At 44.9% G+C, this 72,089-nt stretch overlaps 2 protein-coding genes across 2 annotated transcripts; both read right to left on the bottom strand.

Moving 5' to 3' along the window:
• Nucleotides 1-37,809: 37,809 nt before the first annotated feature.
• On the bottom strand, nt 37,810-41,660 carry LOC109766571 (methionine aminopeptidase 1B, chloroplastic). Its single transcript, XM_020325355.4, has 10 exons — nt 41,415-41,660; nt 40,881-40,953; nt 40,480-40,717; nt 40,127-40,288; nt 39,986-40,027; nt 39,808-39,879; nt 39,411-39,490; nt 38,825-38,922; nt 38,236-38,283; nt 37,810-38,113 (listed from the first exon to the last, which is right to left on the bottom strand). Exons 1-10 carry the CDS (start codon nt 41,476-41,478, stop codon nt 37,962-37,964), a joined length of 1,029 nt encoding a protein of 342 aa, XP_020180944.1. The 5' UTR covers nt 41,479-41,660; the 3' UTR covers nt 37,810-37,961.
• A 4,024-nt stretch (nt 41,661-45,684) lies between these two features.
• LOC109766570 (probable metal-nicotianamine transporter YSL17) lies at nt 45,685-47,938 on the bottom strand. The gene is made up of 2 exons (XM_020325354.3): nt 47,575-47,938; nt 45,685-47,497 (listed from the first exon to the last, which is right to left on the bottom strand). Exons 1-2 carry the CDS (start codon nt 47,936-47,938, stop codon nt 45,780-45,782), a joined length of 2,082 nt encoding a protein of 693 aa, XP_020180943.1. The 3' UTR covers nt 45,685-45,779.
• Between the last annotated feature and the right edge of the window lie 24,151 nt (nt 47,939-72,089).

The following is a 72,089-nucleotide window of genomic DNA, read 5'->3' as shown; positions in this document are numbered from 1 at the left end:
TTCGTTTGTGAATCATTTGCTACTCATGTTGAACTCCCTAAAGAGAAGTGGTTTAAATATCACCCACCTATTAAAGAAGAAATTAAAGAACCAATACTAGTTAAAGAAAAAACTATACTTTATAATGTTGATCCAGTTGTCCCTTCTGCTTATATTAAGAAACCACCTTTCTTGTTAGGATAAAGGAACATGCTAAAGTTTTAACTGTGGTTAACAAAAACTATATTACAACACCTCAACCTGATGAAAAAATTACAGTAGAACCTAGTATTGCTATGGTTTAAGATCTCTTGGAAGAAGATAATGATGGGCATGTTATTTACTTCTGTGAAGAAACTGCTATAATTGCCAAACCTGATAAAAAGGATAAACATAGACCTGTTGTTGGCATGCCTATCATCTCAGTTAAAATAGGAGATCACTGTTATCATGGTTTATGTGACATAGGTGATAGTGTGAGTGCTATTCCTTATACCTTATATCAAGAAATTATGAATGACATAGCACCCACAGAGATAGAAGACATAGATGTTACTGTTATACTTGCCAATAGAGACACTATATCACCAATTGGGATTGTTAGAGATGTTAAAGTCTTGTGTGGGAAAATAAAATACCCTACTGATTTTCTTGTTCTTGGTTCCCCACAAGATGACTTCTATCCCATTATCTTTGGTAGACCTTTCTTGAACACCGTTAATGCTAGAATAGATTGTAAGAAACAAATTGTCGGTGTTAGTTTTGGTAATGAGTCTCATGAGTTTAACTTTTCCAAGTTTAGTAGAAATATTCATGAAAAATAATTGCCTAGTAAAGATGAAATAATTGGTCTTGCTTCTATTGTTGTGCCTCCTACTAATCCACTAGAACAATATTTGCTAGACCATGAAAATGACTTTCATATGCATGAAAGAAATGAAATAGATAAGATTTTCTTTGAACAACGTCTTCTGCTTAAACACAATTTGCCTATTGAAACTCTAGAAGGTCCTCCTCCACCTAAAGGTGATCCTGTGTTTGAATTAAAACAATTACCAGACACTTTGAAATATGCTTATCTTGATGAAAAGAAGATATATCCTGTTATTATTAGTGCTAACCTTTCAGAACATGAAGAAGAAAGATTATTGAAAGTGCTAAGGAAGCACCGAGCTGCTATTGGATATACTCTTGATGATTTAAAGGGCATTAGTCCCACTCTATGTCAGCACAAAATTAATATGGAACCTGATGCTAAACCGGTTGTTGATCACCAACGCCGGTTAAACCCAAAGATGAAAGAAGTGGTAAGAACGGAAGTATTAAAACTTCTGGAAGCAGGTATAATCTATCCTATGGCTGAAGTACATGGGTAAGTCCTGTTCATTGTGTTCCTAAGAAAGGAGGTAAAACTGTTGTTCCTAATGATAAGAATGAACTTATTCCACAAAGAATTGTTACAGGCTATAGAATGGTAATTGATTTTAAAAAATTAAATAAAGCAACTAGAAAAGATCATTACCCTCTGCCTTTTATTGATCAAATGCTTGAAATATTATCTAAGCACACACATTTTTGCTTCCTTGATGGATATTCTGGTTTTTCACAAATACATGTTTCTTAACCTGATCAAGAAAAGACCACTTTTACTTGTCCTTTTGGAACTTATGCTTATAGACGTATGCCCTTTGGTTTATGTAATGCACCTGCTACCTTTCAAAGATGTATGACTGCTATATTCTCTAACTTTTGTGAAAAGATTGTTGAGATTTTCATGGATGACTTCTCTGTTTATGGGAAGTCTTTTGATGATTGTTTAAGCGGTCTTGATCAAGTTTTGCAAAGATGTGAACAAACAAATCTTGTCTTGAATTGGGAGAAGAGCCACTTTATGGTTAATGAAGGCATTGTCTTGGGTCATAAAATTTCTGAAAGAGGTATCGAAGTAGACCAAGTTAAGGTTGATGCAATTGAGAAAATGCCATGTCTTAAAGATATAAAAGGTATTCGTAGTTTCTTAGGTCATGCTGGTTTCTATAGGAGATTTATCAAAGGCTTCTCTAAGATTTCTAGGACTCTTACGAGTCTTTTGCAAAAGGATATTCCTTTTGTTTTTGATGATGATTGTTTAGAAGCCTATGAAATACTCAAGAAAGCCTTAAATTCTGCACCTATTGTTCAACCACCTGATTGGAACATGCCTTTTGAGATTATGTGTGATGCTAGTGATTATGTTGTTGGTGCTGTTCTAGGACCAAGAGTTGATATGAAATTGAATGTTATTCATTATGCTAGTAAAACTCTAGACAGTGCTCAAAGAAATTGTGCTACTACTGAAAAAGAATTCTTAGCAGTGGTGTTTGCTTGTGATAAATTTAGACCCTATATTTTTGATTCCAAAGTAACTGTTCACACAGACCATGCTGCTATTAAATATCTTATGGAAAGAAAGATGCTAAACCTAGACTTATTCGATGGGTCTCTTGTTACAAGAATTTGATTTACATATCATTGATAGAAAAGGAGCTGAGAACCCTGTAGCAGATAATTTATCTAGGCTTGAAAATGTGCCCGATGACCCACTACCTATTGATGAAGTTTTCCTAATGAGCAGTTAGCTGCAATAAATGTTGCTCACAGTACTCCTTGGTATGCTGATTATGCTAATTACATTGTTGCTAAATATTTACAACCTAGCTTTACTTACCAACAAAAGAAAAAATTCTTCTATGGTTTAAGACATTACTTTTAGGATGACCCACATCTTTATAAAGAAGGAGTAGATGGTATTATTAGACGTTGTGTACCTGAGCATGAACCGGGACAGATCCTACGGAAATGTCACTCCGAAGCTTATGGGGGGCATCGTGCTGGAGATAGAACTGCTCACAAGGTATTGCAGTCTGGATTTTATTGGCCTACTCTCTTCAAGGATGCCCATAAGTTCGTCTCATCTTGTGAAGAATGTCAAAGAATAGGTAATATTGGTAAGCGTCAAGAAATGGCTATGAATTATTTACTTGCTGTTGAACCATTTGATGTTTGGGGATTTGATTACATGGGACCTTTTCTTTCCTCTAATTGGTATACACATATTTTGGTTGATGTTGATTATATTACTAAATGGGTAGAAGCTATTCCAACCAGTAGTGCTGATCACAACACCTCTATTAAAATGCTTAAGGAAGTTATTTTCCCAAGGTTTGGAGTCCCTACATATTTAATGACTGATGGTGGTTCACACTTTATTCATTGTGCTTTCCGTAAAATGCTTGCTAAGTATGATGTTAACCATAGAATTGCATCACCTTATCATCCTCAGTCTAGTGGTCAAGTTGAACTTAGCAATAGAGAAATAAAACTAATTTTGCAAAAGACTGTCAATAGGTCCAGGAAGAATTGGTCTCAGAAATTAGATGATGCACATTGGGCTTATAGAACAGCATATAAAAATTCTATGGGTATGTCTCCTTATAAAATGGTTTATGGAAAAGCTTGTCATTTGCCTCTTGAGTTAGAACATAAAGCATATTGGGCAGTCAAAGAGCTCAATTATGATTTCAAACTTGCTGGTGAAAAGAGGTTATTTGATATTAGCTCATTAGATGAATGGAGAACCCAAGCTTATGAAAATGCAAAATTATTCAAAGAAAAAGTTAATAGATGGCATGATAAAAGAATCCAAAAGCGTGAGTTTAAAGTTGGAGAACATGTTCTTTTGTACAACTCTCGTTTCAGATTCTTTGCAGGAAAACTCCTCTCAAAATGGGAAGGCCCATATGTCATCGAGGAGGTTTATCGGTCTGGAGCCATCAAAATAAATAATTCCAAAGGTACTAACCCGAAGGTTGTCAATGGGCAACGAATAAAGCATTATATCTCAGGTACGCCCATTAATGTTAAAAGTAATATTATCCAAACTTTGACACCGGAAGAATACATAAAAGAGTCCTTCCGGAACACTCCAGAATCGTGAAAATAGGTACGTGATACGGTATGTAAACGGACTCCGAAAAATCCGCAAAAATATTTTTTATCAGTTTTGGAATATTTAAAAATTTAGGAAATAAAGAAACTTCCAGGAAGCGTACCCTGGTGGGCACAAGACACCAGGGCGCGCCAGGCGCCCAGGTGGGTTGTGCCCACCTGGGACACCTTCCGGACTCGGTTTTTCTTCCGTATGCTTGTCCTCCAAGATAAAAAATCTATATATACTTCCCGAACCTGTTAACCACTGTATCACGAAGAAATCCTCTGTTCTCTTTTCTTGCTGTTTCCGGTCAGATTTACCAAGCCAGGCATCATGTCTTCCTGCTCCTCCGACAACATGGAAGAAGATGCTTGGTTGATGAAGATCGGGATGAACAGGGAGGAGCCTACGGACACTATCAAGGGGAACTAGGGCAAGGAAGCTACCGTAGATCCATCCCCGGTGGCAGCACAAGCACTACTGGCCGAGGAGGAGGAAGAAGATATCCCTAAGCCCTACCTTACTCACCTTACTCCTGCTGAGATTGAGGTTTTTCGCGTCATTGAAATAGTTCGCATACAAAATAAATCTCACTCGCAAAAATATTCTGCATCAAGAGCATATCATCCATCTCCGGAGCGTCATCCGTCGATTGGAGAATCTCTTGATCCTTAAGGACAGGATCGCTTCATCACCATCTTCTTCACCACGCAAGGAGAATTGAGTATCGGGTATGGGCTCTCCTCTTGGCTTCTGCCAAGCTTGGGGGAGGTGCCCTGGTATCGTATCGTCCCACTATCTTTTTGCTTTTACTTATTTTAGTTCAATATTTTTCTTAGATGAATAAAAGTTTAGTTCGACCCTTTCTCATTTGAGAGTTTGCTTAGTGATCTATCCTTGTAATTGTGTGCAAGTTATATAATAAAGTTTAGTTTGAGTTTTTGCTTTCTTTATTTCATGTTGCAAATAAAGAAAATAAATAAGAAAGAAAAAGAGAAAGGAAATAAATAAAAGAAAGGAAATAAATCAAGAAGATCATATACTAATTCTATGGTAGGTGATGGCACCACATAAGGAAATGTATAAGTAGAAAATTTTATTAGAGATTGACAAACATAGCATTAGTCAATGATACAATTCATGAAAAAATTAATAAGGGAAGAGAAGATTCACATATAAATATACTATCCTAGAAATCTTTTGTAATTGTGAGCCCCCATCAAAATATTATATGCCAAAATTGTTGACGTTGGACAAGGAAGACAACTTAATGGTTTATGTTTGTTTATATTCACATAGAAGTCATATTGTCATAGATCCTTTAACATGTGGTGCTTGCCCCTATCTTTGCTAGCCAAAAATTCCGCACTAAGTAGAGATACTACTTGTGCATCCAAAAACCCTTAAACCCAAATCTTGCTTTCAAGTGTCCACCATACCTACCTAGGGATTGAGCAAGATCCCTCAAGTAAGTTGTCATCGGTGCAAAAAGGCAATAAAAATTGCTTCTAAATGTGTGAGATCATTTAGTGTAAGAGAAAATTGAGCATTGCACGAACTTGTCATGGTTAAGAATAAAAGCTGCAGACTACATAATAAAGGTCGCTATCACAAGGGGCAATGCAACGTGACATTCTTTTGCACTAAGGGGTTGAGCATACAAACAAATAAGCGCATGGCAACCTCTGCAAAGGGCCAATCTTTACTTTTACGTATTTACTTATATGCAAAGAGTTAAAGTTTTCCTTCTATTCCTTTTTATTTTTCTCCTTTGACAAGCATCATGAGCAAAGATCTAGGCGCATATGTCCAGTTGAATATAGATAGCATGAGTTATTATTCTTGACATCACCCTTGAGGTGAATACGTTGGGAGGCGCAACTATAAGCCCCTATCTTTCTATGTGTCCGGTTGAAACGTTTTGCTCATGTGTACGTGGTGAGTGTTAGCAATCATAGAAGGCTATATGATGGTTGAGTATGTGGACTTACCTAAAGGCTCCGATACGTGACCCTTCCTGAAACGATGATGAATTGTAGTTGCAAAGTTGACTGAGAACATAGTTTGTTGGTTTCTAATAGAGTTTTTGCTTTATACTTCGATTGTGTGATGAACTGTTACTTATTCATGAGAATTCTATGATAAAAGTCTTATGTTTAATTTTGTTGCTGTTATAATAATCAACATGATGCTTCTATGTCCATATTTTGTTTTTGTCGACACCTCTCTCTCTCTCTCTCTCTCAAAGCATGAGGACATGTTTTTCGATTTCGGTTTTCGCTTGAGGACAAGCATGGTCTAAGCTTGGGGGAGTTGATGCGTCCATTTTGCATCATGCTTTCTTACTGTTATTTATAATGTTTTTATCCATAATAACGCCTTTTGGAGTAATTTAATTGCCTTTTCTCTCATAATATGCAAGGTATACACAAAGACGGAGAATTCCGGCGATACGTCTCCAACGTATCTATAAACTTTTAATTGTTCGATGCTATTACATTATCTGTTTTAAATGTTTAATGGGCTTTAATATGCTCTTTTATATTATTTTTGGGACTAACCTATTGACCAGAGGCCCAGCGCCAGTTTCTGTTTTTTTGCCTATTTTAGAGTTTTGCAGAAAAGGACTACCAAACGGAATCCAAACGGAATGAAACCTTCGCGATGATCTTTCTTGGACCGAAAGCAAACCAGAAGACCTAGAGTTGAAGTCTGGAACACCGCGAGGCGGCCACGAGGCAGGAGGGCGCGCCCAGGGGGGTAGGCGCACCCCCACCCTCGTGGGCCCCTCGTAGCTCCACCGACGTACTTCTTCCGCCTACATATACTCTTATACCCTAAAAACATCGGGGGAGCCACGAAACCACTTTTCCACCGCCGCAACCTTCTGTACCCGTGAGATCCCATCTTGGGGCCTTTTCCGACGATCTGCCGGAGGGGGAATCGATCACGGAGGGCTTCTACATCAACACCATAGCCTCTCCGATGAAGCGTGAGTAGTTTACCACAGACCTTCGGGTCCATAGTTATTAGCTAGATGTCTTCTTCTCTCTCTTTGAATCTCAATACAAAGTTCTCCTCGATGTTCTTGGAGATCTATTCGATGTAATACTCTTTTGCGGTGTGTTTGCCGAGATCCAATGAATTGTGGATTTATGATCAAGATTATCTATGAATATTATTTGGTTCTTCTCTGAATTCTTATATGCATGATTTGATATCTTTGCAAGTCTCTTCGAATTATCAGTTTAGTTTGGCCTACTAGATTAATCTTTCTTGCAATGGGAGAAGTGCTTAGCTTTGCGTTCAATCTTGCGGTGTCCTTTCCCAGTGACAGTAGGGGCAGCAAGGCACGTATTGTATTGTTGCCATCGAGGATAAAAAGATGGGGTTTATATCATATTGCTTGAGTTTATCCCTCTACATCATGTCATCTTGCTTAATGTGTTACTCTGTTCTTATGAACATAATACTCTAGATGCATGCTGGATAGCGGTCGATGTGTGGAGTAATAGTAGTAGATGCAGAATCGCTTCGGTCTACTTGACACAGACGTGATGCCTATATTCATGATCATGCCTAGATATTCTCATAGCTATGCGCTTTTCTATCAATTGCTCGGCAGTAATTTGTTCACCCAGCGTAATACATACTATCTTGGGAGAAGCCACTACTGAAACCTATGGCCCCTGGGTCTCTTTCTTATTATATTGCATCTCTTTTATTTACATCGCATCTCGTTTACTATTTTGCAATCTTTACTTTCCAATCTATACAACAAAAATACCGAAAATATTTACTTTACTATCTTTATTAGATCTCACTTTTGCGAGTGGCCGTGAAGGGATTGACAACCCTTTTATCGCGTTGGTTGCAAGGTTCATGATTGTTTGTGCAGGTACTAGCTGACTGGTGCGTTGTCTCCTAGTGGATCGATACCTTGGTTCTCAAAAACGGAGGGAAATACTTATGCTACTTTGCTGCATCACCCTTTCCTCTTCAAGGGAAAACCAACGCATGCTCAAGAGGTAGCAAGAAGGATTTCTGGTGCCGTTGCCGGGGAGATCTACGCCAAGTCAAGACATACCAAGTACCCGTGATAAACTCTTCTCCCTCGCATTACATTATTTGCCATTCGCCTCTCGTTTCCTCTCCCCCACTTCTAAAACGATTTTCGAAAACCTTTGCCTTTTCTTCGCCCTCCTTCTGTTCGATGTTGTGTTACCACGTGCCTTCTTTTTGCTTGCATCTTCGGTTGCTAAAAGTTTATGGATCCTCATCCCCTTGCTAATCTTTTTAAGAGATCCAATTATGATGAACCAATTTCTAGTGATTTGAGTGCACTAGATTATCTTTATGAGGTTTTGCTTGAAATTCGTGAATCTGAAAATTGTGATGAAGAAATTTATGAAGAGATTCACGATAGCTCCTTGAATAAAAAGCATGATTGCAATGATTTTACTATAAATTCTCTTGATGTCAATTGTGCTAATAATATGCAAAACCCTAAGCTTGGCGATAATAGTTTTGCTATGTCTACTACTTGTTGCAATGATCATGATTGGGGTGATTCTTCTTATGATCTTGAAAATTTATTTAAGCCCCATGATGAATATGAGATTGATAATAGAGTTTGCAATAATATTGAAAGTGGGTTTGGAAGAGTGTCAACTTTAGATCCCACATATTTAGAGAATGTTCAATCTTATGGTATTTTTGATAAAAGTGGGTTTGGAGAGGTCGTGACTTTAGTTAATGATAATCCCACTATTTTGGAAGAGTGTTGATGTCTACTACTCAACCTTCTTCTTGTAGACGTTGTTGGGCCTCCAAGTGCAGAGGTTTGTAGGACAGTAGCAAATTTCGCTCAAGTGGATGACCTAAGGTTTATCAATCCGTGGGAGGCGTAGGATGAAGATGGTCTCTCTCAAACAACCCTGCAACCAAATAACAAAGAGTCTCTTGTGTCCCCAACACACCCAATACAATGATAAATTGTATAGGTGCACTAGTTCGGCGAAGAGATGGTGATACAAGTGCAATATGGATGGTAGATATAGGTTTTTGTAATCTGAAAATATAAAAACAACAAGGTAACTAATGATAAAAGTGAGCACAAACGGTATTGCAATGCGTTGAAACAAGGCCTAGGGTTCATACTTTCACTAGTGCAAGTTATCTCAACAATAATAACATAATTGGATCATATAACTATCCCTCAACATGCAACAAAGAGTCACTCCAAAGTCACTAATAGAGGAGAACAAACGAAGAGATTATGGTAGGGTACGAAACCACCTCAAAGTTATTCTTTCGGATCGATCTATTCAAGAGTTCGTAGTAAAATAACACAAAGCTATTCTTTCCGTTCAATCTAACACAGAGTTCGTACTAGAATAACACCTTAAGACACAAATCAACCAAAACCCTAATGTCACCTAGATACTACAATGTCACCTCAAGTATCCGTGGGTATGATTATACGATATGCATCACACAATCTCAGATTCATCTATTCAACCAACACAAAGTACTTCAAAGAGTGCCCCAAATTTTCTACTGGAGAGTCAAGACGAAAACGTGTGCTAACCCCTATGCATAGGTTCATGGGCGGAACCCGCAAGTTGATCACCAAAACATACATCAAGTGGAACACGTGATATCCCATTGTCACCACAGATAAGCACGGCAAGACATACATCAAGTGTTATCAAATCCTTAAAGACTCAATCCGATAAGATAACTTCAAAGGGAAAACTCAATCCATTACAAGAGAATAGAGGGGGAGAAACATCATAAGATCCAACTACAATTGCAAAGCTCGTGATACATCAAGATCGTATCACCTCAAGAACACGAGAGAGAGAGAGAGAGAGAGAGAGAGAGAGAGAGAGAGAGAGAGAGAGAGAGATCAAACACATAGCTACTGGTACATACCCTCAGCCCCGAGGGTGAAATACTCCCTCCTCGTCATGGAGAGCGCCGGGATGATGAAGATGGCCACTGGTGAGGGTTCCCCCCTCCGGCAGGGTGCCGAAACAGGGCCCCGATTGGTTTAGGTGGCTACAGAGGCTTGCGGCGGCGGAACTCCCGATCTATTCTGTTCCCTGATGGTTTTAGGGTATATTGGTATATATAGGAGGAAGAAATACGTTAGGGGAGCCACGAGGGCCCCACAAGGGTGGAGGGCGCGCCCAGGGGGGGTGGGCGCGCCCCCCTGCCTCGTGCTCTCCTCGTTGATTCCCTGACGTGCACTCCAAGTCTCCTGGATTGCTTCTGTTCCAATAATAACTCTCCCGAAGGTTTCATTCTGTTTGGACTCCGTTCGATATTCCTTTTCTGCGAAACACTGAAACAAGGGAAAAACAGAAACTGGCACTAGGCTCTGGGTTAATAGGTTAGTCCCAAAAATAATATAAAAGTGTTTAATAAAGCCCATAAACATCCAAAATAGGTAATATAATAGCATGGAACAATCAAAAATTATAGATACGTTGGAGACGTATCAGCATCCCCAAGCTTAATTCCTGCTCGTCCTCGAGTAGGTAAATGATAAAAACAGAATTTTTGATGTGGAATGCTACCTAACATATTTATCCAAGTAATTCTCTTTATTGTGGCAAGAATATTCAGATCCATAAGATTCAAGATAAAAGTTTAATATTGACATGAAAACAATAATACTTCGAGCATACTAACAAAGCAATCATGTCTTCTCAAAATAACACGACCAAAGTAAGCTATCCCTACAAAATCATATAGTCTGGCTATGCTCTATCTTCATCACACAAAATATTTAAATCATGCACAACCCCGATGACAAGCCAAGCAATTGTTTCATACTTTTGGTGTTCTCAAACTTTTTCAATCTTCACGCAATACATGAGCGTGAGCCATGGACATAGCACTATAGGTGGAATAGAATGGTGGTTGTGGAGAAGGCAAAAAAGGAGAAGATAGTCTCACATCAACTAGGCCTATCAACGGGCTATGGAGATGCCCATCAATAGATATCAATGCAAGTGAGTAGGGATTGCCATGCAACGGATGCACTAGAGCTATAAGTGTATGAAAGCTCAACAAAAGAAACTAAGTGGGTGTGCATCCAACTCGCTTGCTCACGAAGACCTAGGGCATTTTGAGGAAGCCCATCGTTGGAATATACAAGCCAAGTTCTATAATGTAAAATTCCCACTAGTATATGAAAGTGACAACATAGGAGACTCTCTATCATGAAGATCATGGTGCTACTTTGAAGCACAAGTGTGGTAAAAGGATAGTAGCATTGTCCCTTCTCTCTTTTTCTCTCAATTTTTTATATTTTTTTGTTTGGGCCTTTCTCTCTTTTTTATGGCCTTTTTTTTTAGTCCGGAGTCTCATCCCGACTTGTGGGGGAATCATAGTCTCCATCATCCTTTCCTCACTGGGACAATGCGCTAATAATGATGATCATCACTCTTTTATTTACTTACAACTCAAGAATTACAACTCGATACTTAGAACAAAATATGACTCAATATAAATGCCTCCGGCGGTGTACCGGGATGTGCAATGACTCATGAGTGACATGTATGAAAGAATTATGAACGGTGGCTTTGCCAGAAATACTATGTCAACTACATGATCATGCAAAGCAATATGACAATGATGAAGCGTATCATAATAAATGGAACGGTGGTAAGTTGCATGGCAATATATCTCGGAATGGCTATGGAAATGCCATGATTGGTAGGTATGGTGGCTGTTTTGAGGAAGGTATATGGTGGGTGTATGATACCGGCAAAAAGTGCGCGGTATTAGAGAGGCTAGCAATGGTGGAAGGATGAGAGTGCGTATAATCCATGGACTCAACATTAGTCATAAAGAACTCATATACTTGTTGCAAAAATCTATTAGTTATCAAAACAAATTATTACGCGCATGCTCCTAGGGGGATAGATTGGTAGGAAAAGACCATCGCTCGTCCCCGACCGCCACTCATAAGGAAGACAATCAATAAATAAATCATGCTCCGACTTCATCACATAACGGTTCACCGTACGTGCATGCTACGGGAATCACAAACTTTAACACAAGTATTTCTCAAATTCACAACTACTCCACTAGCATGACTCTAATATCACCATCTTCATATCTCAAAACAATTATCAAGTATCAAACTTCTCTTAGTATTCAATGCACTTTATATGAATGTTTTTATTATACCTATCTTGGATGCTCATCACATTAGGACTAATTTCGTAACCAAAGCAAATTACCATGCTGTTCTAAAGACTCTCAAAATAATATAAGTGAAGCATGAGAGCTCATCTATTTCTTCAAAATAAAACCACCATTGTGCTCTAAAAGATATAAGTGAAGCACTAGAGCAAACGACAAACTACTCCGAAAGATATAAGTGAAGATCAATGAGTAGTTGAATAATTATGCAACTATGTGAAGACTCTCTAACATTTAAGAATTTCAGATCTTGGTATTTTATTCAAACAGCAAGCAAACCAAAAGAAAATAAAATGACGCTCCAAGCAAAACACATATCATGTGTGTTGGGTAACGTAGCAGAAATTCAAAATTTTCTACGCATCACCAAGATCAATCTATGGAGTTTACTAGCAACGAGAGGGAAGGAGTGCATCTACATACCCTTGTAGATCGCGAGCGGAAGCGTTCAAGAGAACGGGGTTGATGGAGTCGTACTCGTCGTGATCCAAATCACCGATGATCCTAGCGCCGAACGGACGGCACCTCCGCGTTCAAGACACGTACGGAGAAGCGACGTCTCCTCCTTCTTGATCCAGCAAGGGGGGAGGAGAGGTTGATGGAGATCCAGCAGCACGACGGCGTGGTGGTGGAAGTAGCGGGATTCCAACAGGGCTTCGCCAAGCGCTGCGGGAGGAGGGAGATGTGTCACAGGAGGGAGAGGGAGGCGCCAGGGCTTAGGTATTGCTGCCCTCCCTCCCCCCCACTATATATAGGGCCAAGGGAGAGGGGGGCGCAGCCTTGGCCCTTCCTCCAAGGAAGGGTGCGGCCAGGGAGGAGTCCTTCCTCCCCAAGGCACCTCGGAGGTGCCTTCCCCCTTTAGGACTCTCCCTTTTTTCTTATCTCTTGGCGCATGGGCCTCTTGGGGCTGGTGCCCTTGGCCCATATAGGCCAAGGCGCATCCCCTACAGCCCATGTGGCCCCCCGGGGCTGGTGGACCCCCGGACCCCTTTCGGCACTCCCGGTACAATACCGATAAAGTGCGAAACTTTTCCGGCGACCAAAATAAGACTTCCCATATATAAATCTTTACCTCCGGACCATTCCGGAACTCCTCGTGACATCCGGGATCTCATCCGGGACTCCGAACAACTTTCGGGTTACCGCATACTAATATCTCTATAACCCTAGCGTCACCGAACCTTAAGTGTGTAGACCCTACGGGTTCGGGAGACAGGCAGACATGACCGAGACGACTCTCCGGTCAATAACCAACAGCGGGATCTGGATACCCATGTTGGCTCCCACATGCTCCTCGATGATCTCATCGGATGAACCACGATGTCGAGGATTCAATCAATCTCATATATAGTTCCCTTTGTCAATCGGTATGTTACTTGCCCGAGATTCGATCGTCGGTATCCCGATACCTTGTTCAATCTCGTTACCGGCAAGTCTCTTTACTCGTTCCGTAACACATCATCCCGTGATCAACTCCTTGGTCACATTGTGCACATTATGATGATGTCCTACCGAGTGGGCCCAGAGATACCTCTCCGTTTACACGGAGTGACAAATCCCAGTCTCGATTCGTGCCAACCCAATAGACACTTTCGGAGATACCTGTAGTGCACCTTTATAGCCACCCAGTTACGTTGTGACGTTTGGTACACCCAAAGCATTCCTATGGTATCCGGGAGTTGCACAATCTCATGGTCTAAGGAAATGATACTTGACATTAGAAAAGCTCTTAGCAAACGAACTACACGATCTTGTGCTAGGCTTAGGATTGGGTCTTGTCCATCACATCATTCTCCTAATGATGTGATCCCGTTATCAACGACATCCAATGTCCATGGTCAGGAAACCGTAACCATCTATTGATCAACGAGCTAGTCAACTAGAGGCTTACTAGGGACATGGTGTTGTCTATGTATCCACACATGTATCTGAGTTTCCTATCAATACAATTCTAGCATGGATAATAAACGATTAACATGAACAAGGAAATATAATAATAACCAATTTATTATTGCCTCTAGGGCATATTTCCAACAATGTGGTGAATAAAAATATAGCTCCAAGTAAAGTTACCGATGAACGAAGACGAAAGAGGGGATGCCATCCGGGGCATCCCCAAGCTTAGGCTCCTGGTTATCCTTGAATATTACCTTGGGGTGCCTTGGGCATCCCCAAGCTTAGGCTCTTGCCACTCCTTATTCCATAGTCCATCGAATCCTTACCCAAAACTTGAAAACTTCACAACACAAAACTTAACAGAAAACTCGTAAGCTCCGTTAGCGAAAGAAAACAAAACACCACTTCAAGGTACTGTAATGAACTCATTCTTTATTTGTATTGGTGTTAAATCTAATGTATTCCAACTTCTCTATGGTTTATAAACTATTTTACTAGCCACAGATTCATCAAAATAAGCAAACAACACACGAAAAACAGAATCTGTCAAAAGTTGGATGTACTTAGATTTAACACCAATATAAACAAAGAATGAGTTCATTACAGTACCTTAAAGTGGTGGTTTATTTTCTTATACTAACAGAGCTCATGAGATTTTCTGTTGAAGTTTTCTGTTGTGAAGTTTTCAAGTTTTGGGTAAAGCTTTGATGGATTTTGGAATAAGGAGTGGCAACAGCCTAAGCTTGGGGATGCCCAAGGCACCCCAAGGTAAAATTCAAGGACAACCAAAAGCCTAAGCTTGGGGATGCCCCGGAAGACATCCCCTCTTTCGTCTTCGTCTATCGGTAACTTTACTTGAGGCTATATTTTTATTCACCACATGATATGTGTTTTGCTTGGAGCATCTTGTATGATTTGAGTCTTTGCTTTTTAGTTTACCACAATCAGCCTTGCTATACACACCTTTTGGAGAGACACGTATGAATCAGAATTTATTAGAATACTATATGTGCTTCACTTATATCTTTTGAGCTAGACAATTTTGCTCTAGTGCTGCACTTATACCTTTTTAGAGCACGGTGGTGGTTTTATTTTATAAAAATTATTGATCTCTCATGCTTCACTTATATTATTTTGAGAGTCTTTTAGAACAGCATGGTAATTTTCTTTGGCTATAAAATTAGTCCTAATATGATGGGCATCCAAGATGGATATAATAAAAACTTTCATATAAAGTGCATTGAATACTATGGGAAGTTTGATGCTTGATGATTGTTTTGAGATATGAAGATGGTGATATTAGAGTCATGCTAGTTGAGTAATTGTGAATTTGGGAAATACTTGTGTTGAGGTTTGCAAGTCCCGTAGCATGCATGTATGGTAACCGTTGTGTAACAAATTTGAAGCATGAGGTGTTTCTTTGATTGTCTTTTCCTACCAATCTATCCCTCTAGGAGCATGCGCTTAGTGCTTGGTTTTGATGACTTGTAGATTTTTGCAATAAGTATGTGAGTTCTTTATGACTAATGTTGAGTCCATGGATTATACGCACTCTCACCCTTCCACCATTGCTAGCCTCTCTAGTACCGCGCAACTTTCGCCGGTGCCATAAACCCACCATTTACCTCCCTCAAAACATCCACCATACCTACCTATTATGGCATTTCTGTAGCCATTCCGAGATACATTGCCATGCAACTTTCCACCGTTCCGTTTATTATGACACGCTTCATCATTATCATATTGCCTTGCATGATCATGTAGTTGACATCGTATTTGTGGCAAAGCCACCATTCATAATTTTGCATTCATGTCACTCTTGATTCATTGCACATCCCGGTACACCTTGAGTTGTAATCCTTGAGTTGTAATCCTTGAGTTGTAAATAAATAGAAGTGTGATGATCATCATTATTAGAGCATTGTCCCATGTGAGGAAAAAAAAGAGAAAGGCCCAAAAAATGAGAGCAAAAGAGAGAAGCCGCAATGTTACTATCCTTTTTCCACACTTGTGCTTCAAAGTAGCACCATGATCTTCATGATAGAGAGTCTCTTATTTTGTCAATTTCTTATACTAGTGGGAATTTTCGTTATGGAACTTGGCTTGTATATTCCAACAATGGGCTTCCTCAAATGCCCTAGGTCTTCGTGAGCAAGCAAGTTGGATGCACATCCACTTAGTTTTTTTTTGTTCAGCTTTCATACATTTATAGCTCTAGTGCATCCGTTGCATGGCAATCCCTACTCACTCACATTGATATCTATTGATGGGCATCTCCATAGCCCATTAATACGCCTAGTTAATGTGAGACCATCTTCCTTTTTTTTTGTCTTCTCCACAACCACCATTCTATTCCACCTATAGTGCTATGTCCATGGCTCACGCACATGTATTGCGTGAAAGTTGAAAAAGTTTGAGAATACTAAAGTTTAAAACAATTTCTTGGCTTATCATCGGGGTTGTGCATGATTTGAACATTTTGTGTGACGAAGATGGAGCATAGCCAAATATGATTTTGTAGGGATGAACTTTCTTTGGCCATGTTATTTTGAGAAGACATGATTACTTTGTTAGTATGCTTGAAGTATTATTATTTTTATGTCAATATTAAACTTTTGTCTTGAATCTTTCGGATCTGAACATTCATGTCACAATAAAGAAAATTACATTGATAATTATGTTAGGTAGCATTCCATATCAAAAATTCTGTATTTATCATTTACCTACTCGAGGACGACCAGGAATTAAGCTTGGGGATGCTTGATACGTCTCCAACGTATCTATAATTTTTTATTGTTCCATGCTATTATATTATCTGTTTTGGATGTTTAATGGGCTTTAATATGCTCTTTTATATTATTTTTGGGACTAACCTATTAACCGGAGGCCCAGTGCCAGTTTTTTTTGTTGTTGCCTATTTTAGAGTTTTCAGAAAAGGAATACCAAACGGAATCCAAACGGAATGAAACCTTCGCGATGATCTTTCTTGGACCGAAAGCAAACCAGAAGACTTGGAGTTGAAGTCTGGAACACCGCGAGGCGGCCACGAGGCAGGAGGGCGCGCCCAGGGGGGTAGGCACGCCCCCCACCCTCATGGGCCCCTCGTAGCTCCACCGACGTGCTTCTTCCGCCTATATGTACTCTTATACCCTAAAAACATCAGGGGGAGGCACGAAAACACTTTTCCAGCGCCGCAACCTTCTGTACCCGTGAGATCCCATCTTGGAGCCTTTTCCGGCGATCTGCCGGAGTGGGAATCGATCACGGAGGGCTTCTACATCAACACCATCGCCACTCCGATGAAGCGTGAGTAGTTTACCACAGACCTTCGGGTCCATAGTTATTAGCTAGATGGCTTCTTCTCTCTCTTTGAATCTCAATACAAAGTTCTCCTCGATGTTCTTGGAGATCTATTCGATGTAATACTCTTTTGCGGTGTGTTTGCCGAGATCCGATGAATTGTGGATTTATGATCAAGATTATCTATGAATATTATTTGGTTCTTCTCTGAATTCTTATATGCATGATTTGATATCTTTGCAAGTCTCTTCGAATTATCGGTTTAGTTTGGCCTACTAGATTGATCTTTCTTGCAATGGGAGAAGTGCTTAGCTTTGGGTTCAATCTTGCGGTGTCCTTTCCCAGTGACAGTAGGGGCAGCAAGGCACGTATTGTATTGTTGCCATCGAGGATAAAAGATGGGGTTTATATCATATTGCTTGAGTTTATCCCTCTACATCATGTCATCTTGCTTAATGCGTTACTCTGTTCTTATGAACTTAATACTCTAGATGCATGCTGGATAGCGGTCGATGTGTGGAGTAATAGTAGTAGATGCAAAATCGTTTCGGTGTACTTGACACGGACGTGATGCCTATATTCATGAGCATGCCTAGATATTCTCATAGCTATGCGCTTTTCTATCAATTACTCGGCAGTAATTTGTTCACCCACCGCAATACATACTATCTTGAGAGAATCCACTAGTGAAACCTATGGCCCCCGGGTCTCTTTCTTATTATATTGCATCTCTTTTATTTACATCGCATCTCGTTTACTATTTTGCAATCTTTAATTTCCAATCTATACAACAAAAATACCAAAAATATTTACTTTACTATCTTTATTAGATCTCACTTTTGCGAGTGGCAGTGAAGGGATTGACAACCCCTTTATCGCGTTGGTTGCAAGGTTCTTGATTGTTTGTGCAGGTACTAGGTGACTGGTGCGTTGTCTCCTACTGGATTGATACCTTGGTTCTCAAAAACGGAGGGAAATACTTACGCTACTTTGTTGCATCACCCTTTCCTCTTCAAGGGAAAACCAACGCATGCTCAAGAGGTAGTATCCGGCAGCTGGAAATCTGGACCTGGAAAAGCTACGTCAAGCTACCTATTCTGCACACTCCAAACAAGTTGAAACTTCACGAGGATTTTTTTTGGAATATTTGAGAATTATTGGAGCAAATAACTACCGGAGGGGCCCCCCCAGATGGGCACAACCCACCTGGGCGCGCCAGGGAGCCCAGGCGCGCCCTGGTGGGTTGTGCTCACCCAGGCCCACCTCCGGTGCCCATCTTCTGGTAAATAGGTCATTTTGACCTAGAAAAAATAAGGAGAGGACTTTCGGGACGGGAGCGCCGCCATCTCGAGGCGGAACTTGGGCAGGAGCACTTTTGCCCTCTGGCGGAGCGATTCCGCTGGGGGAACTTCCCTCCCGGAGGGGCAAATCATCGTCATCATGATCACCAACAACTCTCCCATCTTGGGGAGGGCAATCTCCATCAACATCTTCAACAGCACCATCTCATCTCAAACCCTAGTTCATCTCTTGTGTTCAATCTTTTTACCGGAACTATAGATTGGTGCTTGTGGGTGACTAGTAGTGTTGATTACGTCTTATGCTTGATTACTATATGGTTTATTTGGTGGAAGATTATATGTTCAGATCCATTATGCTATTTAAGACTCCTCTGATCATGGGCATGATTATTATTTGTGAGTAGTTATTTTTGTTCTTGAGGTCACGAGAGAAATCATGTTGCAAGTAATCATGTGAATTTGATATGTGTTCGATATTTTGATAGTATGTATGTTGTGATTCCCTTAGTGGTGTCATGTGAACGTCGACTACATGACACTTCACCATATTTGGGCCTAAGGGAATGCATTGTGGAGTAGCAATTAGATGATGGGTTGCGAGAGTGACAGAAGCTAAAACCCCAGTTTATGCGCTATTTCGTAAGGGACCGATTGGATCCAAAAGTTTAATGCTATGGTTAGAATTTATTCTTAATACTTTTCTTGTAGTTGCGGATGCTTGCGGGAGGGTTGATCATAAGTAGGAGGTTTGTTCAAGTAAGAACAGCACCTAAGCACCGGTCCAGCCACATATCAAATTATCAAAGTAGCGAACACAAATCGAACCAACATGATGAAAGTGACTAGATGAAATTCCCGTGTACCCTCAAGAACGCTTTGCTTATCATAAGAGACCGTTTTGGCCTGTCCTTTGCCTCAAAAGGATTGGGCTACCTTGCTGCACTTTTGTTACTACTATCGTTACTTGCTCATTACAAATTATCTTACTATAAAACTACTCCGCTACTTACAATTTCAGCACTTGCAGACATTACCTTACTGAAAACTACTTGCCATTTCCTTCTGCTCCTCGTTGGGTTCGACACTCTTACTTATCGAAAAGAGCTACAATTGATCCCCTATACTTGTGGGTCATCATGCGGCGACAACGAGAGTAGCACGGCGACGTACAATGATAGAGGGAGAGTGAGTGAGTGAGTGAGGAGGGGGAGAGACAGGTGGAGACGAAGAGGATGAGGTACCAGTAACAGTAGTGAGGGTAGGCACCTGCGCTGCTGCTATCTACTTAGCAGTAGCGCGTGTCCTGGGAAAAGCGTTGCTACTACACCTAACCCGGTGGGTACGGTGGCAACCACTTAGCAGCAGCGCCTTTCGGCACACACGCGCTACTGCTAAATGTGTATCCGTAGGCGGTCAACACAAACACGCTACTGTAATGTAGCAGTAGCGCGCTATGCAGGGCCACGCTTCTGATAAGCCTGTTGGGAATCGTAGCATAATTTAAAATTTTCCTACGCTCACCAAGATGCATCTATGGAGTCTACTAGCAACGAAGGGAAAGGAGTGGATCTACATACCCTTGTAGATCGCGAGCGGAAGCGTTCCAATGAACGTGGATGACGGAGTCGTACTCGCCGTGATCCAAATCACCGATGACCGAGTGCCGAACGGACGGCACCTCCGCGTTCAACACACGTACGGTGCAGCGACGTCTCCTCCTTCTTGATCCAGCAAGGGGGAAGGAGAGGTTGATGGAGATCCAACAGCACGACGGCGTGGTGGTGGATGTAGCGGCTCTCCGGCAGGGCTTCGCAAGCTTCTGCGAGAGAGAGAGGTGTTGCAGGGGAGGAGGGAGGCGCCCAAGGCTTAGATGTTGCTGCCCTCCCTTCCCCCCACTATATATAGGGCCAAGGGAGAGGGGGGGCGCAGCCTTGCCCCTTCCTCCAAGGAAGGGTGCGGCCAGGGGGGAGTCCTTCCCCCCCAAGGCACCTCGGAGGTGCCTTCCCCCTTTAGGACTCTCCCTTTTCTCTTATCTCTTGCGCATGGGCCTCTTGGGGCTGGTGCCCTTGGCCCATATAGGCCAAGGCGCACCCCTTACAGCCCATGTGGCCCTCCGGGGCTGGTGGACCCCCTTGGTGGACCCCCGGACCCCTTTCGGCACTCCCGGTACAATACCGATAAAGCGCGAAACTTTTCCGGCGACCAAAATAAGACTTCCCATATATAAATCTTTACCTCCGGACCATTCCGGAACCTCTCGTGATGTCCGGGATCTCATCCGGGACTCCGAACAACTTTCGGGTTTCCGCATACATATATCTCTACAACCCTAGCGTCACCGGACCTTAAGTGTGTAGACCCTACGGGTTCGGGAGACATGCAGACATGACCGAGACGCCTCTCCGGTCAATAACCAACAGCGGGATCTGGATACCCATGTTGGCTCCCACATGTTCCACGATGATATCATCGGATGAACCACGGTGTCGAGGATTCAATCAATCCGTATGCAATTCCCTTTGTCAATCGGTATGTTACTTGCCCGAGATTCGATCGTCGGTATCCCAATACCTTGTTCAATCTCGTTACCGGCAAGTCTCTTTACTCGTACCGCAATGCATGATCCCATGACTAACGCTTTAGTCACATTGAGCTCATTATGATGATGCATTACCGAGTGGGCCCAGAGATACCTCTCCGTCACACGGAGTGACAAATCCCAGTCTCGATCCGTGCCAACCCAACAGACACTTTCGGAGATACCCATAATGCACCTTTATAGTCACCCAGTTACGTTGTGACATTTGGCACACCCAAAGCACTCCTACGGTATCTGGGAGTTGCACGATCTCATGGTCTAAGGAAAAGATACTTGACATTGGAAAAGCTCTAGCAAACGAAACTACACGATCTTTTATGCTATGCTTAGGATTGGGTCTTGTCCATCACATCATTCTCCTAATGATGTGATCCCGTTATCAACGACATCCAATGTCCATGGTCAGGAAACCGTAACCATCTATTGATCAACGAGCTAGTCAACTAGAGGCTCACTAGGGACATGGTGTTGTCTATGTATTCACACATGTATTACGATTTCCGGACAATACAATTATAGCATGAATAATGGACAATTACCATGAACAAAGAAATATAATAATAACCATTTATTATTGCCTCTAGGGCATATTTCCAACAGTCTCCCACTTGCACTAGAGTCAATAATCTAGTTCACATCACCATGTGATTAACACTCACTGGTCACATCACCATGTGACCAACATCTAAAGAGTTTACTAGAGTCAACAATCTAGTTCACATCACTATGTGATTATCACTCAATGTGTTCTGGTTTGGTCATGTTATGCTTGTGAGAGAGGTTATTAGTCAACGGGTCTGAACCTTTCAGAACCGTGTGCTTTACGAATATCTATGTCATCTTGTGGATGCTACCACGCGCTAATTGGAGCCATTTCAAATAATTGCTCTACTATACGAATCCAGTTTACTACTCAGAGTCATCCGGATTAGTGTCAAAGTTCGCATCGACGTAACCCTTTACGACGAACTCCTTTCCACCTCCATAATCGAGAAAAATTCCTTAATCCACTAGGTACTAAGGATAAGTTCGACCGCTGTCATGAGATCCTTTCCCGGATCACCATTGTACCCTCTTGACCAACTCAAGGCACACTACATGTGCGGTACACAGCATAGCATACTATAGAGCCTATGTCTAAAGCATAGGGGACGACCTTCGTCCTTTCTCTATCTTCCGCTGTGGTCAGGTCTTGAGTCTTACTCAATACTCACACCTTGTAACACAGCCAAGAACTCCTTCTTTGCTGATCTATTTTGAACTCTTTCAAAATCATGTCAAGGTGTGCTGTCTTTTGAAAGTATCATCCGGCGTCTTGATCTATCTCTATGGATCTTGATGCCCAATATGTAAGTAGCTTTATCCAGGTCTTCCTTTGAAAAACTCCTTTCAAACAACCCTTTATGCTTTCCAGAAATTTTACATCATTTCGAATCAACAATATGTCATTCACATATACTTATCAGAAATGTTGTAGCGCTCCCACTCACTTTATTGTAAATACAAGTTTCTAACAAACTTTGTATAAACCCAAAAACTTTGATCACTCCATCAAAGCGTATATTCTGACTCCGAGATGCTTGCTCTAATCCATGGAAGGATCGCTGGAGCTAGCATACCTTTTAGCATCCTTAGGATCGACAAAACCTTTCTGATTGTATCACATACAACCTTTCCTTACGAAAACTGGTAAGGAAACCTGTTTTGACATCCATCTGCCAGATTTCATAAATGTAGCTAATGCTAACATGATTCCGACAGACCTAAGCATCGCTACGGATGAGAAAAACTCATCGTAGTCAACTCCTTGAACTTGTGAAAATACTCTTTGCCACAAGTCGAGCTTCATAGACGGTAACATTACCGTCCATGTCCGTCTTCTTCTTAAAGATCCATTTATCTCAATGGCTTGCCGATCATCGGGCAAGCTCACCAAAGTCCATGCTTTGTTCTGATACATGGATTCTATCTCGGATTTCATGGCCTCGAGCCATTCGTCGGAATATGGGCCCACCATCGCTTCTCCATAGCTCGTAGGTTCATTGTTGTCTAGCAACATGACTTCCAAGACAGGATCACGCATTACTCTGAAGTAGTGCGCATCCTCGTCGTCCTACGAGGTTTGGTAGTGACTTGATCCGAAGTTTCATGATCACTATCATAAGCTTCCACTTCAATTGGTGTAGGTGCCACAGGAACAACTTCCTGTGCCCTGCTACACATTAGTTGAAGCGACGGTTCAATAACCTTATCAAGTCTCCACCATCCTCCCACTCAATTCTTTCGAGAGAAACTTTTCCTCGAGAAAGGACTCGTTTCTAGAAGCAATTACTTTTGCTTCCAGATAGGAGGTATACCCAACTGTTTTTGGGTATTCTATGAAGATGCATTTATCCGCTTTGGGTTCGAGCTTATCAGCCTGAAACTTTTTCACATAAGCATCGCAGCCCCAAACTTTTACGAAACGACAACTTAGGTTTCTATAAACGGTGTCGTCTCAACGGAATTGCGTGGTGCCACTTTTAAAGTGAATGCGGTTGTCTCTAATGCCTAACCCATAAATGATAGTGGTAATTTGATAAGAAACATTATGGTATGCACCATATCCAATAGGGTGCAGTTATTATGTTCGGACACACCATCACACTATGGTGTTCCAGGCGGTATTAATTGTGAAACACTTTCCACAATGTCTCAATTGTGTGCCAAACTCGTATCTCAGATACTCATCTCTATGATCATATCACAGACATTTTATCCTCTTGTTACGACGATCTTCAACTTCACTCTGAAATTACTTGAACCTTTCAATAATTCAGACTAGTGTTTCATCAAGTAAATACACTCAGCATCTACTCAAATCATCTGTGAAGTAAGAACATAACGATGTCCACTGCATGCCTCAGCACTCATTGGACTGCATACATCAAAATGTATTACTTCCAATAAGTTGCTCTCTTGTTCCATCTTACTGAAAACGAGGCCTTTCAGTCATCTTGCCCATGATTTGCATGTCTCAAGTGATTCAAAATCAAGTGAGTCCAAACGATCCATCTGCATGGAGTTTCTTCATGCATATATACCAATAGACATGGTTCGCATGTCTCATTCATTTCAAAAACGAGTGAGTCCAAAGATCCATCTACATGGAGCTTCTTCATGCGTTCTATACCAATATGACTCAAGTGGCAGTGCCACAAGTATGTGGTACTATCATTACTATCTTATATCTTTTTGGCATGAACATGTGTATCACTACGATCGAGATTCATTTTAGGTGCAAGACCATTGAAGGTATTATTCAAATAAACAGAGTAACCATTATTCTTCTTAAATGAATAACCGTTTTGCGGTAAACATAATCCAATCATGTTCAACGCAAACACCAAATCTCGATAGTAGAGGGAGCATGCGATGCTTGATCACATCAACCTTGGAAACACTTCCAATACATATCGTCATCTCACCTTTAGCTAGTCTCCATTTATTCCGCAGCTTTTATTTCGAGTTACTAACACTTAGCAACCGAACCAGTATCTAATACCCTGGTGCTACTAGGAGTACTAGTAAAGTACACATTCATATAACGTATATCCAATACACTTCTGTCGACCTTGCCTGCCTTCTCATCTACCAAATATCTAGGGTATTACTGCTTCAGTGATCGTTCCTCTCATAGAAGCACTTAGTCTCGGGTTTGGGTTCAACCTTGGGATTCTACACTAGAGCAGCAAACGACTTGCTGTTTCATGAAGTATCCCTTTTGCCCTTGCCCTTCTTAAACTAGTGGTTTTACTAACCATCAACAATTGATGCTCCTTCTTGATTTCTACTCTCGCGGTGTCAAACATCGCGAATAGCTCAAGGATCATCATAACTATCCTTGATATGTTATAGTTCATCACGAAGCTCTACTAGCTTGGTGGCAATGACTATGGGGAACTATCACTATCTCATCTGGGAGATTAACTCCCACTCGATTCAGGCGATTGTGGCACTCAGACAATCTGAGCACATGCTCAACGATTGAGCTTTTCTCCCTTAGTTTGCAGGCTTAAGAAACTTGTCAAAGGTCTCATACCTCTTGACGTGGGCACTAGTCTGAAATCCCAATTTCAGTCTTCGGAACATCTCACATGTTCTGCGACGTTTCAAGAACGTCTTTGGTGCCACAATTCTAAACCGCACTGAACTATCACGTAGTCATCAAAACGTGTATGTCAGATGTTTCGTAACATCTACAGACGACGCTGAGGTTCAGCACACCGAGCGGTGCATTAAGGACATAAGCCTTCTGTGCAGCAATGAGGACAATCCTCAGTTTATGGACCCAGTCCGCATAATTGCTACTACCAACTTTCAACTAAATTTTCTCTAGGAACATATCTTAATCAGTAGAACTAAAGCGCAAGCTATGACATAATTTGCAAATACCTATTTGACTATGTTCATGATAATGAAGTTCCTCTGATTATGAACTCCCACTCAGATAGACATCCCTCTGGTCATCTAAGTGAAACATGATCCGAGTTTAACTAGGCCGTGTCCGATCATCACGTGAGACGGACTAGTCAAGATCGGTGAACGTCTCCATGTTGATCGTATCTTCTATACGACTCATGCTCGACCTTTCGGTCCTCCGTGTTCCGAGGCCATGTCTGTACATGCTAGGCTCGTCAAGTCAACCTAAGTGTATTGCGTGTGTTCCGAGGCCATGTCTGTACATGCTAGGCTCGTCAACACCCGTTGTATTCGAACGTTAGAATCTATCACACCCGATCATCACGTGGTGCTTCGAAACAACGAACCTTCGCAACGATGCACAGTTAGGGTGAACACTTTCTTGAAATTATTATAAGGGATCATCTTACTTACTACCGTCGTTCTAAGCAAATAAGATGCAAAAACATGATAAACATCACATGCAATCAAATAGTGACATGATATGGCCAATATCATCATGCTCCTTTGATCTCCATCTTCGGGGCACCATGATCATCTTCGTCACCGGCATGACACCATGATCTCCATCATCATGATCTCCATCATTGTGTCTTCATGAAGTCGTCACGCCAACGATTACTTCTACTTCTATGGCTAACTCGTTTAGCAACAAAGTAAAGTAATTTACATGGCGTTATTCAATGACGCGCAGGTCATACAAAATAATAAAGACAACTCCTATGGCTCCTGCCGGTTGTCATACTCATCGACATGCAAGTCGTGATTCCTATTACAAGAATATGATCAATCTCATACATCACATATATCATTCATCACATCTTCTGGCCATATCACATCACATAGCACTTGCTGCAAAAACAAGTTAGACGTCCTCTAATTGTTGTTGCAAGTTTTTTACGTGGTTTGTAGGTTTCTAGCAAGAACGTTTCTTACCTACGTATGACCACAACGTGATTTGCCAATTTCTATTTACCCTTCATAAGGACCCTTTTCATCGAATCTGTTCCGACTAAAGTAGGAGAGACAGACACCCGCTAGCCACCTTATGCATCTAGTGCATGTCAGTCGGTGGAACCTGTCTCACGTAAGCGTACGTGTAAGGTCGGTCCGGGCCGCTTCATCCTACAATGCCGCCGAAACAAGAAACGACTAGTAGCGGCAAGAAGAATTGGCAAACTCAACGCCCACAACTGCTTTGTGTTCTACTCGTGCATAGTAACTACGCATAGACCTGGCTCATGATGCCACTGTTGGGAATCGTAGCATAATTTAAAATTTTCCTACGCTCACCAAGATGCATCTATGGAGTCTACTAGCAACGAAGGGAAAGGAGTGGATCTACATACCCTTGTAGATCGCGAGCGGAAGCGTTCCAATGAACGTGGATGACGGAGTCGTACTCGCCGTGATCCAAATCACCGATGACCGAGTGCCGAACGGACGGCACCTCCGCGTTCAACACACGTACGGTGCAGCGACGTCTCCTCCTTCTTGATCCAGCAAGGGGGAAGGAGAGGTTGATGGAGATCCAACAGCACGACGGCGTGGTGGTGGATGTAGCGGCTCTCCGGCAGGGCTTCGCAAGCTTCTGCGAGAGAGAGAGGTGTTGCAGGGGAGGAGGGAGGCGCCCAAGGCTTAGATGTTGCTGCCCTCCCTTCCCCCCACTATATATAGGGCCAAGGGAGAGGGGGGGCGCAGCCTTGCCCCTTCCTCCAAGGAAGGGTGCGGCCAGGGGGGAGTCCTTCCCCCCCAAGGCACCTCAGAGGTGCCTTCCCCCTTTAGGACTCTCCCTTTTCTCTTATCTCTTGCGCATGGGCCTCTTGGGGCTGGTGCCCTTGGCCCATATAGGCCAAGGCGCACCCCTTACAGCCCATGTGGCCCTCCGGGGCTGGTGGACCCCCTTGGTGGACCCCCGGACCCCTTTCGGCACTCCCGGTACAATACCGATAAAGCGCGAAACTTTTCCGGCGACCAAAATAAGACTTCCCATATATAAATCTTTACCTCCGGACCATTCCGGAACCTCTCGTGATGTCCGGGATCTCATCCGGGACTCCGAACAACTTTCGGGTTTCCGCATACATATATCTCTACAACCCTAGCGTCACCGGACCTTAAGTGTGTAGACCCTACGGGTTCGGGAGACATGCAGACATGACCGAGACGCCTCTCCGGTCAATAACCAACAGCGGGATCTGGATACCCATGTTGGCTCCCACATGTTCCACGATGATATCATCGGATGAACCACGGTGTCGAGGATTCAATCAATCCGTATGCAATTCCCTTTGTCAATCGGTATGTTACTTGCCCGAGATTCGATCGTCGGTATCCCAATACCTTGTTCAATCTCGTTACCGGCAAGTCTCTTTACTCGTACCGCAATGCATGATCCCATGACTAACGCTTTAGTCACATTGAGCTCATTATGATGATGCATTACCGAGTGGGCCCAGAGATACCTCTCCGTCACACGGAGTGACAAATCCCAGTCTCGATCCGTGCCAACCCAACAGACACTTTCGGAGATACCCATAATGCACCTTTATAGTCACCCAGTTACGTTGTGACATTTGGCACACCCAAAGCACTCCTACGGTATCTGGGAGTTGCACGATCTCATGGTCTAAGGAAAAGATACTTGACATTGGAAAAGCTCTAGCAAACGAAACTACACGATCTTTTATGCTATGCTTAGGATTGGGTCTTGTCCATCACATCATTCTCCTAATGATGTGATCCCGTTATCAACGACATCCAATGTCCATGGTCAGGAAACCGTAACCATCTATTGATCAACGAGCTAGTCAACTAGAGGCTCACTAGGGACATGGTGTTGTCTATGTATTCACACATGTATTACGATTTCCGGACAATACAATTATAGCATGAATAATGGACAATTACCATGAACAAAGAAATATAATAATAACCATTTATTATTGCCTCTAGGGCATATTTCCAACAAAGCCTCCACCTATAAGGTTTTCCCTAGTAGTGCCGGCCTTTGGAGTGGGCATTGGCTGTTGCAAACGGCCCTGGACCTTGATGGAGGTGCGGGGTGGCAGTGGTTCCTTGTCCAGGCTGCGAGTTGGTATTCTGGCCAGGTTTCTCTTTGCCGTGCAGCTAGTCGTCGGTCCTTGGTTGTGCGGCTACATCAGCAAAGAGCTGCGGTACCGTCGGTGTGAGGCTAATTGGATGGTGTTGCCCATTTCTAGGAGGCGTGGTGATGTGCGACACGTGGATGAAAATCTTGCTCGGCTTTCATTAGGCAAGTGGCGATGGCACCCGTGGATGTCATCGCCTCCTTGGAGGCGTCGCTGAGTAGGATAGAGTCCTGCCATTCACTTGCCACTTCCTCTTACACACGAGGCATGGATGGTGCGTCGACAAACGAATTTGTACGGTAGTTGGTGGTCTCGGAGGCGTCCGGCGTCGGTCGAAACGCGGTGTTGTGTGTTAGCTGAGGATAACTCTTTTGTATTGTAGCTTGCTTTGTGGGGTTGTCCGACTTTGTATTTGCTCGGGAGTGGTGTGTGTGCGCGCTACGCTCGTTGTTCACAGTGAGTGATAGTTTCTTGTAATTTCAATTCTGCCTTGTATAAAGCTATGGTATGTCTAGGCGTACTTTCGAAAAAAATTGATTAGCTTTTTTCAACATAGTACAGACGCAAGCGCTTATATACACGCGCATACACTCACCCTTATGAACGCAGACACGCACACCCTACCCCTATGAGCACCTCCGCGCATCGCCGGAAATTCTGAAATAAATTTAGGAATAAATGCGAGCACCAGGACTTGAACCCTGGTGGGCTGGGGATACCACCGTCCCTCGAACCATCCAACCACTGGTTGGTTTTGCCCATTAAACCTAGCGGCATGATAGTGTTTTTTTTTAAATACGGCATGATAGTGGTTGGTTAGCCTTACTTGTCAGTTTCATTTCCCTTTCCGAGAGGATCTTAGCTTGCTCTCGATCTTCAGTTTCGATCTTAGAGCAAGTACAATATAGCTGAGTCAGCGGGCTATAAGGAATAGACTAGTATATTTCTGTTTAGTTGGAGGAAAGAGAAGAGGAGAGAGAAGGTAAGCGGGCTCTTCGTGAAGAGCCAGCTCTAGCACGTGCTCCTAGGCACTTTGTGAGAATAGAAGGTAGGTCACATAATAAAAAAATAGTACACTCTTTTGATCAATATTGTACATGTTGACTATAAAATAGGCCGTAGATGACGTGGCACTGGTTTATAGCCAGCAACTGGCTATACTATTAACCATGCTCTTAGCGTGAAAAGGTAGTAGTTATAGCTCAGGGGGCTGCTCTTCTTTTCGAAACCAGGGATTAGTTTTCCCTATATCTGTCGAATAACGTCGAATATCCTGTGAAAACAACGTTTACCTCGCAGTCAAGTTGCCAATGTTGCACCCCGGGCGGAACAACAGTCTGCGGAAAAGCGGAAAGCTGGAGCGAATGAGACGACGGAAGCACTGGTCTCCCCTCGACCGGAGACACTCGGTCTTCTCTCTCTTCACCGGCAAGGCACCGGCTCCAGCACGGAGTACTGCGTTCAGGAATAACGCTGCCCTTTTCGTCCCTGAACCCGAGCGAGCCGGCCGGCCGGCCAATGAGGAATCAACACGCGTCAGCACAGGCCCACAGCTGCTAGACGTCGGCGGCTTTGGGTTTGGATCCGACGGCGCACGGCAGGATAAAATACAGTAACCAGCGGATCACGAGCCCCGCGCGCGCTGCCTGCTGGCGGGCATGGCATGGCAGGTGCGTAGAACCAATCGAGGGGCGCCGTGCCGCGAGCGCTCCTCCAGCTGAGACGGCGCCGAACCTACCTGCCTGCCTGGCCCACGCGCGCTTCTACGGTGGAAACAAGGCGAGTCCCGTGGTCGTGCGCCCCACCCAGCCAGCCAGCCGCCGCCGCCGACGACGACGACGAAATTGTGCACGCAACGGCAAGTTAACGATGCGCGCCGTCGGATTCGCTAGATTCGATGGCCAGCTAGCCATCCAGTGCAGTCCGCGCGGTTAGGCTGGTCATAGTGGGGAGTAACTTAAGGGGTGTTTAGTTCAGAAGTCCTAGGACTTTTTGTAGTCTCAGGGACTAATAAAAAAGACTCTCTAGTAGTCTTTTTCTAGTCCCTGCAGAAAAAGTCCCTCCCGTTTGGTTTCTAGGGACTTTTTAGGGACTTTTTCTAGTCTCTGGGACTAAAAATTCCCTGAACCAAACACCCCCTTATACTAGTGTCATGGATATGTCACTAGTCTAAGCTACTATCTTCATAGTGCAAAGTAATATACTATTAGTGTCATAGATGGCTTTATTTATTAGCTCATAGACTCATTTTGCCTCAGGGAGCGCTATGTTACAGTAACATATTATGTTACCACAAACACCTTTTTCCTCATTAAATAGTTGCCATATAAACAAAATTATCTTGGGATGTGTTAAGTTACTACCTAAGTTACCCCACCATGACTAGCCTTAACCCTTTGTGCAGCGCATGGTTTCCTCCTCTTCCATCCCAACAGGCCAAGAACGACACGTCGAAGCCGCACGGGCAATTCCACGAATGCCAGGATTTAGGTGTCGCCACGGCGTGGTCTCCTGGCGCTCACGTAGCTCCTGCTCCTCCCAGGCGACCGACAACCACACGTACCGAGACGCTGGAGATCGGCAGGGGTGACGCGTGTCGGCGTGGACAACCGCAACAACGACTGGGAGGCGAGGCGACGACGAGGCGCGGTGTCGCGTGGAGGAAGGTCCGTCCAGCCGGGGCCGGTAGGGAGGAACGAGTCCGCGCGTACGTACACACCGCGCGCGGACGGAACGGATAGCAGTCGCGTCGCGTCGCCAGGCAGGCAGTGCAGTCCAGTGGGGGGCAGTCGGGCAGAGGGTCAGCGCTCGCGCTCTCAACGGCAGTCGCAGCAGCCTACCACGCTCGCACGTCCACGCTCGTTTCACGCGCGTCTGTCGCCCTGCTAGGCTGCAACTACCTTCGGAACGCGGTAAACCCCACCCCTCCCACAACCCTGGCCGAGTAACACATGCTCGACGCGTGTGCCTCAGTGGGCTCCATTCTCCGCCGTAATGGTCGTGCGGTGGTGCCGCTGCCGCTATATCTTTGTTCATCACGGCACCGGAACCGGTGGAGTAGTTCACCGCTCACTCTTTTATCTGCATTGAAGGCTGCTCCGTCGATGACTGTTTTACTGCGGCTGGATGGATTCTCTTGCAAGCAAGCAAGCAAGCGAGCATATGGTATCAGCTTTACTACTCCTACTTGAGTTGATTCGACGAGAAGACGGCAGCAGTAGTTGTTGACGGAGTTGCAGCTTCGACCGGCTTTGCCCAGGAATCAAGTGGCAAGCTAGTAGTTAGCTCTGCTTTTCTTCTTCTCTCCGGAGGAGCCTTGCTTGCTGTCACGTTAGAAGTTCGATCGATGCTAACCCAAGTCAAGGTGCATACTTGTACTTGTACTGTAGTATTGTTTAGTGGTTTACTGGTTGTCTTTCTTTTGGAAACCAATCAGTTTGGAGGGGGTTTTATCCTGCTGGTGCCGAATATTCCACGAAAACAGCGGGCATTTCGCATTCAGTTTGCCGATATTGCTTGCTTGCACAGCACCCCGCAAAAGCACGGCGGCTTTTTTTGAGCGGAAAAGCAGTGGCGAAATGGAAACGGCGAGAGGCTCTCGCCTCGGTTCGGGTCAGCCTCCACCGCGCGTCAGTCAAGGCATCAACTCAAGTGCACGGTGGCTTTTTTCCGGTTCTGAACCAGAGCCAGCCGTCCGGCCATATAGCCACGGGCACGCGTCGCCGCGGGCCCACAATGGGCAGGCGCCGGCGGCTTTGGATCAGGCGGCGCCCGGCGGAATAAATTAACCGCCGGACCACGAGCCGCAGCCAGGTAGGCCCGGTGGATTGGATCGAGCAGCTGCATGCGGCGGCGCCGAACCTGCTCGTCGCTTTGCTTGCCCCCACGCCTCTACGGTGGAAACAAAGCGCGTCGCGTCGCGTGGTCGTGGTGGTCCGTGTCCATTACTAGTAATTTTCTTGACATGCACAATGTTGCTACTTTTGTCATTAAGTCATAATTAGTACTTCTATTGAAAGTTTAGGTTGGGTTAGAGCCGGAATTTGGACAACAAATATTTGACGGTATTGTAGATCAGCGTTAGGACTTTCAAATGCATAAATTTAGTTTGACATGCAAGAAGTTCTTAATACGGTAATTAAGGAAAAGTTTGTACTGTAATTGGTCATTGCATGATTAAATGTGATGTTATTTCATGTGGCACGTTTATTAATAAGTTGTATAGTTAGAAAACCATAGGTCTAGTTGGTTACCTTGCAATAATCTAAGTTTCATATATTAAGATTAGATGCTAATATCCTTAATGATGTATGTAATTAGGTAAAAATATCATCAGCAAAAAGGAGGAGATGACGTGATTGAAGAAATTATGTCTTGATCTTCGATTTCCCTTTTGAGGTGATGACCACATACATGCAAGTGCTATTTTGTTCTGTGTCTAATATTTATGTGCATGTGATAATAGGTTGGCTCTGTTGATATATTACTGGTGATATGTTCATGCTGATGGACATTTTTTTGAACTATTGTGAGGCTTAATTTTATTGGGAACGACATCCATATTGAAGTTGTGGTATAAATGCCAATGTGTAATTTTGTGAATATTTTATATATTGATGTACAGTTGTGAATGATGTTACTTCTCTTGCTTTTTTATATTGATATACTGTTGCGAATAATGTTATCATCGTACTATTATGTTTAAGGTCCAACCAAATGATACTAAAAAGAATTGATTATTTTCTAAAGAAAATATGGATATTAAAATGTATTAGCTCGTTATAATGAAATGATATTAAAATAAAAATATATTAAGAGTTTTAATAATATCTTATTAAAATGTTATGATCGTATTATTATGTTTAGAGTCGAACCTAATGATATTAAAAAACACTTAGTATTTCAAACATAAATTTGAATATTAAAATATTTTTGCCCTTATTATTATATTTAAAGTTTTAATCGACTAATACTAAAATATTCAGTTACTAATTATTTGAAATGTGAATATGGATGTTCGTTAGGTATTATGAAAATTTTGTTAGTGTTCTATGGGGATGTCGTACATGACGGTCCTTCCAGGGTTAGTGTGTCCAAGTGTGGGTCGACGGCGGTGGTAGTGAGAGACATGGTCGAAGTACGTTATGCGGCAGTCAAAAGATGCATCCGAGCGGCGCTTGGCCCTGAGATGCGCGGAAGGAAAATGACCATGGAGGCCTTTGACGTTGTCGGAGGTAATGATGATACAGTTGCCCCTTGGGGTTTGCGGCTGGCCATAGGTGAAAACTCGTGGGGTCGTACATGAGGTTTGCAAGCAATCCCAGTTGCTCTATGTTTAGACAATTGATGGTGTATGTGGAGCTCCCAAGCTCCCAATGACATGTGGTAGAGCAACCTATAAGTGGTGTCAGTCATCTTTCTTACTGTAGCATTATGGTAGTGAACTTCCCACCAGTTGCCATGCACCTAAATGGGCCTTAGAAATTAACCAGATATTATTGTCTTACATGGCCAAAGCCCATCTATAATCCAACACACCCTTCGTTTTTATTTACTCCACATATAAGTTTTGGTCAAAATTAAACTTTGTAAACTTTGACAAAGTTTACGGAAAAAATATTAACATATACATTAACAAATCAATACCATTAGATTCATTATTGAATACACTTCCATATCATATAAATTTGCTATTGTAAATGTTTATATTTTTTTATAAACTTGGTCAAACTTTATGAAGTTTGACTCTAGTAAAATCTAACATGCAAAGTAAATAAAAACGAAGGGAGTACTAGTACATAAGATCGTTTCAACATCTTTTTATTTTTATTTTATTTTTAGGGGCGCCTCAACAAAAAATTGACGTCGTTAGTTGTCATGATTGGCTGTGCCCATAGAATCAAGCGGCATGCCAGTGGTTGGTTAGCCTTACTTGTCAGTTTGATTTCCCTTTCAGAGAGGAGCTTTGTTTCTTGTTAAGCTTCGAAACTAACCAGGTCAAGGTGCAGAAAAAGGTAGTTATAGTTCAGGGTTTTGCCCTTCTTTGGGAAAGCAGGTGGTTCTTACCAGCGAATAGCCCCGAATATTCTGGGAAAATAACGTTTACCTCGCAGTCAAATTGCCAATATCCCACACCGGCGGGGAGAACGGCTTTCCTTTTCTGCATAAAAGAGACGATGGAGACACTGGTCGCCCCTCGATTCGAGTCAGTCTTCTCTTCACCGTCAAGGCACCGGCTCGAGCACGGGCTACTACTTCGTTCAGGAATAACGCCGTCCTTTTCGGCCCTGAACCCGAGGGAGTCGGTCAGCCAATGAGGAGTCAGCACGCGTCAGCACGGGTACACAGCTGGCGGGCACCGGCGGGCTGGATGGCATGGCATGGCAGGTGCATGGCAGGCAGGCATGGGATGGGAGGCAGGTGCGTAGAACCGATCGAGTGGCGCCGTGCCGCGAGCGCTCCTCCAGCTGAGACGGCGCCGAACCTACCTGCCTGGCCCACGCGCGCTCCTACGGTGGAAACAAGGCGCGTCCCGTGGTCGTGCACCCCACCCAGCCAGCCAGCCGCCGCCGCCGTCGACGAAATTGTGCACGCAACGGCAAGTCAACAACGCGCGCCGCCGTCTACTACCTACACGACGGATTCGCTAGATTCGATGGCCAGCTACCCATCGCAGTGCGGTCCGCGCGGTTAACTAACCCGCCGCGCACCGCATGGTTTCTCTCTTTCTTCCACCCGTCCGGGCCGAGGCGCTGCCCAAGAAGGACACGTCGAACCCGCACGCACGGCAGAATTTGGGTGCCCTGACGACGTTAACTGGTGCTGCCATCAAGGCGCGGCGCAGCATGATCTCGGTTCCGTTCCACGTTCCGCCAGGCGCCAGCGTCTGGCTCGCAACGCGTAGCACGGATGCTCCTCTCCTCTCCGGCGACCGACATCCATACGTACTGAGACGCGGGAGGCGGGAGATCCTTTGAGGAGGGGGCGGGAGGACTTTGGCCGCGACGACGCGCGGTGCCGCGTGGAGGAGGGTCCGTCCAACGGGGCCGGTAGGGACGAACGAGTCCGCACGTACGTACACACGCCGCGCGGACGGAGCGGAGCGGAGAGCAATCGCGTCGCGTTACCACTCGCCAGGCAGGCAGTGCAGTGGGCACAGGGTCAGCGGTAGCGCGCTCGTGCTCTCCCACGCCGCAACGCAGCCGCAGCCGCAGCCGCAACAGCCAGCCACGCACGCACATCCACCCGCGCCTTCCCGTCTGTCGCTCTAGTAGCTAGCTACTCCAGCTTCCTTCGGAACGCGGCAAAGCTGACCTCCCACTCCACCGAGTTACACATGATCGACGCGTGCGTCCCCGTGTGCTTGTGTATAAACTCGCGGTCGTGCTCGTGCGGTGCTGCCGGCGCCATTGCCCGACCGGTACATCTTTGTTTAGCACAGCACCGGGGAGCAGCTCACGGTTGGATTTTGCAAAGCCTGCTCCGACGACGACTGTCTTGCTGCGGCTGGACCTGTGTATGGAGGCTCTTGCAAGCAAGCAAGCGAGCATATCGTATCAGCTTTACTACTCCTACTACTTGAGTTGGTTCGATGAGAAAACGGCAGCAGCAGCTGTTGACGGAATTGCAGCTTCGATCGGCTTTGCCCAGGAATCAAGTGGCAAGCTAGTGGTTAGCTTTGCTTTTCTTCTTCTTTTCCGGAGGAGCCTTGCTTGCTGTCACGTTGGTTCGGTCGATGCTAACCAAGTCAAGCTGCATACATAAAGCTACTTGTACTGGAGGAGTAGTATTTGTTTAGCGGTTGTCTTTCTTTTGGAAACCGACCAGTTTGGAGGGGGTTTTATCCTGTGGGCGCCGAATATTCCACGAAAACAGCCTACGTACATTTCGCGGTCAGTTTACAAACGGAAAAGCACGGTGGCTTTTTTGAGCGGAAAAGCAGTGGCGAAATGGAAACAGCGGCTCTCGCTCACCTCGGGTCAGTCAAGGCATCAACTCAAGTGCTTGGGCGAAGAACGCTGCCTCTTTTCTGGCTCTGAACCCGATCGAGCCGTCCGGCCATATAGGGACGGGCACGCGTCGCCGCGGGCCCACGGATGGCAGGCGCCGGCGGCTTTGGATCAGGCGGCGCCCGGCGGAATAAATTAACAGCCGGACCACGAGCCGCAGCCAGCTTGGTGGCAAAAGCACGTAGGCCCGGTGGATTGGATCGAGCAGCTGCATGCGGCGGCGCCGAACCTGCTCGTCGCTTTGCTTGCCCCCACGCCTCTACGGTGGAAACAAGGTGCGTCGCGTTGTGGTGGTCCGTGTCCTGTCGTGCTCCCCACCCAGGCCGACGAGCACGCGACGGCGGGTCAGCGGGGCACGCCATGCAGATTCGCTCGAATACATGTGCGTGCGTGCGTGTTTTTTCTTTTCGAGAAGAATATATCTGCGTGGCTATCCGACAGGTTTTTCCATCTTCCATCGGGGATGAACGACACGTCGAAGGCGCACGAACGATTCCACGTACGTACGTCAACGTTAAGCTATGGCGCGGCGATGGCCGACGGCGCTGCGATTTCCTCGCGCGGCGCGGCGAGGCGAAGCGACCACCCGTGCGGCGGTGCCGGTGCCGTCGGGGCGTCGCCCAGCGATCTCGCTTCGGCTCAAGGTTTCGGCGCCGCGCTCGCGAAAACCACTACCAGGAACCAGTGGCGCCCAGCTTCCAACGCGACGGCTCCCACCCAACTTTTTGTTCTCCCCGCGCCAGGGGGCTCAGCTATGGGCACGCAAAGGTCCACGGCCCGACGCGTCGGCACAGCTATTTTTTCAGATAAAATTGTTGAAGAAAGAGTTGTGTAGGTGGACTGGCGGTGGTCGTGCTCGTGCTCGTGCCCCCACCCAGGCCGACGAAATACCAGTGCACCCAACGGCAAGTCCGCGATGTAAGGCCACGCAGATCCTCGGCCCCGTTCATCAAAACACCGGGGATGCTAAATGCCAGAAGAAGCCTGGCAGCTCTTTGCCGCTGCCAAAAATCATATCGGTGCTGTTTCAGTGATGCTTTGGTATACTACAACATAAGAAGAAATCACGTGATCTACGCCGTCAGGATCCGTATGCCTTCATCGCTGGCTTGCATGCTAGCACTTGGTGAGGATCTCTGCGCCGGTCCTGGTGATGAGGATGGTGTGCTCGAACTGCGCCGCCAGGCTGCCGTCCGTCGTCACGGCCGTCCAGCCGTCCTCCCACATGTCGCACTCGATGCTGCTGCTTCCCATGGTCAGGATCGGCTCTGCCCAGAGTTTGGCACAGCGAGCGTAAGTCAAATACTCAAACCTGGCTGCTTCAGCCTTCAGTTAAGTACTACTACTACTCAGGATTCAGGAAAGTATTGGCAGAATGAACCGTGCGTACCTATTGTGAATGTCTGCCCTTCCACCATCTGCCCCGGCATGTTGTTGCCTGTTCAAGTGCACAAAGAATGTGTCTGTCAGCTATAATTGTCCAAGCACGAACAAACGCGGCAGATCGGATCAAGCTATCTAGTGCAGAAACAGCGCAACGAAACCAGCAACACTTGACTTCAGAAACTATCGACGACATAATGCCTGCTTCAATATCGCAATAATCATCCGAATTTTATGCTCAGCTGGTTGGTGGCACTGACTGCCATCAAATTCCATTAACATGTCTGTGGCCCAGCACATGTTTTTGCCAGTTTCTTTATTGTGATTATGACCAATTGAAGAAACTGGACGGACATGGCATAAGAATCCAGATAGAATGTCTGTAGCCAGGACAAAAAATTTATGCACACTGGGCTGAATAGAGTCTGGAGTGATCCTCTAGTCTTCACTAGAGTTTGCTCAACATTTGAAAATAGGTGCTAACTTCTCATTCTATTATGGTAGGGGACACTACCATAAGCATAGCAACATTGGCACATGTAAATTCTTCAGTTTTTGATACAATATATGGTTATAGTTTATTAGCAATCACTTACGCTGGTGATATATAATCGGTTGTGAATGAAAAACTCTGCCAACTCCATGCCCAACAAATTGCTCCACGACACCAAATCCATGCTTCTCAGCATGCTCGCTGAAATGGCCAACAAAACCAATGAGTGAAAATAAAAATATGTACAAAATAAGCAAGATTTGATATGGCTGGGTTAAACCAGTTACGAAAAATATTGAGTCGATCTTATCTTTTAGGAATTCATCTTCCAGTTATGATGCTTGCACACATATGTAACTGCATGAACTTTGAATACAGGATGAAATGCAGCTAATGGAAATGGTAGTGTTTGATAGTTAAATGTGTTCAAATTTAACATTTTAGAAGCACAAATTAGCCCATTTAGGTGACTATGTTCATTTATCAAGACGATTGTCACTATGTTTGTATTTGCAACAGAAGACTTCTCCAATGTTTGGGTTCAAAGATCTGAGAGGATACAGTTTGGGTGTACCTTACCCACTATTTATAGTGAGAAATATGGTCGAAAACACATATAATACTTTACATTGTATTATAATCATAGATGTGACTGTCCTTGACTTAAATATGCTGTGAGATATGTATACCTTATTCTTCTGCCAATTTTCTTAAAGCTCACACCATGTTTGCAGGCTGCTATGCCCCTAAGCATGCATTCTTCAGTAACCTGATATTAGCCACAGTAGTAGTTATTGAGGTTTACATTTGGGAGAACAAAATATACCATTGTGCCATTTCATAGTTATACTGTAATGAGTTGGGTCGATCTAGTGTAAATTGACACATAGAAAATTTGAAAAGGTGGAAGCAGTGACTGAATTAACACATGGGAAAAATACATTTTCAAGTTTAGAAACTAGTAGTGCTTTTATTTTAGCTCCTCGTGGATCACTTTAGCCACACAGAACTCTGTAACGATTCATGAATAAAAACAATGGTTCCAAGAAGATGCATGACACGTGTTCTAGCGAAAAGGTAATGCACCTTCACAAGTCTTTTACTAGCTTCGTCAACTTCTCCACAAAAGAATGTTTTAGAGGTATCTCCATGAAAACCCTGAAATGGAGAGGGATATAACTTGCTGATTATCAAACTGAAGTGCACATTGATATTACCAAGTGATGGTAAGTGATGATTAAACGGAAAGAGCATAAACACGTACATTCAAGTAGACAGTGACATCGATGTTAATTATGTCTCCATCCTGTAAAACCCCAACGAAAAAAATTTATGTCAGAAATACAGCGGTGAAAATGTTCTGAAGTAGGTGCAAAGCATGTCAAGAAAGGCCTTCTTTCTGAACCTTTAGTTCTCGTGAATCGGGAATACCATGGCACATGCATTCGTTCACTGATGTGCATACACTTTTTGGAAACCCACCGTATCCAAGCGGGGATGGATAGGCTCCAGCATCGATGATCATCTTGTGCACTGCTTTATCAATTTCGTCCGTTGTTACAGAGGGCTGATAGAAAGATGCAATAGATTTCTCACTAAAGCTGAAATTAATTGTGGAGTACAACATAAAAAAAAAGGCATGTTGTAAACAAAAGGAGCATACAAACAGTGAGCAAATTCAGCACTATAACTGGTGATGCAGTGACATAGTTACGTTTAAGAGAAACAGACTACGGAAATGCTGAAGTGCGTGCTTACTTTGACTAATTTCCCTGCATTTTCAAGAACACGAGCAGCAAGCTCACATGCAGCTTTCATGTGCACGATGGTCTCTTTGTCCTGCATTTGTCTCTCACTCGATATCTCGGGCATTTTGTTTGATCCAACGTAAGGAGGTCGAGGTATGTGTCCTGGTACCGGAAGAGGCGCACTAACAGTCCCACGAGTCAGGGGTTCTCTTTTCTTGAGTTTTTCAGAAGCTTGCGGTCCTTGTGGCCTGCTTGTTTTTTTGTAAGCGTTAGAATATTATACAAATTATGAAAGACGAGCGTTGAGTTCAGTGGCACTTGTATGTCCTAAGCTACCAACCAGTGGCCACATTAAATTTCTTAGGGAAACCAATCAGATAAGAGTCTGAACTGTAAAGATGTATTTTGTACCTAGTATTTGCTTTCTCCAATCCACCTGATCTCTTTGCTTGGACAATGAAAGGCTTCTGAAGGCATGTTTTGCCTTCAAAAGTAGTAGATGAAACATACAAACGGTCAGTACACAATAGTGCAATAGATAAGGAATTGAAAATCTACCATTCAGTTTGTATGAAACTGAGGCGGAAGGCCCTTCCATCGGAAAAAAATGAAAGAGCTAAACTCTTCCTGAACAGTATGCCCCTAGCATCATAACCACATACTGACAAAGTTCCAACTTTCAAGCATCAAATGAATTGCAGAACAGTGAGAGTGAAGCTAGTTTTGTACTACACATACGAATTCCACATGGTCAGTTATGCTACTTGTAAACTGCAGTGCTGCACGTTGGCTAACTAATTAGCAGGACAGTAAAGGCGGCCCGCGGTGGGAACACTGGAATGGAGCAGCACAGCACACAAACCAGAAGCGGGCGACAAACTTCAGGAAACCTAGAATCTGGCCATTTTCCAACAAAATGCGACGATGCGGGAGAAGAGTAAATACCTCTGCCGCCGGAGAGGAGCGGCGGGGAGCGGTTCAGCTCCATGGACGGAACTCTGACCGCCATCGGAGCAGTGTATCTTTCCCTAGAACTTGGGTATGGGAGTTGGCGGAGAAATCGCGCGCGGCGAGGGGGAGGGGCAGCCGGCAGCCGGCAGCGAGACGGCGAGAGCGCGACGGCCAGACACTGCAAAAGGATAATACTACGAACGCAACGGATTTTGTTTTCTTCTTTTTCCTATTTTCCTCCTGGGAGATGGGCTGGGCCACTAGTTCTTGTTTTTTTTTAAAATAAGGCCTGTTTGTAGCTGTAGGAGTAAGTCCGCAAGTTGTGATTGGAAGATCTTTACCCTAGGGTTTTCTTTGTCTCAAAAAAAAAAAACTAGGGTTTTCTTTCTCTGCTACGGCGATTCTCTCGTCATCGAGTGATCTCGAGATCTTTGGTCTGGCTTGCTGAAACCCAAGCCTCTCCCCGACCTAGCGTGCACTTGGGCTGATCAAAGGGGTTGGCTGGTCCATCCACCCGGCCTCGACAACACTGTTGGTGACGGCGGACGGCGTTAGATCGGATCAATGGCGACGTCGTCAATGGGGTCAGGTACCTCGCAGGAGGCACGAAGATGGGCAAAGGAGGGATTGATCTTGAAGCAACGATGAGAAACATGAAATTAAAGGATGTTGAACTTGATGATGTATTCGCGGGGAAGCGGGGGAGGAAATTTCTAAACCGTCGAAGGCGACAAGGTGGTTGGCACTGGCTCGTGTTAATACCAGAAAAACCTTCCAGTGCGATGCTTTTAAGGACACCATGAAGTCCGTGTGGCGGCTGGCGTATGATCCGGAGTTCCGTGAGGTAGACGACAACTTGTTTGTAATCCAGTTTTTTTGTCTAGGCGACTGGAACCACGTCATGCATCAGGGCCCGTGGATCTTTAGAGGTATCATGGTGGTGATTGAGGAGCAGGATGGGAAGAAGAAACCAGACATGGTAAAACTGAACCACACACATGTATGGGCGCAGAACCACGACCTCCCAGATTTGTAACGTTCCCAACCCATTGCGGGTTGGTTAGGTCATCGGATTTGGACTTGTTAAAAGCGTTGAGATGAACTGTAGTAGGGTGTATGAAGGAAACTATGTACCTGTCCGGTCTAAGATTGATGTTACCGAACCCCTAGTGAGATTTGCACAGTTGAACATTAATGGGAAGGAGAGGATCTTCTTGCCCATCAAGTACGAGAAGATAGGGTTCTTTTATGAGGTTTGCAGCATTCGAGGGCAATGTTAAGGAAGAGTTGGGATGGCGTACATGCACCGGAGGAAATCGAGTATGGGACATGGATGATCGTCATGCGAAGGACTCTGCGTGGCAACCAGGGTTTCAGACATGGCTCAAAGTTCCAATCTGTAAGGACGTCGACTAGGGGCAAGGGTGGAAGAGGAAGGGGCGCAAGTTGGGGGCGCGCTATGTTCCTAGGAAAAGGAATTCGGCTGATGCGGGATGGAAGAGGAAGGTCTTGATGTCACAACAGAAAGCCCATTGAAACCCCATGCAGAGGAGAAAGAAGAAGAGGGAGAGAAGGAAAGCACCCCGACAACAAATAAGAAGTTAGACCTCTCGAGAGGGGAATATTGGGATGCGGCCATCGCGGGGATGCAAGCTACCCCAGATGCATGTTGAAGTACAAAAACAATGCAACAAACATGAAAGTGTTGAACCTCCACCACTTCCAACCCCATATGTTAAACCTCGTGGCAGGAAAAATTCGAAGAAAGGGGAATCACCATCGAAGTGTAACAAGGGGAGTTTAGGGAAGGTTAGTGCTTCAGCTGATCATTTGGCAAAATTGGCAGCCTCCCGCGAGGAGGACTGTCGGGCCTAATGTATACTTTATTTTGGAACTGTCATGGGCCCGGCGACCCTGCGATGGTTCATGAATTGCGTAGCATTGCGCAGGAATGTGCGCCCATGATTCTTTGTGTGGTGGAGACACAAATTGCGAAGAACCGTGTGGAAGGGTTTGGGTGCTACTCTGGATACACTAGCGCTTTTGGTGTGGGAGGTAGTGGGAGAAGTGGTGCTTTGTATCTATTGGAAAAATCGAGTCCAACTAGAGTTGAGGAGTTATTCACGGTCGCACATGGATATGAAGGTGATGGAGAGCGGATGCAGTCATTGGAGATTGACGTGTTGGTATGGTGAAGCTAATGTAAGCCTTAAATACAAGACATGGGACATGATGACGCTTTAAAAAGGAGACTGTGATTTACCTTGGATGTGTATTGGTAACTTTAATAAGTTCCTACGCAGAGAAGAACAAATGGTCCTCAATGACCACCCTTGTGCTCAGATTTTACAGTTCAATGAGACGGTGGATCTTTGTGGACTTGCGGTATTGCTATTGGCCTCAACTGGACATTTGAGAGGGAGATTGTTGCGGGACAATTTGAAAGTTCCAGCTGGACCGGGTCCTGGAATCGAATGAGTGGAGCTCTATGTTTCCTTACGCTACTATTCGACATCCAACAGAGGTGTAATCTGATCAATGGACTAACGGGCCTAGCAAGTTTGGAAGCGTTGGCAAGTGTCATTTGCCGTGATGATACATGAGATTTTTTTGGAGCCTCGACTATTGAGGTCAATGGACTAATGGGCCCAGCAAGTCTGGAAGTGCTAGCATGAAGTGAGGCTTTATCCTTGGCATTTGATTTGAATCTTTCCAAGGTCCATGTGGCTACAGATTGTTTTGAGTGGTGAGGAATGTCAGAGAAGAGAATCCATGTGCCTACTGTGCCATTGTCAAGGAGTTCATCATCAATCAAAACTAGCTGGAGAGTGTCTCTTTAGCGCATGAAGGTAGAGCTAGTAATGATGAAGCTCATAGTTTAGACAGTGCCTCTTCTTCTGTAGGGACGGGCCGCCATGTATGGCTCATAGTACAATTTGTTTTGCATATTTTTGCCACTTGACCACCACAATGATTATTTCCAAAAAATTGCCATGTAAAAATTTGACAACAAGACATCATATCTTAAATTACACAAAATGGTCAACCCAAGCTTTAAGGTTTCAAAGTTTTGGAATTGCCATGGACTGCATAAGATTTCATCTTAATTTACACATAGACCTAACAAGGACCAAAAAAATGATCACCATGGCCATAGAACCGTGAGCATGCAGCAACAGGGAGCACAAACACAAAGGAACAAAGAGGTATGGAGGGAGCAAGAAGGGGAAGAAAATCCTAGGACCCTGATAAGTGTCAAACGTCAGGTACGTGCACATGGCAACTCCGAACGTTTTCAATGGCAAGTTTAGCTACGCGAGGATGACAACTTCAGTTGGCAAGCATGTCAACTTTTGTGCTTCAGTTTATTTCTGACAGAAACTTATCGCGTGCCACTGGAATTTGCCATCCTTCCGTGACTGGAATTGCCATCGAAAAACGTCAGGGCCGGAGAGCCACACACCTGACGTGTGGCAGTTATCATTCATGAAATCCTAAGGGATGAGCAGCTCGTGGTTCCTTGGTACGGTAGCAAGGTCGGTCGAGGAAGAGCACATAGGAGAAGGCGAAGAGGCTCAATGTCACCCACGATGGCGGCAACGATGTGGCGAGACGGGGAGCCAGCTGCCTAACCTCCGCCCAACCGTGGCATTGAAGGCTAGGTAGAGCCGCAACAACACCTCACATACGACAACTAGAGCAGGAGCAAGCACATTAGCCCTGGAGATTGGAGATTTGACTTTGGGGTGGGATTAGCAACAGGGGAGGCGGTACCGTCTGGAGCGAGCACCATGGACATTGTGGAACAGAGTATGAGTATGAGGATGAGGATGACGGCTGCGGCGGACGACCTTGACGCAAAACCACATGGAGGGCCCCTCTCCTGGCGCTCCCTCGATGGATCGAGAGACACCGTTGCAGATCGGGAAGCACCATGCCTCCCCCTCGACAGAGCGTGGAGGAGGCGGAGGGCGGGGTATTCTTGAATGCGAGGTGTGGAGCAGCTGCCGGAACTTCGCCCAACACCGGCCGCACGCCGTTGCGAGCCCAACACCCCGAGGCCGCCACAACCCCTACCATGGTTGTGGCCTCCCCCCTCTCTCTATCTCAACCGCCCAGGCTAGTGCGCGAGGGGCGTTGGGTTAAAGAACAACGTTCGGGCTGTTCGCATCGGGTATGAACGGTTCCAGGAAGGTGACATGGCGAGCAGCCTTGCAAGATCCATGTTCGCCATCGGACGGCTACCATGCGTTCGTTCCAAGACCTTAAAAAACCGACGTTATACAGGATACGGAGTACTCACGATGTGACCAAACTTGCGTTTAACTACAGTACAACACGCACGTCGAATCCCCGTAACTACGTTGGCATGCCTTTCGCTGCTAGGAAAGCGTCAAGGCTCTGGTTCACTCCTCGAGCCACGAACATGATGCAGATCGGCGGGGTGGCCTTGAGCAGCGTGAGCGCCGACGACAGCAGCGACCCGAACCCGTCCCCGCAGATCAGCCCGCACGCCGCCGCCGGCGACATGAGCCGCATGTCGTCGCGGTCGGACCTTCCCCACAGGTAGATCACGGCGCTGCCCAGCGCCATGCCCACGGGGATCGTGGGCGGCACGAAGAAGGCCACTGCCATGCCGATGGTGCTCGGGATGTACCTCAGGACGCGCCACCTCTTGTGCGTGGACACCTCCCGGAGCACGCTGATGGACAGCGCCAGCGCCAGGAAGACCTTGCAGAGCAGCATGGTGTGCTTGGGCAGCCCGTTTTTCTCGGTCATGGCGAGCATGGCGATCCCCCGGTACACCTTGGCGTACGGGCCGATGCTGTTGCTGTCGTCGTGGGCGCCGCTGTTGTACACGCTGTAGAAGATGGAGAAGATGACGGGGTTCACCACGCAGCCGAGCGCCGTGCCGGCGACCTGGCAGATGGTGATGGTGTGCGGCGAGGTGAGGGTGATGTAGCCCGTCTTGTGGTCCTGCATCAGGTCGGACGCGGTGGACACGTTGGACACGATGATGGCGCAGGCGGCCAGCCCGGCCACCACGCCGCCGTCCTTGAGCCCCACCCACGAGCTGAAGATGAGTATTGAGACCTTCCCGTAGGTGGTCGCGATGTTCATGTCCGTCATGCCGTTGCCGTAGGCGTTGCAGAAGGCGAACACCGGCGCGATGATGTAGGCGAAGGCCACGTGGTGGTACCTCAGCTGGGTGTAGAGCTGCGGTATGACGAGGGTGGAGATGACCGACAGGACCACGTACCCGACGACGGGCACCGTGGCGGGGACCCGGTCCCGGAGGAACACCTGCGTCCTCCGGCGGTCGTCGAAGCTGGACGCCGACCGGTCGAGGACGACGCTAAGGCACCGGAACGGCTGCCCGTTGCTGCTCTGCCTCGGCTGCGGGTTCTTGTACATGGCGTAGAGCGTCCGAACCAGGATGCAGAGCATGTGTAGGAGGCCGTCGGCGAGGATCATGGATACCCCGATGAACACCCGGTAGCCATTGATGCCGCTGATGTTGTCGCGGTCGAGGCCCTGCGGGTACCAGTCCCCCTCCTTCGTCTGGATGTACGGCCAGATGAGCCCCCACGAGACCAAGGATCCCGTGAGCATCGAGATGGTGATCTTGTACGGGCAGAACATCCCGACGCCGACGTTGGTCATGGAGAAATCGTAGTAGAACCCTCGTCGAAAAGCGCCGAGGCCAAACACCGGGAACGCCTGGAAGCCACACCCACTGCGGCCGGCGAAGAACCACTCGAAGATGGACCATGCAACGGTCCCAAATAAGGTCTTCAACAACATCGCCAGTTGCTGGCCGGCTTGCTTGGCGCCCTGGGGAGTGTGCATGGTGTTGATGAGGTGCGCCGTGGCCGTGCCGCTGGGGAACGTCAGCCGGCGGTGGACGATGAGGCTGTCCCTGAACGGCATGATGGCCAAGATGCCGGCGAAGCTGGTGAGGAGGAGGAAGACGATCATCCGGCCGATGTCCGGCTCCTCCACGTTCAGGCCGTCGCTCCCGACGCCGCCCTCCGCCGAGTGCTTGCTCATCGCCAGAATGTACGTCCCAAACCCACCTGCACATACACATGGTCAGTCAGCCCGCCGACCAGTGCGCATGTACATGCATGCTCAGAGCGCGCCGCGTAGGTACCGCTGTAGGCGATGCTGGTGCAGGCGACGACGCACGTCTGGATGACGGTGTTCTCCTGGCGGGTGAAGGGCAGCTGGGACGCCTCGCAGCTGTCCATCAGCTGCATCCACAGGCGCGGGATGAAGAAGCCCAGGAGGCCGGCGGGCATGGCGAGCGAGGGCGCGAAGCCGGAGGTGAGGGCCAGCTTCATGGCCACGACGCTGAGCGTGCACCCGAGCACGATGCTCACCGCCACGGAGCGCACCGTGATCGTCTCCGACCGCGACGGGACGGACTCCCCCTCGAACACCCGCTCCGTGGACGGCTGCTCGTCCTCCATCCCCCAGAGGTCGTGGGTGGCGGCCGGAGGCGTCGACGGCTCCATCGCTCCGCCGCGCGGACGGCCGGCCTGCTTGGAACGGAGGTTCGAGGGGGAACCGCACGTTCCAAACAAAGGCCGACTTGAAAACGCAACTCTTGGGTTGGTGGCCACATGCGCCGTCGCGCCATTTTTTTTTAGGGGTGCAGGGCCGTCACAGGTTAGATTTGGCCGCTCAATTAACGTGGTGATGCTAAACATAGCCGCCGACGTATCTCATTGTTGAGCGTTTGGTAGCTTAATATCCGCACTCACACTTGCATACTGTCTTTTTTTCGAGAAAACTTCCGATCTATTCATCAACTGTCAAGATAGTATAAAGAACATCAGAAGTAAAAAATTACATCCAGGTCCATAGACCACCTAGCGACGACTACAATCATTGGTGTGAGCCGAAGGCGCGCCACTCATCGCCCCTTCCTCATCGGAGTCGGGCAAACATTGTTGTAGTAGACAGTCGGGAAGTCGTCGTGCTAAGACCCCATAGGACAAACGCATCAGAATAACAACCGCCGCCGATGAAGTGAAGCGTTGATCGAAAGAATTCATCCTGCAGACACACAGACATAGACGAGCAAAGACCGGATCCAAACGGATCCGCCGAGGACAAACGCCGACCGAATCGCATGAGATCCGCCGGAGACGCACCTCCACACGCCCTCCGATGAGACTATACACACAGCCGGAACGAGGGCTAGGCGAGGAGGACATTATTCCATTTTCAGAAAGCCGTCACCGCCTCGTCTTTCTGAACAGGACACAAACCCTAAAAGAACACAAAAAAATAACTAAAAACTAGATCCTAAAAACTAGATCTGAAGCCCTCCCGCCAGCAAGGGCCGAGATCCACCGCGTATCCATGGCCTAAGGCCACGAAGACGGGGTAGACCTGCGGCGGCGCCGGCAGGAGGCGAACAGCCTAATTGCCTAGCTAGTCGCTAGCGCATGAGGCGTGCGTGTCTCATTTATATGTGTTGCGAGCTGATTTTTAAGAATTTGTGAGTGAACGATCATAGGTTTAGTAAGTGTAGCATTTTTGCTAGATCATACTCCGTCTGTCTGAAAAAGTTTGTCCCTCAAATGAATGTATCTAGCATCAATACATTCATTCGAAGGACAATCCTGTGACAAGCTTTTCCGGACAAAGGGAGTACGATCTATTTAAGAAATGGCCCCTGTGTCCTCGCTAGGGTGACTCGTGCGGCGTCTCAACCATGCCGCTATAAAACCTTCCTTCGTGACTCCGTCCCTCTCCTCCTCGCCGCTGTTGATCGGCTCCCCAGGGGCAAGACCTCGGGCAGCCGAAAATGGCGGCGGGTCTTCTCCCCTCGCGTCCAGCTTTCTCCAAGGATCCCGATTTGGCGTGCACGTCCTTGCAACCTAACACCGTCTCCAGCGAAGGACTAGGTCCATGCCCGCTGGCCCAAGGTCCTGATCACCTAGTGCGCTCTCCTAAGGGTCATCGGTGTGGTCCGGTCTGCTCAGATCCGCCCAAAGGGCTAGCGGCACAAGGCTGTTGGGGAACGTAGTAATTACAAAAAATTTCCTACGCACACGCAAGATCATGGTGATGCATAGCAACGAGAGGGGAGAGTGTTGTCCACGTACCTCGTAGACCGATAGCGGAAGCGTTAGCACAACGCGGTTGATGTAGTCGTACGTCTTCACGATCCGACCGATCAAGTACCGAACGCACGGCACCTCCGAGTTCAGCACACGTTCAGCCCGATGACGTCCCTCGAACTCCGATCCAGCCGAGTGTTGAGGGAGAGTTTCGTCAGCACGACGGCGTGGTGACGATGATGATGTTCTACCGACGCAGGGCTTCGCCTAAGCACCGCTACAGTATTATCGAGGTGGACTATGGTGGAGGGGGGCACCGCACACGGCTAAAAGATCAAACGATCAATTGTTGTGTCTCTAGGGTGCCCCCTGCCCCCGTATATAAAGGAGCAAGGGGGGAGGTGCGGCCGGCCAGGAGGGGGCGCGCCAGGAGGAGTCCTACTCCCACCGTGAGTAGGACTCCCTCCCTTTTCCTTGTTGGATTAGGAGAAGAGGGGGAAAGAGGTGGAGGAGAAGAAGGAAACGGGGGGGGGGGGGGCCCGCCCCCCTCTCCTTGTCCTATTCGGACTAGGGGGGAGGGGCGCGCGGCCCTTGCCCTGGCCGCCTCTCCTCTTCTCCACTAAGGCCCACTATGGCCCATTAACCCCAGGGGGGTTCCGGTAACCCCTCCGGTACTCCGGTAAAATCCCGATTTCACTCGGAACACTTCCGATATCCAAATATAGGCTTCCAATATATCGATCTTCATGTCTCGACCATTTCGAGACTCCTCGTCATGTCCGTGATCACATCCGGGACTCCGAACAATCTTCGGTACATCAAAACATATAAACTCATAATATAACTGTCATCGTAACGTTAAGCGTGCGGACCCTACGGGTTCGAGAACTATGTAGACATGACCGAGACACGTCTCCGGTCAATAACCAATAGCGGAACCTGGATGCTCATATTGACTCCCACATATTCTACGAAGATCTTTATCGGTCAGACCGCATAACAACATACGTTGTTCCCTTTGTCATCGGTATGTTACTTGCCCGAGATTCGATCGTCGGTATCTCAATACCTAGTTCAATCTCGTTACCGACAAGTCTCTTTACTCGTTCCGTAGTACATCATCCCGCAACTAACTCATTAGTTGCAATGCTTGCAAGGCTTAAGTGATGTGCATTACCGAGTGGGCCCCGAGATACCTCTCCGACAATCGGAGTGACAAATCCTAATCTCGAAATACGCCAACTCAACAAGTACTTTGGAGACACCTGTAGAGCACCTTTATAATCACCCAGTTACGTTGTGACGTTTGGTAGCACACAAAGTGTTCCTCCGGTAAACGGGAGTTGCATAATCTCATAGTCATAGGAACATGTATAAGTCATGAAGAAAGCAATAGCAATATACTATACGATCGAGTGCTAAGCTAACGGAATGGGTCAAGTCAATCACATCATTCTCCTAATGATGTGATCCCGTTAATCAAATGACAACCCATGTCAATGGCTAGGAATCATAACCATCTTTGATCAACGAGCTAGTCAAGTAGAGGCATACTAGTGACACTCTGTTTGTCTATGTATTCACACAAGTATTACGTTTTCGGTTAAAACAATTCTAGCATGAATAATAAACATTTATCATGATATAAGGAAATAAATAATAACTTTATTATTGCCTCTAGGGCATATTTCCTTCAGTCTCCCACTTGCATTAGAGTCAATAATCTAGATTACACAGTAATGATTCTAACCCCCATGGAGCCTTGGTGCTGATCATGTTTTGCTCGTGGAAGAGGCTTAGTCAACGGGTCTGCAATATTCAGATCCGTATGTATCTTGCAAATTTCTATGTCTCCCACCTGGACTAAATCCCGGATGGAATTGAAGCGTCTCTTGATGTGCTTGGTTCTCTTGTGAAATACGGATTCCTTCGCCAAGGCAATTGCACCAGTATTGTCACAAAAGATTTTCATTGGACCCAATGCACTAGGTATGACACCTAGGTCGGATATGAACTCCTTCATCCAGACTCCTTCATTCGCTGCTTCCGAAGCAGCTATGTACTCCGCTTCACACGTAGATCCCGCCACGACGCTTTGTTTAGAACTGCACCAACTGACAGCTCCCCTGTTCAATGTAAACACGTATCCGGTTTGTGATTTAGAATCGTCCGGTTCAGTGTCAAAGCTTGCATCAACGTAACCATTTACGATGAGCTCTTTGTCACCTCCATAAACAAGAAACATATCCTTAGTCCTTTTCAGGTATTTCAGGATGTTCTTGACCGCTGTCCAGTGATCCACTCCTGGATTACTTTGGTACCTCCCTGCTAGACTTATAGCAAGGCACACATCAGGTCTGGTACACAGCATTGCATACATGATAGAGCCTATGGCTGAAGCATAGGGAACATCTTTCATTTTCTCTCTATCTTCTGCAGTGGTCGGGCATTGAGTCTTACTCAACTTCACACCTTGTAACACAGGCAAGAACCCTTTCTTTGCTTGATCCATTTTGAACTTCTTCAAAACTTTGTCAAGGTATGTGCTTTGTGAAAGTCCAATTAAGCGTCTTGATCTATCTCTATAGATCTTGATGCCCAATATATAAGCAGCTTCACCGAGGTCTTTCATTGAAAAACTCTTATTCAATTATCCCTTTATGCTATCCAGAAATTCTATATCATTTCCAATCAGCAATATGTCATCCACATATAATATCAGAAATGCTACAGAGCTCCCACTCACTTTCTTGTAAATACAGGCTTCTCCAAAAGTCTGTACAAAACCAAATGCTTTGATCACACTATCAAAGCGTTTATTCCAACTCCGAGAGGCTTGCACCAGTCCATAAATGGATCGCTGGAGCTTGCACACTTTGTTAGCTCCCTTTGGATCGACAAAACCTTCCGGTTGCATCATATACAACTCTTCTTCCAAAAATCCATTCAGGAATGCAGTTTTGACATCCATTTGCCAAATTTCATAATCATAAAATGCGGCAATTGCTAACATGATTCAGACAGACTTAAGCATCGCTACGGGTGAGAAGGTCTCATCGTAGTCAATCCCTTGAACTTGTCGAAAACCTTTCTCAACAAGTCGAGCTTTATAGACAGTAACATTACCGTCAGCGTCAGTCTTCTTCTTGAAGATCCATTTATTTTCAATGGCTTGCCGATCATCGGGCAAGTCAAAACAAAGTCCACACTTTGTTCTCATACATGGATCCCATCTCAGATTTCATGGCCTCAAGCCATTTTGCAGAATCTGGGCTCACCATCGCTTCTTCATAGTTCGTAGGGTCGTCATGGTCTAGTAACATAACCTCCAGAACAGGATTACCGTACCACTCTAGTGTGGATCTTACTCTGGTTGACCTACGAGGTTCAGTGACAACTTGATCTGAAGTTCCATGATCATCATCATTAACTCCTCACTAATTGGTGTAGGCGTCACAGGAACCGGTTTCTGTGATGAACTACTTTCCAATAATGGAGCAGGTACAGTTACCTCATCAAGTTCTACTTTCCTCCTACTCACTTCTTTCGAGAGAAACTCCTTCTCTAGAAAGGATCCATTCTTAGCAACGAATGTCTTGCCTTCGGATCTGTGATAGAAGGTGTACCCAATAGTCTCCTTTGGGTATCCTATGAAGACACATTTCTCGGATTTGGGTTCGAGCTTATCTGGTTGAAGTTTTTTCACATAAGCATCGCAACCCCAAACTTTAAGAAACGACAACTTTGGTTTCTTGCCAAACCACAGTTCATAAGGCATCATCTCAACAGATTTCGATGGTGCCCTATTTAACGTGAATGCAGTCGTCTCTAAAGCATAACCCCAAAACGATAGCGGTAAATTAGTAAGAGACATCATAGATCGCACCATATCTAGTAAAGTACGATTACGACGTTCGGACACACCATTTCGCTGTGGTGTTCCGGGTGGCGTGAGTTGCGAAACTATTCCGCATTGTTTCAAATGTAGACCAAACTCGTAACTCAAATATTCTCCTCCACGATCAGATCGTAGAAACTTTATTTTCTTGTTACGATGATTTTCAACTTCACTCAGAAATTCTTTGAACTTTTCAAATGTTTCAGACTTATGTTTCATTAAGTAGATATACCCATATCTGCTCAAATCATCTGTGAAGGTGAGAAAATAACGATATCCGCCACGAGCCTCAACATTCATCGGACCACATACTTCTGTATGTATGATTTCCAACAGATCTGTTGCTCTCTCCATAGTACCGGAGAACGGCGTTTTAGTCATCTTGCCCATGAGGCACGGTTCGCAAGTACCAAGTGATTCATAATCAAGTGGTTCCAAAAATCCATCAGTATGGAGTTTCTTCATGCGCTTTACACCGATATGACCTAAACGGCAGTGCCACAAATAAGTTGCACTATCATTATCAACCCTGCATCTTTTGGCTTCAACATTATGAACATGTGTATTACTACTATCGAGATTCATCAAAAATAGACCACTCTTTAAGGGTGCATGACCATAAAAGATATTACTCATATAAATAGAACAACCATTATTCTCTAATTTAAATGAATAACCGTCTCGCATCAAACAAGATCCAGATATAATGTTCATGCTCAACGCTGGCACCAAATAACAATTATTTAGGTCTAATACTAATCCCGAAGGTAGAAGTAGAGGTAGCGTGCCGACGGCGATCACATCGACTTTGGAACCGTTTCCCACGCGCATCGTCACCTCGTCCTTGGCCAGTGTTCGCTTAATCTGTAGTCCCTGTTTTGAGTTGCAAATATTAGCAACAGAACCAGTATCAAATACCCAGGTGCTACTGCGAGCTCTGGTAAGGTACACATCAATAACATGTATATCACATATACCTTTGTTCACCTTGCCATCCTTCTTATCCGCCAAATACTTGGGGCATTTCCGCTTCCAGTGACTAGTCTGCTTGCAGTAGAAGCACTCAGTCTCAGGCTTAGGTCCAGACTTGGGTTTCTTCTCTTGAGCAGCAACTTGCTTGTTGTTCTTCTTGAAGTTCCCCTTCTTCTTCCCTTTGCCCTTTTTCTTGAAACTGGTGGTCTTATTGACCATCAACACTTGATGCTCCTTCTTGATTTCTACCTCCGCAGCCTTTAGCATTGCGAAGAGCTCGGGAATCGTCTTATCCATCCCTTGCATGTTATAGTTCATCACGAAGCTCTTGTAGCTTGGTGGCAGTGATTGAAGAATTCTGTCAATGACGCTATCATCCGGAAGATTAACTCCCAGTTGAATCAAGTGATTGCAGTACCCAGACATCTTGAGTATATGCTCACTAACAGAACTATTCTCCTCCATCTTGCAGCTGTAGAATTTATTGGAGAGTTCATATCTCTCAATCCGGACATTCTTTTGAAATACTAACTTCAATTCCTGGAGCATCTCATATGCTCCATGACATTCAAAACGTCGTTGAAGTCCCGGTTCTAAGCCGTAAAGCATGGCACACTGAACTATCGAGTAGTCATCAACACGTGACTGCCAGGCATTCACAATGTCTGCAGTTGCTGGCGCAGGTGGTACACCTAGCGGTGCTTCCAGGACGTAACTCTTCTGTGCAGCAATGAGGATAATCCTCAAGTTACGGACCCAGTCCGTGTAATTGCTACCATCATCTTTCAACTTTGCTTTCTCAAGGAACGCATTAAAATTCAACGGAACAACAGCACGGGCCATCTATCTACAATCAACATAGACAAGCAAGATACTATCAGGTACTAAGTTCATGATAAGTTTAAGTTCAGTTAATCATATTACTTAAGAACTCCCACTTAGATAGACATATCTCTAATCCTCTAAGTGATCACGTGATCCAAATCAACTAAACCATAACCGATCATCACGTGAAATGGAGTAGTTTTCAATGGTGAACATCACTATGTTGATCATATCTACTATATGATTCACGCTCGACCTTTCGGTCTTAGTGTTCCGAGGCCATATCTGCATATGCTAGGCTCGTCAAGTTTAACCTGAGTATTCTACGTGTGCAAAACTGGCTTGCACCCGTTGTAGATGGACGTAGAGCTTATCACAGCCGATCATCACGTGGTGTCTGGGCACGACGAACTTTGGCAACGGTGCATACTCAGGGAGAACACTTTTATCTTGAAATTTAGTGAGAGATCATCTTATAATGCTACCGTCAATCAAAGCAAGATAAGATGCATAAAAGATAAACATCACATGCAATCAATATAAGTGATATGATATGGCCATCATCATCTTGTGCTTGTGATCTCCATCTCCGAAGCACCGTCATGATCACCATTGTCACCGGCGCGACACCTTGATCTCCATCGTAGCATCGTTGTCGTCTCGCCAATCTTATGCTTCTACGACTATCGCTACCGCTTGGTGATAAAGCAAAGCATTACAGGGCGATTGCATTGCATACAATAAAGCGACAACCATATGGCTCCTGCCAGTTGCCGATAACTCGGTTACAAAACATGATCATCTCATACAATAAAATTTAGCATCATGTCTTGACCACATCACATCACAACATGCCCTGCAAAAACAAGTTAGACGTCCTCTACTTTGTTGTTGCAAATTTTACGTGGCTGCTACGGGCTTAGCAAGAACCGTTCTTACCTACGCATCAAAACCACAACGATAGTTTGTCAAGTTGGTGCTGTTTTAACCTTCACAAGGACCGGGCGTAGCCACACTCGGTTCAACTAAAGTTGGAGAAACTGACACCCCCCAGCCACCTGTGTGCAAAGCACATCGGTAGAACCAGTCTCGCGTAAGCGTACGCGCAATGTCGGTCTGGGCCGCTTCATCCAACAATACCGCCGAACCAAAGTGTGACATGCTGGTAAGCAGTATGACTTGTATCGCCCACAACTCACTTGTGTTCTACTCGTGCATATAACATCAATGCATAAAACCTAGCTCGGATGCCACTGTTGGGGAACATAGTAATTTCAAAAAATTTCCTACGCACACGCAAGATCATGGTGATGCATAGCAACGAGAGGGGAGAGTGTTGTCCACGTACCCTCGTAGACCGAAAGCGGAAGCGTTAGCACAACGCGGTTGAAGTAGTCGTACGTCTTCATGATCCGACCGATCAAGTAACGAACACACGGCACCTCCGAGTTCAGCACACGTTCATCCCGATGACGTCCCTCGAACTCCGATCCAGCCGAGTGTTGAGGGAGAGTTTCGTCAGCACGACGGCGTGGTGACGATGATGATTTTCTACCGACGCAGGGCTTCGCCTAAGCACCGCTACAGTATTATCGAGGTGGACTATGGTGGAGGGGGCACCGCACACGGCTAAAAGATCAAACGATCAATTGTTGTGTCTCTAGGGTGCCCCCTGCCCCCGTATATAAAGAAGCAAGGGGGAGGTGCGGCCGGCCAGGAGGGGGCGCGCCAGGAGGAGTCCTACTCCCACCGTGAGTAGGACTCCCTCCCTTTTCCTTGTTGGATTAGGAGAAGAGGGGGAAAGAGGTGGAGGAGAAGAAGGAAAGTGGGGGGGGGGGGGCGCCCCCCCCTCTCCTTGTCCTATTCGGACTAGGGGGGAGGGGCGTGCGGCCCTTGCCCTGGCCGCCTCTCCTCTTCTCCAATAAGGCCCACTATGGCCCATTAACCCCCCGGGGTTCCGGTAACCCCTCCGGTACTCCGGTAAAATCCCGATTTCACCCGGAACACTTCCGATATCCAAATATAGGCTTCCAATATATCGATCTTCATGTCTCGACCATTTCGAGACTCCTCGTCATGTCCGTGATCACATCCGGGACTCCGAACAATCTTTGGTACATCAAAACATATAAACTCATAATATAACTGTCATCGAAACGTTAAGCGTGCGGACCCTATGGGTTCGAGAACTATGTAGACATGACCGAGACACGTCTCCGGTCAATAACCAATAGCGGAACCTGGATGCTCATATTGGCTCCCACATATTCTACGAAGATCTTTATCGGTCAGATCGCATAACAACATACGCCGTTCCCTTTGTCATCGGTATGTTACTTGCCCGAGATTCGATCGTCGGTATCTCAATACCTAGTTCAATCTCGTTACCGGCAAGTCTCTTTACTCGTTCCGTAGTACATCATCCCGCAACTAACTCATTAGTTGCAATGCTTGCAAGGCTTAAGTGATGTGCATTACCCAGTGGGCCCCGAGATACCTCTTCGACAATCAGAGTGACAAATCCTAATCTTGAAATACGCCAACCCAACAAGTACCTTTGGAGACACCTGTAGAGCACGTTTATAATCACCCAGTTACGTTGTGACGTTTGGCAGCACACAAAGTGTTCTTCCGGTAAATGGGAGTTGCATAATCTCATAGTCATAGGAACATGTATAAGTCATGAAGAAAGCAATAGCAACATACTATACGATCGAGTGCTAAGCTAACGGAATGGGTCAAGTCAATCACATCATTCTCCTAATGATGTGATCCCGTTAATCAAATGACAACCCATGTCAATGGCTAGGAAACATAACCATCTTTGATCAACGAGCTAGTCAAGTAGAGGCATACTAGTGACACTCTGTTTGTCTATGTATTCATACAAGTATTACGTTTCCGGTTAATACAATTCTAGCATGAATAATAAACATTTATCATGATATAAGGAAATAAATAATAACTTTATTATTGCCTCTAGGGCATATTTCCTTCAAAGGCCCTGCATTGCTTTCCTTGGCAGCGATGGCCAGACATAAAACAACGGTTCAACTTGGGCTCGAGCTGACCCTGCGGGGCAGCAGCAGCCGTTGCTACGGTGAAGCGAACCACAATGGCTGTTTGCAGTGCTAGTGACGCGGTGTCCTGCTCGCATGCGGCCGCCTGGCTGGATCTAGGCTGCAGCTTGAAGGAAATATGCCCTAGAGGCAATAATAAAGTTGTTATTTATATTTCCTTATACCATGATAAATGTTTATTATTCATGCTGGAATTGTATTTACCGGAAACTTAGTACATGTGTGAATACATAGACAAAACTGAGTGTCCCTAGTGTGCCTCTACTTGACTAGCTCGTTAATCAAAGATGGTTAAGTTTCCTGACCATATACATGTGTTGTCATTTGATGAACGGGATCACAACATTAGAGAATGATGTGATGGACAAGACCCATCCGTTAGCTTAGCATAATGATCGTTTAGTTTTATTGCTTTTGCTTTCTTCATGACTTATACATATTCCTTTGACTATGAGATTATGCAACTCCCGAATACCGGAGGAACACTTTGTGTGCTATCAAACATCACAACGTAACTGGGTGATTATAAAGATGCTCTACAGGTGTCTCCGAAAGTGTTTGTTGAGTTGGCATAGATCGAGATTAGGATTTGTCACCCCCTGTATCGGAGAGGTATCTCTGGGCCCTCTCGGTAATGCACATCACTATAAGGCTTGCAAGCAATGTGACTAATGAGTTAGTTATGGGATGATGCATTACGGAACGAGTAAAGAGACTTGCCGGTAACGAGATTGAACTAGGTATGATGATACCGATGATCGAATCTCGGGCAAGTAACATACCGATGATAAAGGGAATAACGTATGTTGTTACGCGGTTTGACCGATAAAGATCTTCGTAGAATATGTAGGAGCCAATATGAGCATCCAGGTTCCGCTATTGGTTATTGACCGGAGATGTGTCTCGGTCATGTATACATAGTTCTCGAATCCGTAGGGTCCGCACGCTTTATGTTCGATGACGATTTGTATTATGAGTTATGTGTTTTGGTGACCGAAGTTTGTTCGGAGTCCCGGATAAGATCGCGGACATGACGAGGAGTCTCGAAATGGTCGGGAGGTAAAGATTCATATATTGGAAGGTTATATACGGACACCGGAATGGTTCTGAAGAAGATCGGAGATTTTCGGAGTACCGGGTGGTTACCGGAACCCCCTAGGAAAGTTAATGGGCCTCATGGGCCATAGTGGAGAAGAGGAGGCAGGCCACGGTAGGTGGCGCGCGCGTCCCCCTTGCCCAATCCGAATTGGACAAGGGGAGTGGGCGCGCCCCCCCTTTCCTTCTCCTTCTCCCCCTTTCCCCTCTCCATTGGAAGGAAGGGGGGGCGAACCCTACTAGGTTTGGAGTCCTAGTAGGACTCCCCCCTTGGCACGCCTCCTCCTTGGCCAGCCACCTCCTCCCCCTCTCCTTTATATACGGGGGCGGGGGGCACTCGAAAGGCACACCAAGATTTTTCTTAGCCGTGTGCGGTGCCCCCCTCCACAGTTTATTCCTCCGGTCATAGCGTCGTAGCGCTTAGGCGAAGCCCTGCGCGGATCACATCACCAACACCGTCACCACGCTGTCGTGCTGACGGAACTCTCCCACGACCCTCTACTGGATCAGGAGCTCGAGGGACGTCATCGAGCTGAACGTGTGCTGAACACGGAGGTTCCGTACGTTCGGTACTTGGATCGGTTGGATCGTGAAGACGTTCGACTACATCAACCGAGTTAACATAACGCTTCTGCTTTCGGTCTACGAGGGTACATGGACACACTCTCCCCTCTCGTTGCTATGCATCTCCTAGATAGAAATTGTGTGATTGATACGTCTCCGTTGTATGTACTTTTCCAAACACTTTTGCCCTTGTTTTGGACTCTAACTTGCATGATTTGAATGGAACTAACCCGGACTGACGCTGTTTTCAGCAGAATTGCCATGGTGTTATTTATGTGCAGAAACAAAAGTTATCGGAATGACCTGAAACTCCACGGAACTTATTTTTGGAAAATATTAAAAATACTGGAAGAAGAATCCACGTCAGGGGGGCCTCCACCTGTCCATGAGGGTGGGGGGCGCGCCTGCGCCCTGGGCGCGCCCGCCTGCCTTGTGGGCCCCCTGTTGCTCCACCGACCTCAACTCCAACTCCATATATTCGTGTTTGGGGAGAAAAAATCAAAGAGAAAGATTCATCATGTTTTACGATACGGAGCCGCCGCCAAGCCCTAAAACCTCTCGGGAGGGCTGATCTGGAGTCCGTTCAGGGCTCCGGAGAAGGGAATCCGTCGCCGTCGTCATCATCAACCATCCTCCATCACCAATTTCATGATGCTCACCGCCGTGCGTGAGTAATTCCATCATAGGCTTGCTGGACGGTGATGGGTTGGATGAGATCTATCATGTAATCGAGTTAGTTTTGTTAGGGTTTGATCCCTAGTATCCACTATGTTTTGAGATTGATGTTGCTATGACTTTGCTATGCTTAATGCTTGTCACTAGGACCCGAGTTCCATGATTTCAGATCTGAACCTATTATGTTTTCATGAATATATGTGAGTTCTTGATCCTATCTTGCAAGTCTATAGTCACCTACTATGTGTTATGATCCGGCAACCCCGAAGTGACAATAATCGGGACCACTCCCGATGATGACCATATTTTGAGGAGTCCATGTATTCACTATGTGTTAATGCTTTGGTCCGGTACTCTATTAAAAGGAGGCCTTAATATCCCTTAGTTTCCATTAGGACCCCGCTGCCACGGGAGGGTAGGACAAAAGATGTCATGCAAGTTCTTTTCCATAAGCACGTATGACTATATTCGGAATACATGCCTACATTACATTGATGAATTGGAGCTAGTTCTGTGTCACCCTATGTTATGACTGTTACATGATGAACCGCATCTGGCATAATTCTCCATCACCGATCCAATGCCTACGAGCTTTTCCTATATTGTTCTCCGCTTATTTACTTTTCCGTTGCTACTGTTACAATCACTACAAAACCCAAAAATATTACTTTTGCTACCATTACTTCCATATTACTTTGCTACTAAATACTTTGCCGCAGATACTAAGTTATCCAGGTGTGGTTGAATTGACAACTCAACTGCTAATACTTGAGAATATTCTTTGGCTCCCCTTGTGTTGAATCAATAAATTTGGGTTGAATACTCTACCCTCGAAAACTGTTGCGATCCCCTATACTTGTGGGTTATCAAGACTATTTTCTGGCGCCGTTGCCGGGGAGCATAGCTCTATTCTTTGAGTCACTTGGGATTTATATCTGCTGGTCACTATGAGGAACTTGAAAGACGAGAAAACAAAAATTTATCCCTCAACTACGAGGGAAGGTAAAGAACTGCCATCTAGCTCTGCACTTGATTCACCTTCTGTTTTGAGTAAGCTTGCGACACCTAAACCTGCTTCTGCCATTAATTCTGATATGTCGCATGTTATTGATGATGCCACTTCTGCTATGCATGATACTTATGATGAAACTACTTCTATGCTTGATACTACTGTGCCACTTGGTGAATTTCTTGATGAACAACTTGCTAGGGCTAGAGAGAATGAAATTATTGAAACTGATAATATTGATGATAGTGATGATGAAGATTCACCCCCTAATAAATATGAATTGCCTGTTGTGCCTGAGGGTTATGTTCTGGATGAAGAAGCTGCTAGAGCTATTCTTGCTTGCAATAATAGAAGTGATCTTAAGAAGTTGTTAGCTAAGTGGAAGCAGCAATCTCTTAATGCTAGAATGAAACCTGACCCTGCTTTTGCTACTTCACCTATCTGTGTTACTGATAAGGATTATGAATTCTTTGTTGATCCTAATATAATTGCTTTGGTTGAATCTGATCCTTTCTATGGTTATGAATCTGAAACTGTTGTGGCACATCTTACTAAATTAAATGATATAGCCACCCTGTTCACTAATGATGAGAGAACTCGCTACTTTTATATCCTTAAAATATTTCCGTTCTCATTAAAGGGTGATGCTAAGATATGGTTTAATTCTCTTGATCCTGGTTGTGTGCGTAGTCCCCAGGATATGATTTATTACTTCTCTGCTAAATATTTCCCTGCTCATAAGAAACAAGCTGCTTTAAGGGATATATATAATTTTGTGCAAATTGAAGAAGAGAGTCTCCCACAAGCTTGGGGGAGGCTTCTCCACTTACTTAATGCTTTGCCTGATCATCCTCTGAAGAAAAATGAAATACTTGATATCTTTTATAATGGACTAACCGATGCTTCCGGAGATTACCTGGATAGTTGTGCTGGTTCTGTTTCCAGGGAAAGAACATCGGATGACGCTGAAATTCTATTGAATAATATGTTGACCAATGAAAATAATTGGACACTTCGTGAGCCAGCTCCCGAGCCTATTCCTAAACCAACTCCGAAGAAGAGGGGTGTTCTATTTCTCAGTCCTGAAGATATGCAAGAGGCAAAGAAATCTATGAAAGAAAAAGGTATTAAAGCTGAAGATGTTAAGAATTTACCTCCTATTGAAGAAATACATGGCCTTAATTTACCGCCTGTTGAAGGAACATATGATCTTAATCCATTACCTATTGAAGAAATACATGGTCTTGATAACCCGACACATATAGTAAAGGTAAATTCTCTCCATAGATATGATAAAGCTAAAATCCATCGTTATAAGTCTGCTAGACAATGCTTAGATGAGTTTGACAATTTCATTGTTAAACAAGAAAACTTTAATGCTTATTTTTGTAGACAATTGAAATACAATTCCGATATGCTTGAACACTTGGGTGATTATATGTCCAGAGTTAAACGTGAACTTAAACTCATTAGTAAACATGCTTCTATGGTTACCACTCAAGTAGAACAAGTACTTAAGGCTCAGAATGATTTGCTCAATGAATTGAATAGTAAGAACAATGACTTTGCTGTTAGAGTGGCTACTAGAACTGGTAAAATGACTCAGGAACCTCTGTATCCTGAAGGCCATCCTAAGAGAATTGAGCAAGATTCTCAGAGAAGTAATTTAGATGCACCTAGACCTTCTAAAAAGAAGAAAAAGAAAAATGATAGGACTTTGCATGCTTCTAGTGAACCTATTGCTGAACCACCTGAGAATCCAAATGATATTTCTATTTCTGATGCTGAAACACAATCTGGTAATGAACATGAACCTAATGAAAATGTTAATGATAATGTTCATGATGATGCTCAACCTAGCAATGACAATGATGTAGAAATTGAACCTGTTGTTGATCTTGATAACCCACAATGAAAGAATCAACGTTATGATAAGAGAGACTTTGTTGCTAGGAAGCACAGTAAGGAAAGAGAACCTTGGGTTCAGAAACCCATGCCTTTTCCTCCCAAACCATCTAAGAAAAAGGATGATGAGGATTTTGAGCGCTTTGCTGAAATGATTAGACCTATCTTTTTGCGTATGCGATTAACTGATATGCTCAAAATGAATCCTTATGCTAAGTATATGAAAGAAATTTTTACTAATAAAAGAAAGATACCGGAAGCTGAAATTTCCACCATGCTTGCTAATTATACTTTTAAGGGTGGAATACCTAAGAAACTAGGAGATCCAGGAGTACCAACTATACCATGCTCCATTAAAAGAAACTATGTTAAAACTACTTTTGTGATCTTGGAGCCGGTGTTAGTGTTGTGCCTCTCTCTTTATACCGTAGACTTGATTTGAATAAGTTGACACCCACTGAAATATCTTTGCAAATGGCCGATAAATCAACTGCTATACCTGTCGGTATTTGGGAGGATGTGCCTGTTGTGGTTGCAAACGTTACTATTTTAACGGACTTTGTTATTCTTGATATTCCCGAGGACGATAGTATGTCTATTATTCTTGGAAGACCTTTTTTGAATAGTGCAGGGGCTGTTATTGATTGCAACAAAGGCAATGTCACTTTTCATGTTAATGGTAATGAGCATACGGTACACTTTCCGAGGAAACAACCTCAAGTTCATAGTATAAATTCTATAGGAAAAATTCCATCGATTATTATTGGAGGTTTTAAATTTCCTCTTCCTACTGTCAAAAAGAAATATGATATTCTTATTATTGGGGATGTGCATATCCCCGTTGAGGTAACATAGTGTTATTCGAAATTTCTCCGGCTCCATGTTATTCGGAATGAGTTTGTTACAAGACTTGATCAACCTTGTTAGTGGATTCCTTTTGATGAGCATGAGATGGATGAAACTAGAAGGCTCAACCTTCTGTACCCTCCTTTTACTTTCTGTTATTTAGTTGAAATAAAGTAAAAATAGTATTTTTCTGTCTGTTTTCTGAATTATCCGTGCAATATAAAAATACCCCGAAAATAAAAGTTCTCCAAATGCCCTGCCAATTTAATATGATTTTTTGTGGAATATTTGAGAATATCTGGCACTGAGGACACAGCAGGGGGAGCAAGCGTCTGGCCACGAGGGTCCAGGGCGCGCCCACCCCTATAGGGCACGCCCCCTGCCTTGTGGGCCCACGGTGGCTCCCCTCCACTTATTCCTGCACCCACACACTTCTTCTTCCTACCAAAAAATCACCATCCAGCTCAAGCACGAGTTCTAGCTCATTTTGCTGCGATTTTCGATCTCCTTGCTCAAAGCACCTCTCACAAAACTGCTTTGGGGGATTGTTCATTGGTATGTGACTCCTCCATTGGTCCAATTAGTTTTTGTTCTAGTGCTTTATTCATTGCAAATTTGTGCTGCCTAGGTGACCATGTTCTTGAGCTTGCATGTCAAATTTATATGGTTCCAAGTAGTTCTAATGCATGATATAGTCTCTAGGCACTTGTAGGAGTAGTTGCTATCAATTTTGTTGAGCTTGGTTCACTTTTGTTTGAAGTTACTAAAAATTTCAGATTTCTTCAGAAAGTAATGAAGAGATTTTTGAGGGGCTCATCGATCCGAAGCTCGAAGGAAAAGCAAAGTGAGGAAGTAGAGAGGCCCAAATATAATCTGCCTCGCACCGCGGAGGTTCCGCCGTGTGAATGGCCTTCCAATGATTTCTTGAGAGCAGCTGGGATTTATGATGATTTTTATGAATTGGCTGGGAATGCAGGCCTCACCGACTTCCTCCGCGACCAACGCGAACGGTATCTCTTACTCACCAATACGTTTGTGCAAAACTTCTACAATTATCCTAAGGAATCACCTCCTTCAGTAGTGTTTCATTTATATGATGTGGTTAAGAAGATGTCACTAGATGAATTTTGCAAGGTTTGCAAAATACCTTTTGAGGGTAGTTTAGAGGAACCACATCGTAAGGATGTGGACAGGTTTATTGACACTATCACTGTAGGGGAAACTAGGAAGGTTTCCGATGCAAGAATCACTAGCATACATTTTCCTGTTTTACGTTACTTTGCCATATTTGCTAGTCGTTGCTTAATTGGTCACGGAAACTGTGGAAACCTTAGTGTTCCTGATATTATTATTTTGTTCCATGGTTTATTTTGTGATGACTCTGTTAGTATGGGCGGTATTATTGCTGAACGGTTAAGTCTGAACCGTACAAAGGACCCCATCTTTGGAGGTATTTACGCTTCACGCCTTGCTGCACACTATAACATACCTATTAGGCACTATGAAAAAGAAGAAAAATTGCTGCCCACTGTTTATTTAGATTATAAGAGTATGGTAGCGCATGACTTTATTGTTAAGAATAGGGAAGGGGCGCTTAAATACAAATTGTTCTTTGATAAACATCACCCTGAGACTATTACCTTGCCTTCTCCTTCCTTGTTTGATTTATCTGCAGGCCCGTATCTCGTTCCGCTGGCGGCCATTCACGCCTACCGGAACCCTACATCAGCCACAGAGCCAGAGCCGGAACCACAATTTGATCCTCCACGACAGTCTAACTACTAGTGGGATCCGGAGATGATTGCCAACCAGTGGCAATCGGAGTCCTCCTCATCGCAGTACAACCCCAACTATAACTTTGGATATCCGCCAGGCCAGCCATGGCAATAAACCAACTTAGGCCAAAAGCCTAAGCTTGGGGGAGTACGTATTTCTCACCGACATTATATTCATGTTCACACACTCATTGCTAGTTGTCGGTGCTCATACTTTTTCACTGTAATATCCATGCTAGTTTATTTTTCTTTTTCCTGCTTTCTTCTTGTGTGTTTAATAAACCTTAAGAAAAACCCAAAAAAATTAGTGTAGCTTTTAGTTAGTTTACTTTTCTTGCTGTAGTAGTAATAATTAAAAAGAAAACCCAAAAATATTTCCCGTTCTTCTTTTGCTTGTTGGGAGCTTTCCCGTGTAAATAGTTTTATTTCTTTTCTTTTCTTTGGGGGTCGATAGGAGAAGACCATGATTAAATTGTTGAAGTGGCTCTTATATGCATTATTGTTGATTTAACCAAGAGCCCATATTGCCTTGTCTTCTCCTGTTTATTGAATGCCTGCAGATTCCAGCTTAGTCCAATGCACATGCACTATTATTATTATTCACATTGTTCGGTCGTGCAAGTGAAAGGCAATTATGACGATATATGATGGACTGATTGAGATGAGAGAAGCTGGTATGAACTCGACCTCTCTTGTTTTTGTAAATATGATTAGTTCATCGTTCCTGATTCAGCCTATTATGAATAAACATGTTTGCAATGACAATTAGAGATTATAGTTGCTTATGCCATGCTTAATTAGATAGGAGTTTATAATGGTTTACCTTGCGTGCCAACATGCTATTAAAATGGTTGTGATGTGGTATGATGGGGTGGTATCCTCCTTTGAATGATTTAAGTGACTTGACTTGGCACATGTTCACGCATGTAGTTGAAACAAATCAACATAGCCTTCACGATATTTATGTTCATGGTGGATTATATCCTACTCATGCTTGTACTCAATGTTTATTAATTTTAATGCATGTTCATGACTGTTGTCGCTCTCTAGTTGGTCGCTTCCCAGTCTTTTGCTAGCCCTCACTTGTACTAAGCGGGAATACTGCTTGTGCATCCAATCCCTTAAACCCCAAAGTTATTCCATATGAGTCCACTATACCTTCCTATATGCGGTATCTACCTGCCGTTCCAAGTAAATTTGTATGTGCCAAACTCTAAACCTTCAAATGAAATTCTGTTTTGTATGCTTGAATAACTCATGTATCAACTAGGGCTGTTCGTATCTTCCATGTTAGGCGGGTTATTCTCAAGACGAGTGGACTCTGCTCCTCACGCACAAGAAAATGGCTGGTCACAGGGATGCCCAGTCCCATGCTTTATGCAAACTAAATCAAAATAATTGCAAACAAAACTCCCCCTTGGACCGTTGTTAGTTGGAGGCACTCGTTGTTTCGAGCAAGCCATGGATTGATGCTTGTTGGTGGAGGGGGAGTAAGGCGCTCTGCATTTATGTTTTGCGGTCTCAGAAAGGGCTAGCGAGATACCATCTTGTTATATCATATTATGATTGTTTTGAGAAAGTGTTGTCACCCGAGATTTATTATTATTGCTCGCTAGTTGATTATGCCATTGATATGAGTAAACATGAGACCTAAATGTTATTGTGAATGTGGTTAGTCATAATCTTTGCTGAAAACTTGAATGCTGGCCTTACATATTTACAACAACAAGAGCAAACAGAGTTTGTAAAAGTTTTTCTTTATCACTTTCAGTTTGTCAACTGAATTGCTTGAGGACAAGCAAAGGTTTAAGCTTGGGGGAGTTGATACGTCTCCGTCGTATCTACTTTTCCAAACACTTTTGCCCTTGTTTTGGACTCTAACTTGCATGATTTGAATGGAACTAACCCGGACTGACGCTGTTTTCAGCAGAATTGCCATGGTGTTATTTATGTGCAGAAACAAAAGTTCTCGGAATGACCTGAAACTCCACGGAACTTATTTTTGGAAAATATTAAAAATACTGGAAGAAGAATCCACGTCAGGGGGGCCTCCACCTGTCCACGAGGGTGGGGGCGCACCCCCTGCCTCGTGGGCCCCCTGTTGCTCCACCGACCTCAACTCCAACTCCATATATTCGTGTTCGGGGAGAAAAAATCAGAGAGAAAGATTCATCGCGTTTTACGATACGGAGCCGCCGCCAAGCCCTAAAACCTCTCGGGAGGGCTGATCTGGAGTCCGTTCGGGGCTCCGGAGAGGGGAATCCGTCGCCGTCGTCATCATCAACCATCCTCCATCACCAATTTCATGATGCTCACCGCCGTGCGTGAGTAATTCCATCGTAGGCTTGCTAGACGGTGATGGGTTGGATGAGATCTATCATGTAATCGAGTTAGTTTTGTTAGGGTTTGATCCCTAGTATCCACTATGTTCTGAGATTGATGTTGCTATGACTTTGCTATGCTTAATGCTTGTCACTAGGGCCCGAGTGCCATGATTTCAGATCTGAACCTATTATGTTTTCATGAATATATGTGAGTTCTTGATCCTATCTTGCAAGTCTATAGTCACCTACTATGTGTTATGATCCGGCAACCCCGAAGTGACAATAATCGGGACCACTCCCGGTGATGACCATAGTTTGAGGAGTCCATGTATTCACTATGTGTTAATGCTTTGGTCCGGTACTCTATTAAAAAGGAGGCCTTAATATCCCTTAGTTTCCATTAGGACCCAGCTGCCACGGGAGGGTAGGACAAAAGATGTCATGCAAGTTCTTTTCCATAAGCACGTATGACTATATTCGGAATACATGCCTACATTACATTGATGAATTGGAGCTAGTTCTGTGTCACCCTATGTTATGACTGTTACATGATGAACCGCATCCGGCATAATTCTCCATCACCGATCCAATGCCTACGAGCTTTTCCTATATTGTTCTCCGCTTATTTACTTTTCCGTTGCTACTGTTACAATCACTACAAAACCCAAAAATATTACTTTTGCTACCGTTACCGTTACTTCCATATTACTTTGCTACTAAATACTTTGCTGCAGATACTAAGTTATCCAGGTGTGGTTGAATTGACAACTCAACTGCTAATACTTGAGAATATTCTTTGGCTCCCCTTGTGTCGAATCAATAAATTTGGGTTGAATACTCTACCCTCGAAAACTGTTGCGATCCCCTATACTTGTGGGTTATCAGTGATCATAGGATTTTTTTTGAATTACTACGTTCCCCAACAGTGGCATCCGAGCCAGGTCTATGCGTAGATGATATGCACGAGTAGAACACAATGAGTTGTGGGCGATAATAGTCATACTGCATACCACCAACGTCTTACTTTGATTCGGCGGTATTGTTGGATGAAGCGGCCCAAACCGACATTACATGACCGCGTTCATGAGACTGGTTCTACCGACGTGCTTCCCACATAGGTGGCTGGCGGGTGTCTATTTCTCCAACTTTAGTTGAATCGAGTTTGACTACGGCCGGTCCTTATTGAAGGTTAAAAGATCACACTTGACGAAAAATCGTTGTGGTTTTGATGCATAGGTAAGAACGGTTTTTGCTAGAAGCCCGTAGCAGCCACGTAAAACTTGCAACAACAAAGTAGAGGACGTCTAACTTATTTTTGCAGGGCATGTTGTGATGTGATATGGTCAAGACATGATGAGATATAAATTGTTATATGAGATGATCATGTTTTGTAAAAGTTATCGGCAACTGGCAGGAGCCTTATGGTTGTCGCTTTATTGTATGAAATGCAATCGCCATGTAATTGCTTTACTTTATCACTAAGCGGTAGCGATAGTCGTGGAGGCAATAGTTGGTGAGACGACAACGACGCTACGATGGAGATCAAGGTGTCAAGCCGGTGACGATGGAGATCATGACGGTGCTTTGGAGATGGAGATCAAAGGCACAAAATGATGATGGCCATATCATGTCACATATTTTGATTGCATGTGATGTTTATCCTTTATGCATCTTATTTTGCTTAGTACGGCGATAGCATTATAAGATGACTGCTACCTCTTGAGCATGCGTTGGTTTTCCCTTGAAGAGGAAAGGGTGCTGCAGCACAGTAGCGTAAGTATTTCCCTCAGTTTTTGAGAACCAAGGTATCAATCCAGTAGGAGGTCACACGCATGTCCCTCGTACCTACACAAACAAATAAGAACCTTCCAACCAACGCGATAAAGGGGTTGTCAATCCCTTCATGGCCACTTGCAAAAGTGAGATCTGATAGAGATGATAAGATAATATTTTTGGTATTTCTATGACAAAGATTGAAAGTAAAGATTGCAAAATAAACGGCGACAGAAATAGCTAGTTGACAGAAGATTAATATGATGGAAGATAGACCCGGGGGCCATAGGTTTCACTAGTGGCTTCTCTCAAGATAGCATAAGTATTACGGTGGGTGAACAAACTACTGTCGAGCAATTGATAGAAAAGTGCATAATTATGAGAATATCTAGGCATGATCATGTATATAGGCATCACGTCCGTGACAAGTAGACCGACTCCTGCCTGCATCTACTACTATTACTCCACACATCGACCGCTATCCAGCATGCATCTAGAGTATTAAGTTCATAAGAATAGAGTAACGCATTAAGCAAGATGACATGATGTAGAGGGATAAACTCAAGCAATATGATATAAACCCCATCTTTTTATCCTCGATGGCAACAATACAATACGTGTCATTTCCCCTACTGTCACTGGGATCGAGCACCACATGATTGAACCCAAAGCTAAGCACTCCTCCCATTGCAAGAAAGATCAATCTAGTAGGCCAAACCAAATTGATAATTCGAAGAGACTTGCAAAGATAACCAATCATACATAAAAGAATCCAGAGGAGATTCAAATATTGTTCATAGATAATCTTGATCATAAACCCACAATTCATCGGATCTCGACAAACACACCGCAAAAAGAGTTACATCGAATAGATCTCCAAGAAGATCGAGGAGAACTTTGTATTGAGATCCAAAGAGAGAGAAGAAGCCATCTAGCTAATAACTATGGACTCGAAGGTCTGAGGTAAACTACTCACACATCATCGGAGAGGCTATGGAGTTGATGTAGAAGCCCTCCGTGATCGATGCCCCCTCCGGCGGAGCGCCGGAAAAGGCCCCAAGATGGGATCTCATGGGTACAGAAGCTTGCGGCGGTGGAAATAGGGTTTCGTGGTGCTCGTGGATGGTTTCGGGGTACGTAGGTATATATAGGAGGAAGAAGTAGGTCGGTGGAGTCACGAGGGGCCTACGAGGGTGGGGGGCGCGCCCAGGGGGCAGGCATGCCTCCCTGCCTCGTGGCCTCCTCGTTGATTTCTTGACGTCCACTCCAAGTCCTCTGGATCATGTTTGTTCCAAAAATAACTCTCCCGAAGGTTTCATTCCGTTTGGACTCCGTTTGATATTCCTTTTCCGCGAAACACTGAAATAGCAAAAAAACAGCAATTTGCACTGGGCCTTGGGTTAATAGGTTAGTGCCAAAAATAATATAAAAGTGTATAATAAAGCCCATTAAACATCCAAAACAGAATATATAATAGCATGGAGCAATCAAAAATTATAGATACGTTGGAGACGTATCAAGCATCCCCAAGCTTAATTCCTGCTCGTCCTCGAGTAGGTAAATGATAAAAATATAATTTTTGATGTGGAATGCTACCTAGCATATTCTTCAATGTAATTTTCTTTATTGTGGCATGAATGTTCAGATCCGAAAGATTCAAGATAAAAGTTTAATATTGACATAAAAATAATAATACTTCAAGCATACTAACAAAGCAATCATGTCTTCTCAAAATAACATGGCCGAAGAAAGTTATCCCTACAAAATCATACAGTCTGCCTATGCTCTATCTTCACCACACAAAGTATTTAAATCATGCACAACCCCGATGACAAGCCAAGCAATTGTTTCAT

The sequence above is a fragment of the Aegilops tauschii genome, chromosome 2, assembly GCF_002575655.3.
Source record: "Aegilops tauschii subsp. strangulata cultivar AL8/78 chromosome 2, Aet v6.0, whole genome shotgun sequence".
NCBI classification, from domain to species: domain Eukaryota; kingdom Viridiplantae; phylum Streptophyta; class Magnoliopsida; order Poales; family Poaceae; genus Aegilops; species Aegilops tauschii.
This window is presented reverse-complemented; position numbering and strand designations above follow the sequence as displayed.

Coding starts and splice junctions, on each gene's coding strand:
- LOC109766571 (XM_020325355.4), bottom strand. CDS start 41,478: ATGGCGGTCAGAGTTCCGTCCATGGAGCTGAACCGCTCCCCGCCGCTC. Junction 40,289..40,479: donor ATGCAGGGAAATTAGTCAAA/GTAAGCACGCAC, acceptor TCTTTCTATCAG/CCCTCTGTAACAACGGACGA. Junction 38,923..39,410: donor AAAATTGGCAGAAGAATAAG/GTATACATATCT, acceptor TGGCCATTTCAG/CGAGCATGCTGAGAAGCATG.
- LOC109766570 (XM_020325354.3), bottom strand. CDS start 47,938: ATGGAGCCGTCGACGCCTCCGGCCGCCACCCACGACCTCTGGGGGATG. Junction 47,498..47,574: donor CACCAGCATCGCCTACAGCG/GTACCTACGCGG, acceptor GTGTATGTGCAG/GTGGGTTTGGGACGTACATT.